The sequence below is a fragment of the Dermacentor andersoni genome, chromosome 3 (genome assembly GCF_023375885.2).
Source record: "Dermacentor andersoni chromosome 3, qqDerAnde1_hic_scaffold, whole genome shotgun sequence".
NCBI lineage: Eukaryota > Metazoa > Arthropoda > Arachnida > Ixodida > Ixodidae > Dermacentor > Dermacentor andersoni.
In genome coordinates this window covers 80455380-80527468 of record NC_092816.1, presented here as the reverse complement: position 1 = coordinate 80527468, position 72089 = coordinate 80455380, and the positions used below count along the sequence as shown (strand labels likewise).

The 72089-nt window shown below is 43.6% G+C and overlaps 2 long non-coding RNA genes across 2 annotated transcripts; one reads left to right on the top strand and one right to left on the bottom strand.

Annotated features, from left to right (window-relative positions):
• Positions 1-15957: 15957 nt before the first annotated feature.
• Positions 15958-60643, top strand: LOC129380445 (uncharacterized). The gene is made up of 3 exons (XR_008608474.1): positions 15958-16153; positions 37086-37174; positions 60423-60643. It is a non-coding gene; the product is annotated as an uncharacterized lncRNA (long non-coding RNA).
• LOC129380447 (uncharacterized) lies at positions 31103-60400 on the bottom strand. Its single transcript, XR_008608477.2, has 3 exons — positions 60039-60400; positions 37073-37139; positions 31103-31449 (listed from the first exon to the last, which is right to left on the bottom strand). It is a non-coding gene; the product is annotated as an uncharacterized lncRNA (long non-coding RNA).
• Positions 60644-72089: the final 11446 nt, after the last annotated feature.

Genomic DNA, 72089 nt, shown 5'->3' with positions numbered 1-72089 from the left:
CAACTTTTGAATAAAAGCAAGTGTCAGGAGTTGACCGCGAGGTCTTTGAGTATGTGGATAGCCTTCATAGCGTTCGATATCTGCTAGTCTACATTGCGGCTATATTATAAAGGTGGAACGGCAACATGGTATAAGATATGGAGAAACAGGCAAAGTCCGCTTGTATTACTGCACAATAAGGTTAAATAGCGGTATTTCTTCACCCACGTGGATAAGCATGACAGGCGACTAATTTCAGAACTGACTACAAGTACAGTATACGTCGTAAACAAAGGTACACCTGGCTCGGTGGCCAGTAAATATGACGAAATATTGCTAGCAGTTTCGGCCACAGCATGCTAAACGAGACAGTTTGCTCAATTCTTGTGTCGTGCCTTTACCCTCAAGGTGCAAAACCTACATATCGATGTATATACCTTAATACTTACGCACATGTAGATTTGCAGCTGCTGCGGTAGCCTATGAGTGCGGATATCAAATTCACTAGGAAAATAATTAGGAGCAGCCTAATGAAATCGATAAGTCAAAATCAACACCCGTCCACGACGGCGTCTCTCGTAGAGGCTGTGCGATGTTCGGACGTGCACAGTGTGTATAGACTGAAAAAAGGCTGCCACGGAGTGCTCCTGTCGGCTACACTAGCTTGCTTACTCCGTAGCACCAAAAAGGAAACAAAAAGAAAAAAGGGAAATAAGGATAAAATTTAAAGAAAGAACCGTATCAAAAGCCCAGAGTAAATCATCGCTCGTCGCGACTAAACACTCTTAGGATGATGTCATTTCCAGCCGATGCGCGGCTACGCTTCATCAAGAGCACTGATAACGCCAACAGGAAAAGCACTACGGCGAAGTTCAGTGCGCAGGAGAGCTTTTAGTTATTTTCTTTGTGTTTTGTTGACGTCATCACCGTTCCACCGCGGGAAGCTTGTGCGCCACGTGGTGGCACTCACGCGAACTAAACCTTCGTGTCCAGAAAAGCTGGATGCGCTGGCGTATTTGTAAGGCCAAAATGTCCCTTTAGCCCAAACGATGGGAAGATACTCTTCTTAAGTGGCAGACTAACTTGCTTCCACTTTCAATAGCAAGCGGTTCGCCTAAGCCCTTTGAAGTTTGTGTTCTCTTTTGACTAGCACGGCACCGATGTGTAGGCCATTTGCGTCAGTGTGAACTTTAGTATCGGCGCCTTCGTCAAAGTGTGCAAGTACCTTCAACGACTGCAGGAGTCACTTGACTTCTTAGAATGATTCGACCTGTAGTTTTTCTTATATAAACTCGACGTATCATTTCGTGAGAAAAGTAACAGGTGAGGCGATACGAGTAATGTTATTATAAAAGTGCTATAGTTGGTTCAGAAGCCAAAGTCTCCACGCTGTCTTAATGTGGACAGGTCGCGGCAGCATTGCAATGTTAGCTTTGTTCCGCGAATAGGGACAAATTTCAGGACTGCTGATTATGTAGCCAAAGAAAAGGTGCTGTTTTAAGCAAAGCAGCACTTTCCCGGTTTTAACATGAGTCCTTATGGCGCGCGTGTCTAGAGTACTGCTCCATGTGCCTGACGCGATCGTAAACATTTGCGACTATGTTATCGAACTCAAGGTAGTTCTGCCACTTTAAGCTTCTCAGCACTGTGCATGTCATACGTTGGAGTACCGCAGGTTCTGAGCAAAGGTGAAATTACATGACCATGAATGCTAAGAGGTCGTCGGGGGTAATAAAGGCGCTTTTTTCGCGGTCCCCTCTCGTCGGCTTCGATTTTTAATGACTAGTCCAGGAATCAAACGAAAAAAAAAATAGCTGGCACTGCATAGTAGGTCCAGTGAATTATCTATCCCTGGGAAGCGGCATACGTAATTTTGGTGACATTGCTTAGGTAACTATATTTGACAGAAAAACACAGAATTAGGCGTTGTTTTTCACTAATACTACAGGCAATTACTGCGGAGTCTCAGACGGCCGGATGATCTCATAGCGCAGAATTTTATGACCTTGTTCTGCATGGCCTTTACGACCAAAAAAGCCGTAAAGCCTATAAAATAAAAGTGGCAAACATGGCCGTTTTTCTTTTTTTTTGTTGTTGTCTGTCTGGTAAACCTGGAAGGGCTTCTATATTGTGGTCGAACACATTATTCGTGTATTTCTGGAAAGCTTAGCAACTCGTACTTGCGGAATACCTAATGGTGACCAAAAGCAATCGTGATATGGCTCGAGGGGCATTTTGAGCTGTTCTTGTGTATCTTCTAGAAGATCTGGAAGAATATAAAAAAGCTGGGGCCCTATAATGTAACAATATTCCAATACGTTTTCATTCCAATCTCCTGACGTCAAATTTGCGTAACCGCCGACGCAAGCATCGGGTGGTCACCCATAGGGTTGTCTGACCAGACCAATCAAACACTCTCCTTGTTCATAGATCACTTTTGTTTGCTCGAAAAACGAATAACATTGCCTACACTGAGCGACTTGTCTTATCTAATTGGCTGAAAAGAGGCGAGCAGCATGCTGAAGTGGAAAGGGATTCGATTAGGCCGAGCCACTGCACTGTATATCGATTACCTGATGGAGAGTGTGGTGCTGGCCTCTGCGATTGGTCCGCTTTCCCTTACTTAGCTGGCGGTGGTAGGTCGAAAATCGCGGCAGCATGCAACGGAAGTTTAAGAATGACATTAAAAGGATCCTCAGCAAAGAAGAGTTGGCAGTACATGGTCGTAAACATTCCGAAAGTGCTCGAAAGCGTTACACGGCCACGCAAAAAGATTTATTATACGCAAATAAACCCATGCTCTCCGACAGGTGCGAGTAGCCACTGCATCAGCGATCGGTGGCAGTCGTCTTTTATACCTTTCGGAACGGGGCAGCCTGCGGCTGTTCAGAAGAAAATTCAGCTTTGTTCGGCATATTAATGCACCTTTAACGCGTACACGTCACCTTGATGCGGTTAGTTCTTGTGGTTTTGTGACGTCGCGTGACAGGCAGGTGAAGTAGATGCAGCCCGAAAACTTTTGACCGATAGCCGAGAGCTAATGGCGAAAAGGCGTCGAATTAAATAACATATAACATATATTTATAACATATATCATACATACCATATATATATATATATATATATATATATATATATATATATATAACAGGCGTCGAATGAGATAACAACACAGCTTCAGCCAGTGTAAGGATAAGTGATGGCCCGACAACGACAGAATAAATGTATTCTGTCAAATCATGCATAATCATTCTGTACACGTCTTATGAGATGGTGAGCTATCGCGGTTTTCGTGACGTCGCATGACAAACAAGTGAAGTGGGGCTGGCCCAAAAAATTTTTGCCAATCGCGGAGGGCTGATTGCAGAATTGGAATAAAAAAGTTTGGAATAGTTTTACGTTATAGCGCCGCCGGTTTCGCCACTTGGACTGTCTAGGAAGCTGGGGTGGTACGGGAGATGACAAATGCACGTCTGATTGTCATACCTTCTTCCGTGTAGGCCATATTGATGCCATTACAAAGGTGTTTATATTTATGATTGAAGTTTGTTACATTTACTTTCGGTTACATTTCATGAAATCATGCGTATATCCTTGATACCAATCATTCACGGTTGAGCAAAAGCTGGTTGTCAGCTTTGATGATAACTTGCATGCCTCCGGATGCGTCTGCGCCAGTTGAAATCACAATGTTGTTGAGAGGCCGCATAATACATTTATATTATAGCACGCTCAAGGCATGGTAACTGAGATATCTATGCGGCAGTATTCCTTTGTCCGTTGACAGCATAAACTACTAGGATCTAAATTCGATAACTGCGCCATGGCGCTTTAGGAAGTTACTAAGCTTACGTCCTGCGAGCAGTGCTGCAGGATTACGAAGTTCATTAGGTTACACTGGTTAATAATTATTTCCGTTCGAAGCTAGTCGGCATTATCAGGTGACCACCAGCTGTCCATATCTAAAGACCACCCCTGCTACTCTCCCTTTAGCGACGAAAGACCCGCCGTGGTTGCTCAGTGGCTATGGTGTTGGGCTGCTGAGCACGAGGTCGCGGGATTGAATCCCGACCATGGCGGCCGCATTTCGATCGGTGCGAAATGCGAAAACACCCGTGTGCTTAGATTTAGGTGCACGTTAAAGAACCCCAGGCGGTCGAAATCTCCGGAGTCCTCCACTACGGCGTGCCTCATAATCAGAAAGTGGTTTTGGCACGTAAAACCCCATAATTTTAGCGACGAAAGGTCGGGTGGTGATGGAGCAGTCGGCTGCGGTATCAACTAGGGCGGTGACTGATAGGCCGTTTAAAAGTGCGTTAGGTCGCTGCCTTTCAGCTTTGCATTGCAGTTAGGTCACGGCATCTGATCACGGATGTGTGGCATTGTCTAGATGCGTTTATGTCGCTTTTGGGTTCTTTTTTGCATGGAGGACTCGTATGGATGGCGGTGTGCCGTTTCTACGTCTTCGAGGTGGTTCTTGAAGCGTCTTCATAGACGGCAGAGCTTCTTCGGCATTTAAACCAAGCGCAATCCGTCATCAAACAGGTAGTCGGTGGCAAGTTATGCTCCGCCACCTTCATCGCAGATTACCTTTTGTGGGTATATATGATAGCAGGCAGACAATAATCATATTTATCACAAGAACTCACTTCATTGCCGATCCCCCGTTGTGGGTTGTGCCATAGTATGGGACTAGATAACCAGCAAACAGGTAGTCGGTGGCAAGATATGCACCGCCCGCTTCATCGCAGATTACTTATTGTGCGTATATATGATAGCAGGTAGATAATCATTATATTTATCACAAGAACACACTTCATTGCCGATACCCCGATGTGGGTTGTGCCACAACGGGGTATCTAGTACGGGACTAGATAACCATAATTGTAACATATGGCGACTGTCTGGAAGAGTCACTTGGTGTTAGCACGATAGAACTGTACGCGCGTTTTCGACCAAACCACAGGACGGCAGCAATTATCGCATCGTATGACCACTTGTTTTGAAGCCTCTCTTCTGGCACCGATGGAGGACATCTGAAATGGAAGTGGCGTCATTGTAGATAATAAAACAATGGTCAATTCTGTATGGCCCATCACACAGACGAAGGTTAACAGAAGATATGCGCGTACCCTGTTTCTGTAGCCAGTTTATAAAGGAATGCTTTGCAGCGAGACTATATATACGTTTGGTGAACTCGCTTTAGTACATCGTGGTCTGGTCACTTAATGTATAGTGAACAGTAAAAGGGAGGCGGAAATAGTACTGGCAGTAAGTCTTCATGTAACGTTTTTCGCGAAATGGAGTACAAGTGGCTAGTGAAACGCTATACTGTCAGTAAACAAATCGCAAAATAAACCTCAGCCATGAACTTCTACAAGCATGAAAGCGAAAAATACTTGAATAAACAAGTAAATCATGTAAGGCTTGAACACCTTTTTAGGTGTCATTTCTCGCGGGAATACATGGTTTGTGAAAAGCCCAAATAATGGACTGCAACGACGAACCAATTCTACCTAAAAGGCTGCATTTTATTCTGATTACTGGGCAGCTGAAACATGGTTATGATGTATGTGATACCCAACCGGGACTGGTACCCCATTTTTGTGAGGTGCTTATCCTTACCACCCTTCTAAAGCGAAAGTTGCATTTCGCCTAATGTATTATGACGAGGAGTAATACTTACGGTATATATATATATATATATATATATATATATATATATATATATATATATATATATATATGTAGAGAGAGAGAGAGAGCATGAGTACTCAAGAAAGAACGGCGCTAATATTCACGTATGAGCTTCGTCCCTGTTCGTTTGCGTCATTCGTCCTTTAGTATGGATTACCAACACGCCCAAGAGTCATTACTCAGAATACGTATGTCTACGACACAGTGCAGAGCGATAACACTGATAGTTGCCAGTGTCACATCAACTCGCTCTTCTCCTCACAACGTCTTTCCAAAGCGGTACAAATTGCTACGTAACATTAACTGCCCGTGGCGGAAGCATCATCTTGGTGCATTTTTAGTGTGTTGAGTCAGTGTTAAAGTTATGTTTCAGTCTGGAAACATGTATGATGTCAGTAACTGGTATATTAGACGAAGACTTGGGAGCTAATGCTGACATCTCCTACGTAAGTTCAGTTGTTTGGCGGAAGACCCGCTAGGGCCGATAAAGTTCAAGCTGCGAATACAACGTCAGCGTCGTCACACACCCTCAAGCTAGCTGCAGGGTGCAAATATTGCTGCCAGAGTAGAGACCCTTACACTAGAAAACCAAGAAGATGCTCGCAATGGTAGTAGCCACAATGAGAGCCCCAACACAATCTGCATCCATCGTACTGCAACTGAGTGTGTCAGTGTGACCTTTCGCGGACAATCGTCGCAAGATGCGGAGAGCTGACCGGAGACGTTTGAGAGAAAAAAAATTATGGGGTTTTACGTGCCAAAACCACTTTCTGATTATGAGGCACGCCGTAGTGGAGGACTCCGGAAATTTCGACCACCTGGGGTTCTTTAACGTGCACCTAAATCTAAGTACACGGGTGTTTTCGCATTTCGCCCTCATCGAAATGCGGCCGCCGTGGCCAGGATTCGATCACGCGACCTCGTGCTCAGCAGCCCAACACCATAGCCACTGAGCAACCACGGCGGGTGCGTTTGAGAGAGTATCTGTGTTCATGCAGTGAAATTCTGAAGACAAGTTACAACATGAGTAATTCCCATTGGAAGACTCCATGGAACTTGGCTTGAGAATAGCGAGTGTAACATATTGACGTGGAACCTGCTTCGTAACAGCATACTGAAGACTACCTGTTCGTGTTGATGATGATTATCATTTCCATACAGTGGCACATACTCTCAAGAGGCGATCGGTCTACAAGTGGCCAGTACAGTTAGAAAACAAGAACTGAAGAAATATAAGCCAACCTAATATTCATCACAATGCGAAGCACAGGTGTGCGATAGCACACGCCCACGTCAGTCTACTTCACGGCAAGGACATAGAAATAAAATGAGCAACTTCGTAGCAAACTTATACACGCTTCATGAAAGCTTTGCTTCACATAGATTTAGACAGGTGCGTTGGATCTGAATAATATTTTACGCTCAGCAACAAGCTCTTTCAAATGCGTAATTGTGCAGATATATGATGCAAAACAGGTGCGTAGAACTCGAGCACGTGTGCTCGCACAGCGGCTGTCGAAGCCTCCGTAATGATGAAATCTTCCAGGTGCGCACATGCGCACAGCTAGACAATGCAAGCCGCATATGTAGAAAACTATTGTTTAGGGAAAGTGCGAGTCCTATGCATAAACAATGAAACAAGAAGGCAGTATAGCCGTCGCCGCCTTTGCTACTGGTTTAAAAATGATAGGCTCTGAGACAAGAGCACATGATTGATGAAACCGCACGTTCAGCGAGTTACAAATATATCTGCCCGCAGTGGTTTCTTAGTGGCTGTGGGGTTGGGCTGCTAAATAAAAGGTCATGGGAATAAATCCCGCCCACGGCAACCGCATTTCGAGGGGCACGTAATGCGAAAACACCCGTAAACCGTTTACCGTTTACCGAACACGTCCGTTTATCGTGCACGGTAAAGGACCTGAGGGGGTCCAAATTATTCCGCAATTCATCACTATGGCGTGCCTTACAATCCAAGCGTGGTTTTGGCTCGTAAATCCCCATAATTGAAAAAAAATTTTTACATACCTTTATGCTGAAGGCGGAATTTTGAAACGTTAGGAATTAATAGAAGAAAACAATAATGCTTGATAAAGAATGGATGCGGAAAGCGCCGACCGCAAGGTGGCGACAACGCGTTTGTATGACGCATATACAGGCGACTGTTATAGCTCGATAAGTGAGGGTATGTACTAACTTCAAATTTTTTATTGTGAGGTAATAATTGTTGCAGCGCATACCAATTCATAGAGAGTTCTACAACGTAAACATAACAGCTTAGTTAACGTCTAAATTTATACAAAAGCGCGGATCATCTTCCACATATGGACACGCATAGACTGTTCGCCTTTTCTTTTGTTCAACGTTTTGAACCAGATAACTTACCGCTTTGTGGAAGACGCACCATCATGAATTTGAACTTTCGCGCATGGTGTCGCCCATTATACAGTGATAGTATTTTGTCTAATCAGACCTCTGTAAACATTATTTCTTCGTGGAAGGCATAGGTATTATGATATGTGTGAAAACCAGGACATATCTGATGGCCAGCTCCACTTCATTGCCCTCTTTTCTATAGGAACATTATCGGAAAAGCCAGCTGCATAAATAATTCTTTTTTACTGGAAAAGTTATCTTTCGTCACTTTGCGTCAGCCTAAATTCATATGTAAGATCAGTTAATCATGAACGAACCAACGAACTAACCAATCAATTAATCAATCAATCAATCAATCCAAAATTGCATAATCTTGAAATGCACAAGAAACGAATACAGAAGTGCTAGAATGAATGTGTGGTATTTATCGGCGCAAGGGGGGCAGGTATGACCAAGCAGCGCCATGCCCGTGGTAATGAGTTCGCAGTGTAGTTATGAGTTTTATGACGTTGATGTGACGTGGCTGTAAAGGGGCCTTAATAATACTGGCTCTAAAGTGTGTAAAATATATGTGTAATAAAATTATGGCGATGACAAATGGCGTGTACTATGAGCATTAAAATTCATTGCGAAAGAATTACATGATATACAAAATATATCAGATACTAAAATTGGCTAGAACACTATTGTTTGGTTAGAGCCCTTGAAACACAGGGGCCTGGAGGCATGTGCTATATAAAACAATTATCACAGCGGCATCATCTGGAAAGAGGATGCGCTACGAATTTAATGGACTTATAGCATATAGGATAACAATATTAAAGAAAGCGAGGACTGCTTTGGTGTCAAAGAGCGGTTCTTGAGCAAGAAACATAGCTGAGTGAAGAGGGAGACAATAGCGGTATACAAGAGGAAAATTTTTCTTTCTCTCGGCTTCGGCCTCCCGACACTCCAGGAGGACGTGAAGGACGGTCAGCCTCTCACCACATCTAACACAAGGAAGAGGTTTATCTACAGTAAGTAAAAAGTTATGAGTGCCAATTGTGTGTCCTATTCTGAGATGACAGAATAGGACGTCTGTTCGCCGTGATTTTCTTGCGGAGGGCCAAACATTTGATTGTGGCTTTATCATGCCCAGCTTATTTGTTTCTACGTCCCACAAGCGCTGCTAGAGGTCTCGCAGATTATTTCGTAAGAAAGGCTTTAGATCTGTGACAGGGACAGCAGCAGTAGGTTTAACAGCATGCTGATACCGTTGATGTGGCCATGTCGCACGCTAGGACGTTACCCTCGATGCCCCTATCGCCAGGTACCCAGCATATAATTATATGCTTATTAGATAGATAGGCTTTACACAAGTAGGAATACAGTTCAGCAAGTACTGGATTTTTGTGCTTACATAGTGACATCAAGGCCTTCACGACGCTTACTTAGGGAGTCTGTATATATAACTGCTTCTTGGAGTTTTGATTTCCTTATATGCTTCACAGGCGACAATAGTGCAAGGACCTCGGCTGTAAGGAGACTTGTTTCCGGATGCAATTCATCGGATTCCGAGAAGAATGGACTGGTGGCTGCATAGGACACCCCAGCATGTGACTTGGAAGCGTCTGTGTAGAACTCTGTGCACGAGTGCTTGTACTGGAGTTCTAGGAAGGGCATTCGGATTTCGACTTCTGGAGCGTGCTTTGTAACTTCTAGAAAGACATGTCACACTCTACCACCTGCCACTCCCAAGGAGGTAACAGCTTGGTTGGATGCATTAAGCGATGCTCGAGGATTGTGGACATGCAATTCATCGCTAAGCTTCCTAACACGCAGCGAGAAAGTCTGTATTACAGAGGGACGATTACGGCAAAGTGTAGCGCATGCCATATCACTAACGACATTAAAACATAGGTGTTCAAAATTAGAGTATATTTTGAGAAAATATGTGAGGCTGATGTATGTTCTTTGTAGATGCAGTGACCATTCATTTCATTCTGCGCATAAGCTTTCTATAGGGCTTGTCCTAAAAGCGGCAGTGGCTAAGCGGATACCTAGATGGTGGATCTTGATCTAGCATTTTTAGTGCGCTGGGGGTGGCAGAGTTATATACTGTGGTACTGTAGTCCAATCGTGATCAAATAGGCTCGTATAAAGGTTCATCAAACACTTTCTGTCGCTACCTCATGTTGTATGGGATAGAATTTTGATTAAGTTCATTGTTTTTAGATATTTTTTTTCAATACATATATTGTGTGGCATGAAAGAAAGCCTGGAGTGAAGTGTAATGCCTAGAAATTTATGCTCTTTGTTGACAGGTATTTGTTGTCCACACAGTTCAACACAAGGATTTGGAACCATGTCTCTCTTTCTGGTAAAACGAATACGAGTGCTTCTGTGGGGGCCGATTTTAAAACCGTTTTTTCTACCCACTTGGAAACATTGTTCAAACCATGCTGTACCTGTCTCTCCCACACTGCGAGGTTGCAGGATTTGAAGCCTATCTGAATGTGGTCCATATAGACGGAATAAATAAATGGCCAGTGGTAATGAAGCACGAAGTATGGTCAACTTGGCGTAATCTAGTTTCCTGAATAAATAGACGTGAAAATACATTGCCGAGTTTTAGGCGGAAGGTAAGATTGGACAAGTAGCTTTTTATAAGGTATAGCATATTGCCACGACTGCCCATTTTAGAGAAGTCTCTCAAGATTCGTTAGTTCCACGTTGTGTCGTACGCCCTCTCCACATCGAGGAATATAGATAAGAAAAACTGTTTGTGTAAAATGCATCACGGATACTTCCTTCAATACGTACAAGATGATAGGTTGTGGACCGCTCTTCTCTGAAGCCACATTGATAGGAATCAAGCATTTTGTTAAGTCCAAAGAAGTCGATCAGTCGCCGATTTATTATTTTTTTCATATAGCTTACAATGGCAACTTCTGAGAGCTATCGGGCGGTAACTTGCTAGAGAGGAAGGGCGTTTGCCCTGTTTCAAAACAGGGACCAAGATGGCTTCTTTCCATGCGGTTGCAAGGTATCCAAAAGAACAAATTGTGTAGAAAATTCCGAGTAGTATAACTTGTCTTTCAGTGTTTTTGACCGTGTCATACATGACTCTGCCTTATCCCGGTGCAGAGCTCTTCTATGCGATCAAGGCAGCTCTCAACTCAGCAATACTACAAAGACGGTTATACGGTTCATTCTGTCGACATTTACGTATGAATGGCTTACACTCTTCTATTTGCTTTTATTTGAGAACGGATTGTGAATAATTGGTTGAACTTTACACGCTCTCAAAATGCTCCCCAAGTGAATCTGCCTGGTCTTGCAGGTTATCGCCTTGTGTGTTTACCAAAGGGAGTGAATATGTTTGTCGCCCTCTTATTCTATGAACCCTGTTCCAGACTTTGGCCTTCATCAGTATACGAGTTGATACTCGTTAAAACTTCCGCCAACTCTCTCTGTGGCCTGTCGGCGCGTTGTCCGGCCTTGAGGCTTTACCTTCTTAAAATTATTAAGATTCTCCGCAATGGGAGAAGTGCGTAGCAACCCCCACGCTTTGTTCTGTTAGCTACGAGCGTTCCTATATTCGCAGTTCCACCACGCGACACGCCGTTTGCATGCCACACCACTTACTTCAGATACGAGTGGCATCTATTATGAAGTTTGTAAAATATTTTATACCAGCTTGAATTCCTAACGAAGGAATGTGAGCCCATGAGATACAAGTAAGAGTAGGGAATTTTTCCCAATCGGCTGTGTCAATCTTCCACTGAGGAGCTTGTGGTGGATATTCGTTTTCTTTGGATGTTCTCAGCAGTATGGGGAAGTGGTCGCTCCCGTAAAGATCTTTGGTAACTTCCCATTCAAGTTCAGCCTATACAGACGGGGAAAGTATGCTAAGATCAATTGAAGAAAAGGTTCTGTTTGCGAGGCAGTAATATATGAGTTGCTTCTTATTCAGCAGACACGCGCCAGAGGAAAAAAGAAACTGTTGAACAAGACAACCTCGCGCATCTATACAAGAGTCCCCTCACAGGCGGCTGTGTGCATTGAAATCGCCAAGCATGACATTTAGTTATGGCGATTCGTGTATAAAGAACTGAAATTCACGTTTGTTTATTCGGTAATGGGGGGATACGTAAAGCGAGCAAATGATCAGATTGTTTAGGAGAACAGCTCGAACCGCCATTGCTTCAAGGGGCGTTTGTAGCTGTAAACGTTGACACGCTACGATTTTATTTATTACAATGGCAACACCGCCTGATGATGCGAAAGTATCATCGCAATGTTTACGAAACGTAACATACTGTGAGAGAAAGTTTTTATGTTTCGATTTTAAGTGTGTTTTCTTTACACACAGCACTTTTGGGTTGTCTTCATGGATAAGTTCTTGCACATCATCGAGGTTTCTAAGAAGGCCTCTGACGTTTCATTGAATACAGAAGTATTCGGTCAGATAGCCAAGCAAGGCTAGTTTTACACGCTGTGAGATAATGCCTCGGTCAGATAAGCTGCGGAATTTTGAGTACATCATGAGATTATTGAACAGTTTATAACCTTGTAACGGAACGCAAAAAATTACGCAAGAAAATGTAATTATCGTAGTGAGGCTGGTTTTTTAGAAAAGTTTTGGACTCTCCTTGAAGTGACTGTCTTAACCTCCAGGGGTAACGGAAAATAATTTGTTGTGGTATAAGATTTATTTACTCTTACGCGATATACATTGCAACCATTTGGCAAGTAAAAGTAGACTTTTGAATCATGTCCTGTACTCTGAGCTAATATAGTAAAATTATTTCGGGGAAGAGGAAAACTTGACTGAAATGGAGATCTTAAGGCTGCATAGTGCCCTATTATTATCTTCAGATTTCATCAGATCACATTAGTTAACGAAATGGAATCACTACAGTATCGCTGTGTTCGTTTCATCCCAGCTAACTGCCATCGCACTGCTAGCATTACGTTAATGAAGAGTACCCTTCAAGTTCGATTATTATCTCTTTGCAGAAAAAAATCACGGATTTCCCTTTTTCATCTAATCTACTACCGCAACGCATCTCTTTGCCACCTTTGGGTCCACGCTGCGCGTTTTTATTCAACTCGTCGTGATCCCGTACATAAAGCTAACGTACCTTGTTATAACACCGCAGCGTGCTCACAATCATTCCTTCATAGGACATCTATAGATTGGAATAATCTTCGTATATCATTAGTCATCATCAGTGACCGCACTCGTTTTAAGAATACACTAATCACCTGAAATAATGTATGGTAGCAAATGGTATAATTACGTAGTTATTCGTGGACATTGTCTGTATAGCAAATCGTACTCTTTGTGTATTTAAATACTTCTTATTATGTAAGTGTCTTTCTTCGGTTGCAATCCCACAACATTCGCATGCGAAGGTTGTTGGACCGTTTTCTACCTGCGGCAAGTTGTTTTTTCATCCACTTTCATTTCCACTATATTTATCGTTTGTTTATTTCATTTATTAAGCAGAAGTAAATTCCCCTATGTTGGCCTTGGTTTCAGTGCTTGTTGGCTTCTTATCATATGACTAATAAAAATCGGCCCCGCACTTGCTAATTTACGGAATAAGCGAATGTTTACTGCAGTTTATTCAGGCGATGAAACTACGAACCTTGGTTCGTGCAGTTGTTCGTGCAGTTGTTCGTGCAGTGGTTCATGCAGCATTGTGGTGAAACTGCTACATTTTTGTTTTTACATTTCTAGGGGGGTTCACAAGCAGTGCTGCGTACGCTGTTTGTTTCTGGTCGCAGAACGCAACGCACTGCGGTAGCCCAGTGGCTTTGGTGTTGCTCTGCTGAGCTTGAGGTCACGGGTCCAATCACAACCGCAGCAGTCGCCTTCCAATGGGCGCAGAATGCGAAAAAGCGCGTATACTGTGCAATCCGTGCACGTTAAATAAGCCCAGCTGCTAAAAATAAATCTCCAGTTTTCCATGACCGTGCGCCACATAACAAGATCTTGATTTTGGAACCTAAATCCTCAAAATTTAATTTTACATAGCGCAACTACATTTAAAATCGACACTGTTGAGTGCACCTACTGAACTTGTTATCTCGTTGCTGGGCTCTCTTTAGTAGCCAATGCTTTTTTTTTTAGACTTACCAATGGTCAGAATCCAGTGTGACAAATCCGGATCTTCCTTAGCATAGGAAGCCAGCTATCGCTTAAGCGTGTGATATATTAACAAACACGTTCAAGAAAAGTCGATATTTAGAGTTCGATGTAATTGCAGAACATGACAAAGACGAAAGAATGATGCACCGCATTACAACCAGGACAGGAACCCGAGGGCCTGCCTAAAACAGAAGACGTTATCTGGTATTTCTTCTTCTGCATTTTAATCTTTCTCTCGCCAGACTCATCTCGAATATCACAGGAGTCGCGGTCTTCCACGACGACTCTTCACGTGCTATTCAGAGGCAAACGACCCATACACAAATGTTGACTCTTGTTTTGTGATTCTACCTGTGCGGAAATGGGTCTTCGTAACAAATAAGAGAGTCAAGTTGCCGTGACTCACTTCTTACTCTTTTTTCTTAGAGTGTAGATCATGTGGCCAGTAAAAGGGGAGTTGGTCATTTGACCAACTACCAGCCCTGCAGTTGGTCAAATGAGCATTTCTACTGTACTTAATCGTAAGTAACTGTAATTTGGTCGAAAACCTAATTTCTAGTGCTTCTAGGGGCACTCAACACGGCTAAATATTTGATCTATAATTGTGGATATAATAACCCATAAACACAGTTCACGTGTCATTTCATTACAAAACAAGTAAACCATTCCTTTATTGGACTTCTGGTATTAAATTTTGCGCTTGATTTCTTTATTAAAGGTTTTAAAAGCTTACTGACGTGAGGTAAGCAGCAGCCTATTTGTATCCATTGCAATTCTGGCCGTTTATCGTTTTCAATTGTATGGTGATAATACTTGCGGAAAGGGTGGTCGTATCCTTTTAGCACCGTCACGTAGGTCCATTTCAAAGCAGGTTTTGTTTATTAAGGCTAATATTTCAGCCATTTTATGCGCTCAACAATTGATAGCCGCTGCCGTTTCCCTGGCATAAAGCCTCCACAGCTTCCATCGTTACTAATCTGCTGCGTCTGGCCGCGCAATGAGGTATTGCTTTAAAAACGTGCTAGCTAGCTATAAAATCATCGCTGGAAAGGAGCACAGTTTGCTTGGAGACTACCCACGAAAGCGGAATAATCTTGCAGTCTCTGGGCGTGGGCGCCGATGTGTAAAAAACATGGCTTCGTCTTTTCAACTTTGAATACTTTTTTATTTGGGAGGGGAATGCAACACATTATTTTATAGTAATTTCTGAAAAGTGGAAAAAATAATCGTTGTGTTATGCTTATTGCTCTTCCGAGGAGCTTCAAACTAGGTTCTTGCTATTTTGCGGCGCTACTAAAATTCCTAACATATAGTACAGCATAAAAATAAATAAGTTGGGCTGTTTTTGCAGAAATGATACTTATTGATAAGTTCACTTCACATTAGGGGCAAATATATTTCCGGTGATAAAGTTGGATTATTTGCTTCCGAAAAATTAGTGCAGTTATTCCCAGTTTTTGAGAGAAACTATTCTAATCTACTCGACGCCAGCATAAGCATATCACTGAAATAAATGCACACGCAAAACAATGTTTTGTGTGTGTGTGTGTGTGTGTGTGTGTGTGTGTGTGTGTGTGTGTGTGTGTGTGTGTGTGTGTGTGTGTGTGTGTGTGTGTGTGTGTGTGTGTGTGTGTGTGTGTGTGTGTGTGTGTGTGTGTGTGTGTGTGTGTGTGTGTGTGTGTGTGTGTGTGTGTGTGTGTGTGTGTGTGTGTGTGTGTGTGTGTGTGTGTGTGTATATGCACTTTCCTGTCATTCATTGGGCGTTTGGTGCAATACTCTTAGACATGTATTACAAACCCACCCACACTTCCACGCTAGTAATTGAGGCTCTTTTCTTGCGGCTCCAGCCTCGAAGATGCTGCTGATATTTCTTCACCCCTTTGAACTCTTTTGTGTCTGGACGTACCAGTCAACAGTGATGGTGTCACCACTGGAAGTAACATGAAGGGCCAGAATCCTCACAAGGTACGTTTCTGAACACTTCAACTAGAACCGTGATTTGTTCATCTATGAAACTAACTTTGGTTTCACCATTTCTCTTTCTTGTTTTTCATAGCTTCATCATTTCTATTTTCAAGAACACGAACAAAAGAGATAATTGATCTGGAAGCGGCCAACGCTAAGTCATAAGCGCAACCGTCTCCATAATTAGAAGAAGTCCTCTTTAAATAAGTGCCTCATGATGAAACGTTAGAGAGGTAGAGACGTATGGGCCCTATCAGAAAAGCAGCAGTCTTCAGTTTTCTATCATACCAAGCGGAAATACAAGAAATTACGTACACGCTTACTTGCATGTAAGGCTGTTTTCTGGCAAACCGATAACACACTGGGTCTCAACTTCTTTCTTCGCTAGTGAATACAACTAGGGCTACCAGAACAGAAACAAGATAGCAAGCTCCTATTTGCTAATGCACAAACTCTGTCATCTGGTTTTCGCAGATGACAGAGTGCAAAGCGCGGAGTGCAATTTTCAGAAAATGACACTTCATGGTGATTGAATCTTTGACAGTCACTCTTATGTGGTCCAATAACAGTCAAAATGACATCAATAACTAAGCTTGCTTTACAAAGTAAACTATTCTAGAAAAGGCTAGCTCACTCAACCAGCCTACTCTACAGTTAATGAACATGAAAAATCACTAAATTCTATTGGGATAAGAATTATCTGGAGACTCTAGGGACATTTCTGCCGTTGCTGTCGCCGTGACGTTCCGCATAAAGCCCAAGGGTGATAAAATCGTTGCCGCGCGCCGTATTTACTTATTTATTTATTTACGGTACCGTCAGAGTAAGTATACATTATAGAGGGGAGAGGCAACATAAAGGAGGTAAGAATTATGTACAGAAAAGGCACAGTATAAGTAACAATGATAAATTATGCTTGCTCACTGATTTACACATCATAGACAAAAAATAGTGGTAGTTCATAAAAATCTCTTGATACACTTTTCAATAAAATAAATTGGGAATGATAGGTGAATACATACATAGTTAGGTTCCAAATATATTATGTATACAATGAAAAGACACATGATATATTGAACGCAAGTTTCATGATTTAAATGTAGTTAACTAAAGCGTTTCTAAATTGAACAAGGTTACTTACACTAACAATTGATACTGGCAGACCGCTCCATTCGTTGCATGTTTTGGGTAAAAATGATTGCGAATGTGTTAGTGTGTTAGAGCGGGGCACATGTACCTTATGTGTATGATCTCTACGTGAGGAGATGAATGGTGCTGGATTAATCCATGCTGACCGAAGCGTTGCGTTCTGGTAGTAAATCTTGTGAAATAAGCATAGGCGTGATTGTTTCCTGTGGGTTAACAGTGAAGGTAGGTTAAGTGTAGCCTTCATTTGTGTTATGCTTGCAGTACGATGGTAATTAGCTAGTATAAACCGAGCGGAGCGATTCCGGACACTTTCAAGGCGGTTAATTGAGATGGAATGATGTGGGTCCCATACTGATGATGCATATTCCAACTGTGGACGGACATATGTCGTGCATAACAAATGTTTGAGCGATAATGGTGCCAGCGAGAAGTTTATGCGAAGATATACAAGTGTACGATTAGCTTTGCTTGTTATAAAGTCGATATGGTACTTCCAGGATAAGTTATAGGTTATATGGACGCCCAGATATTTGTAGTTTTCTGCGCTCTTTAAAGGAATGTTATCAAGTAAATAGGCAGGACAAGCTTCATTAGTGCGGGATATTCTCATCGATTTACATTTCTTGACGTGAAGCTGCATGCGCCATTTTATAGTCTAGTTATGCAGTGTGTTTAAATCGTCCTGAAGAGATGAAAAATTAGCATAATTAGTAATTTTATGATATATTACGCAGTCATCTGCAAAAAGACAAATTTTAGACGAAATGTTATCAGGTCAATCGTTAACGTAGATCAAAAACAACAGCGGTCCAAGCACAGACCCTTGTGGAACGCCAGATTTGACGGGTGTTAGAGTTGAATTAACTTCATTGGCGCTTACAAATTGCATGGGGTGTGTTAGAAATGCTTGTATCCAATTAATTACATTAGTATCAATGTTTAGTGCTCTGAGTTTACATAGCAGTAATGTGTGGTGTACTTTGTCAAAAGTTTTCACAAAATCAAGAAATATACAGTCCGTAAGAAAGCCTACGTCCAAGTTGGAATGCAAGTCGTTAGTAAAGCAAAGTAGCTGGGTATCGCACGAGAATGTTTTACGACTCATGTTGGCTAGATGTAAAGAAGTTGTTAGATTCAAGATGGTTGATTACCTGAGAAAAATTACGTGCTTCATTATCTTACAGGGCAATGAAGTCAAACTAATGGGCCTATAATTAGAAGGGTTATGTGTGTCACCAGATTGATTAATTGGAATGGTCTTAGATGTTTTCCAATCTAAAGGCAATGCGCCGTGTTGAAACGACTGAGAGAAAAGTAATTCTAAAATTATTGAGCAATACTCACTAGTACTGCGTAAAAATTTAATAATAATTCCATCAACAGCACATGACGATTTCAATTCTAATTTATTTGTAATCGATTTAATACCGTTACTATTAAATGCTATGGGATCCATGGGGGGGTATTTTTTGGGTCGTATTTCGGGAGGAGTAGCATGCGAAGACGGCGAAAAGGCCTGTACGAGTGTGTCATTTAGCACGTCAGCGCATGCGTGGTTGGCGATTGCTTTCCCAGTTAGTGAAGTTAGAGTAACCTTTCTAGTGCTATCTCCTTTCATAGAGCCCTAGAATGCCTTATGCGTAAGCTGTACGTGCGAGTGAAAGCATGGGAGGGTGAGCGGGCGATGGCGGCTCAATCTGGCGCATTTTACGGAGGAAAGCGGGCAGGAAGTGCGCCGTCTTCCGTCACACGCAAGGCTTCGGGGAGAGGGTAAGGAGGGGGAGGGGCCGTTCAACTCCAGGCGGCCCGAGCGGCCCGGGCGGTTGCGCGCGCCCGGCTGGGCCGCTGTATCTTAAAAGCCATCTGCGACCGGTTCAAAATCCGAGCTGCACTGTGCTCTTGTGGCTTAGTTCGTTTTGATGTGAGTGAAATTACGAAGGTCAATTCGCTCGCTGCTCCTGCCAGGTTTCCTCACTGTAGCATTTTGACAGGGAGCTTCCGTGGTCATCCATTGAGATGTGTTGATGTTTGCTTGTGCGCGTGTGACACCATGCTTGTTAATTTGGTTAGTATGGCATAGTTTACATGCTCATACAGCCAGTAAAACTGCCATCCTTACTGTGTATAGCTGTCCACTAATTTTCTATTGCAATCGATGCTGCACCTATCGGGCAAAACTGCGACATTTTATTTCTCTTCAAACAGCAGAAGACAAACTTGACCAGATTGCGTACCCAATAGGTTATTGAATACACTCGCAGAGTAGTAAGTTCACCCTAACATTCAGCCAATCAACAATGGACAAACAAGGGAAGGCTCATAGTGGGACCCTGTTTTCGACACCGCCTTCGCACAGATGTTTGTTTTTTGAAATTTTGGCCCCCTGCTGGTGCTTCCCTTGCTCACATCTGTTACTCCATTGAACTGTTCATCGCCTTGCTGTGTCTCTGCCTTGTTTGAACCCATAAATCAAGAGTTTTTTACAAAAAACCGTAAATTGCATTTTGCAAGGATCTGCGGGCATTATTTGGGCTTGCTTGTAGGTTTATTTTGTGTCCTTATTTATTCATACAATATCTGCAGAAGTCCTTGTAAGCGCTATGTGGCCTTAATACCGTTCCTCGTTTTCCCATGAGCACTACACTTATGTCAAAATCTTTACTCCTGCACCTGAATACTAAATGTGCAGCAGAAATAGCAAGATCAAGCAATATGTGTTGGAAAATATTACTGAATATTTTATTGTTCCTATTTTTTTACATTTCGTGTCTCTCGCCAATCTGCTAGGAAAAGATTTGACATTGCAGCTTCAGCTTATTTTGCTGATGCTACAACTTCGCCGATCACTTTTTAAGTTTATTTATTTAATCTAGCTGAAATAGTCGAGCGCAGACAATATACGCATACCATGAAACACGTCCAGTAGCAATTTCCGCTACTACAGTTCGAGCGTAACCTAGCATAAATGTTGTTGTATGGGGCTTCGTTCTCTCTGCGTTAAGTGGCAAGGCCAACAGTACGGCGAAAATTCGCTTGATTTCAGATTTCAGTTCCTATAAATATATGGCTATCTGTGTTTGTGTATGCTGTAGAACTAATAACTGACATCATTAAGTAAGAAAGCAGTGAGCATGTACTGCTCCATCACCGGTGACAATAAATAATGCAGGCTTATTTGTTAGAAGTGTCCTTTTTTTCATTTGAGTCCGCTCGGTCACCTGGCAACTTATTAAATATATCTTCAATCATAATAAAGTACCGTACACAAAAATACCATTTCTACAACGGTAACAAAACGCCCGAAACCTGCTAACAAACGGCACGACCAGACCCACCAGCCGCTGCGGTCCCGGCCATATTGCTCACTACGTAAGGATGATGATATTAATTAGATATTCACAACGCCATCTCTCAGTCGCGTACTTAGGTAATGGAGCCACCCCTATTCCTGTATTCGCTCCTTAGTGGAAGGTACGGTTTGCCTTCTCGAAGTATTATACGAGTGTTGTGGCAAAGTTTCGCCCGTTTCGCTCTGATGGCATCGCCTTCCCGCATCGATCGCCGCCGCATCAGCACCATGGGTTCTTCTTACGTCGCGTTCTTCTTACTGACAATTCAGAATGCGCTTCAGAGTTTCAGGAGCTATGTCAAAAAGCATTTCTTTCGTCTACTTTGATGCGCTTGATGTAGAGATGCGCGAAATGTCTGGACGATTACCTACAGGAAGTGCCCGCTCGATAACATCGTCCCTGAATAGAATTTACATTTGCTTCTCGAGCCCCGTCGCGCCCTATAGAATTGATGGTCATCCAGAGAAAGCTTTTGGCAAGTAGATCTCCCACGGGTAAATGACTGTACCCGCGAAATGTAGACAGTGTAGCGCCGTCAAGTGGTGTTTACGTGCTTCTGTGCGAGTTGGCTGGTCCGCGTCGCACTTGCCCGTTGTGGTAGGGGGCACGCCGGCGTCATGAAAGCTGGGGCATGAAAGACGCGTTCTGCCTTCCTTTACGCAGCGTTGTGTACTGCACTCCCTTCGCTCACGTTCGACTACGTTTTTCGAGCACCCGACAGCCACGCAACCCGTTGGCATTCCTCCAATAGCTGAAGTCCCGCACGCAGCGAGAAAGCACGCCGAGATAGGCACCCATCAACTTGAAAACGTTGAGCGAGCGATGCGCGTCTGCGAGCCCGGGGGCCACTGAGAAATCAGCAGTGGAGTACGGTTTTGGCATTTTCGCCATATCCATATCGGTACTGCTCACTGCCCGGTGCACGTCTCATCTGCTTAGGTGCTATTTAAAGACAGCTATTAAGAAAATTAGAGAATTCTCAGCCCTGAGCATTTGCCAAGAGTAGATTCATGGTATATGCTATGTATTCAGAGCCAATTTATCGCAAGAAAAATTTCGTTACCGTTTGCTTTTAAAGAGCTGGTGCTTCAAGCTTGAATAAACGTTTGGTATCTTTGTAGTACAACGTTGTTGTTTGTGGGGTTTCTACAAAATACGACGATTAATTGCAAAGCCGTCTAGAGAATGTCCGATTATCCAATGTACTAATCTGTACTCATACTTATTTCTATGCAACAGCTGTTTCTATAACTGCAGCTTTGCACACCATTTGGGAAGCGCGTTTCTCTGGATGGTCGACCACAGAGTTTTCTAAACCCTTTAACCGTTTTGTACGAGCCTAGCTCTTAATTGCGATACTGATAAGTCTTGCTTTTGACGTGCTCACCTTGTCCACCACAATATTACCGTTTTCGAAGCGATTTGGAGGAACGTAGGGTGACCGTTTAGATTTACTTTTAATTTATAAATGAATGCACAGTGTCAGCTTTCGAAAGGCGTCTTCATGGAACTCTCTCTCATTTACTAGCTAGGCGACACCTCATATTCCGTGATTCAAGGCCGCGTATCTTTTGTTTTGCTTTACTATATACATGGCTGCATGTCGCCAGTTTTCTGACGCCAATTTAATCAGCTTTTTGTGTTCTAGTACATATATGGCAGCACTTTGTAAGGTCCGAAATGCTGCGCTTCTGAAGTCGCACTTCTTGGGCACGTTGTAGATCGCGGTCTTGAAAGATCGTGCGAGCGTTGTGGTAAAGCTCTGAATGACCTTAAGAAAATACGGGGAACGCGGGAGATGGAAATTCATGACGATAAGCAAAATGACAACAAGGTAAAAGCGGGAACCCACGTTTCGACAGGTGGACTTGTATATTCCAAGGCGACGTGTGCTTTCCTCGGCACAGTATATATATTTACGGTTCTTCTAAAGGGGAGAGGATCTGAGGCGGGTGGGTGAGGCAACGACTAAATGTGTTAGCGGCGCGGGTGTAGAATTGAGGATAAAGGGTGGCTATGCACACGGCCGTTAAGAAAGCCGTGTGTGAGAAGATGTGTCAACGGCCACGTGCATAGCACATCTTTCTTATCTGCTTCTCCGGATGCCAGTGGACTATCGTCCTCCTGAAAAAGATAATAAAAAGGAGCGGCAGAATACGGCGCTACTGAACAACTAATAATGTGGAATAAATATATAGATAAAAAAGGCCGAAAAAGAAACTATTAATTAACAAAATGAAAATAACTAAGTGATCTTGCCGATAGCTTGAAATTTAGCATAGCGAATATATGCTAAAGTTCCCTTTGAGATGTTTATGCATATTGTTTGCAATGTATTGGACTTATGGATGAGGTATGAGTTTCCTATTTTCTTCCATCTTCAGAAGGAAATTTGCCTGTAAGATGTAAAGTTTAAGTTCATCAAAGTTATGACCTGGTTTGTTTAAATGCTCACCGACGGCTTTGGAAAGCTGTTCAGCTGTGTGCGGGCGACGTCCGTTTAAGCTGGCATTCATCGAGTGTCCCGTTTCACCGATATATTTTTTATTACAGAGGAAACATTTAAATATATCAGTCAAATCCAAATTAGTACAAATAAAGTTAATTTTCACTTTGTGTATGTAAATATAGCGCTGCTTTTATTTTCATTGTCACTTTGAAGGTGGCTGCAACTTCTGCACCTGGAGCGACAACACGATTTTATTACGAAGGAATGATGTTGGCTGATTTTGCGTGCACTAACATGCCCTAAAAGTTTCTGGTGCGGCGATAGATAACCCTTGGTGCCTCCAGGAACGCTTTTTTCAGGCGCTCGTTACTTGGTAATATTGGGTGGTGTTTTCGTGGGATGTTTATGTTTGGGAGGGCATCAGAATATTTTATTATAAAGCGTGGTGGTCTGTCAGATTCTGGTGTAGGCTGTTTCTTAGCTAATTCCGACTGCCTCTCCAATTTTGACAAGAAGTCATAAGCTCTGTCGTTGAGAGGAACTTGTGGATAGTCTCTAACCGCTGGCGTGGCTTTAATGTGATTTGGGTGGTGGATATAATCGTTGTCTTCGCTGCAGATTCGTGTTATTAGTTCCGCGTGTCTGACAAAAATGTCTTGCTTGCATGGTCGCGGGTGATGACTTATGTAGTCTGAACATTGCCGGTTATCCGTAGGCTTCAGGTAAAGTGTCGTTCTTAGTTTCCCGTTTTCTATGTAGACTATCGTGTCGAGGAAGTTGGTTTGACTAGAAGAGTGGTGAGAAGTAAACTTATTACTCGGGTGAAAAGCAGTTGAAATGTCTAATTCAGTCGGTTTGGGCACTTGAGCCTTGCTCCCTCATTATAAATATGCAGTCCGCGTAGCGCAGATAGGTGTGCGTTCTTTAAGGGCAGGATTTTATCAGGCCTGCCTCAAGCTATACCATGAAAACGTTCCCATATGTGAGAGCGAATGGTGTTCTCATGCCAGTGCCGAGTGTTTGCAGGTAGTGAATAGAATGCGCTTTAATGAATTTCACGGACTTCGTGACGTGCCTTAGCAGTGTCGGCGGTAGTGAAATAGTTTCTTTGTGGTCGAATATTCCTTCGCAGAATAGGTCATTTTGCTACAAAGTAAAAAAAAAAAAGCATTTTCCTCGTTCCCCGCTGCACCAATTGCGGCAATGACGAATACATGTATGTTGCTTAGTCAAAATGTACAACAAGGTTCGCATACGTAAAGTTTAAAGCAAATTGGCTAAAACGCTCAAGAAGTGTTTTGCAGTAAAGCGAACCTTGAAGATGTCATGAAAAGAGAAGGATAAAAAGCCACTTTTGCTAAGAATAATAATCGCTTAATGGATTTGAAGACGGCGTGCAATTCTCGCTGCTAGGGGCATTACAAACAGTATTCCGTTTTGGTAAGCTGCACGCCCCATGACACCTGCAGCGACGCTCCCTGCTATTTCTCAATGACTTCTTCTCCACTGCAGTACTCAAACCTTTTCTGTATCATTTGTTTAACAAATCATTTGAGCTCATCCATGAGTCAAAAGATCGAATAACACTAGCAGGCACTGTCAAACAGGCGCCAGCAACTCCATGCATGCAGTAAATAAAAACGAGTACAATACAAAGAAATATCCTTACGAAGATCAATGTAACAATTAAAAAGGAGAGGTCTTACTAGAGTTGGTCACCTTTAATAGGTACTAAGGTCGCGCGCCACGCAGTAAGAGAACTGGAAACCTGTATTGTTTACTAGACGGCCGTCATGGTAACGTAGAAATAACAGTTCTGGTAATAGACCGCAAAAAATTCCTTACAATTGGTAAATACGCCAGATAACGTAACCAATACTTGTGGATCTTGCTCGAAACCACACCAGGGCTAAACAAATAGCGAATTTTTTAGTATGTTCCTAGTGTCATCAAAAACATTGTCAGTACCAAGGCAAGCTTTCGCTGATGTTCCATAACTTAGCAATCGGAGCTATACTTCAGCAAGGGAATCAGCGAAGCCATCAGAAGCGACAGAAAGCGCCAGGCGATCAAAAAATTATCAGAACTAAAAGGCAGCACACGAAGCGCAATTATGTACGGATGTATTCAGTGGCAACATGCGCAGCATACACAGGTGAAAGATGGTTATGTCATATGCTAGCGATGAACGATGCTACGCCGGAAACATGGGGGCGAATATTTAAGTCAATCATGCCTTCACATGTTCTGCACGCTATCATAAGGGTTATCAAAGCAATTGAATATTTTCTTGAGAGCATCTCTAGCATCACACATAAGAGCCTAGAATGCGAAAACCAATTCAGAGGCATCAGGCTTGCTGTTGTTGCCGTTCAAATTTTTATGGAAACGTCATCATATGGTAGTTTCAGTCGAATGTTCTTCTACAATTATTTTGAGTTGAATTTTCAAGAAAACAAAGCATTATATTCCCATGCTGAGCAACCGTAGCTCTGTACAAATGCGCGGAAAGTTTTCCGCTTGTGCTCTTTTGAGGCAAAATCTTTTTGCTGTGGTTTGCTTCTTTATAGGACGTATAGTTATTGAGTGTCTAGTGTAATCGCATACGTTTGGTATGACAAAATTCACAAGCTTTTATTGTTGTACAATTTCATCAAAGATAGGATGTGCGAGCACTACTGGTGAACGTCAACCAGGAATACGCGTCGTCAAAACATTGTTGCCACTTCAAACACGCTCTTGTTTTTCACGTCTTTGATTTCTCGTCTCCTTTATTTATTTATTCATTTATTTATTCATGTACCCTAAAGGCCCATCCGGGCATTACATAGGGGGGGGGGGGGCAGTTACAATTACAGACGTGTAAAAAACAACATTAATAATGTATTACTTCATAACATAGCTGAAGCCATCGTTAGTCCAACTTTTTATCTCGTGGGATATTGCAACGCTTACACAATATCATGCTGCTAGTTTTCTACCCGCGGCACTGATTTGTCAGTGTTATCGTACTACCCCTATTGCGTGCATAACTGCAGCGTTGTAATGTAAATTTATTATGAATGCACTGCTCGCCATGCACCCTTTTTTTCTGCGTCCATTCGAAGTAACCAAGACCGAGTTTCGGAAACCGTCGCCCATAGGTGCACAGATCAAGGGCCGCATGTAATGTTTCATATATAGGATGTCGTGGTAGATGAGCTTAAGCGCATAATTCATTATGTAGAAGTCACCGGTAATATTGTAACCGGCAGCACGACACGTGCAAAAAGAAGCTGCGGGTAAAATAAACATGTCAAGCTTGTGCAGCTATGCCGAATTATGAAGACTCTGTGTTGGGAATGCAATTCATTTAGGTAGAAAAGTTAACTGCACAGCTCAGCGTACTTGGAGGAACCCAAAATGAATTCATTACACCGTTCCGATAACTAATTTTCCAGTCATCTACCTGATGAGTCCGACTGAAAATTTACGCTTTAAACTACGATCCATTTCCAAAATATGCGAAAAACACGAACGTACACAACTATCAGGTTACACTAGCTTGCGTAGAGACTAAAGATACGCTCAAACCTGCCTGAAGCTCAATGAAAAAGGTACATGCCCAATCTCCGGTGGGAGTTGTCTAAATTATGCGTAAGCATTTGCTTCTGATCACCTGCTGCGTCATCGTCGTATGCTGCTGTGTTTGGCATAACTGCGTGAGACACTGCGAAACAATCGTGAAAAGGAGAAGTGCAGTTGCAACACCGAAACATTACCTCAGATTAGCATGACACGACGAAAAAGCGGCGTGTAGTACCAATGTTCACTCACGGTATAATACACTCTCTGAAGATGTGAACGTGGAGAGAAATGACGAGACATTTTGTATATTAAGCAAAATATACAACATTTATTATGTACACTGAATTTTTCACTTCTTTTTTTTCGTTCCTTATTTATCTATAAATTGGAAGATGGCGTGTTGGGATGATGCCGCTGCTTCGTGGAAGATGAGCACAGGGCGATGCCTACTGCAGCAGGTTACGTTATTGAACAGTGTCACGTTTGCGGGCCCTCATACGTTCACGAAGCCGATTACGCTGCCTCCTCTCGATGCGCAACAATATCAACCGGGATCAACAGTACCCCGGCGGCGCCGGCGTATGGCGCGGCCACGCGCCCCTTATCTTGAAAGCGGTCTTCCATGGAAACAGAATGCGCCGAGTGCTGATAGCTTCACGTGCGCTGTGTTCTCGCCGCTTAGTTCAGGCTGAAGCGAGATGCAGCTTAGAGGTCCATTCGCAATCTGCTCCAAGCCCTATCTTCAAAGTGATCGTCCTACGAAACGAACTAACAGGTTCGTCCCGTAGGACGAACCTGTCTACTATTTTAAGTATAGGCAGCTCGGTTCTAAATGGATTCTCGAAAGTATTAAAAACAAGACAGAGAATGATATGATGTCAGGTCATTGGCTCGTTTTAGCACGGACAAAGGAGATAGGAAAGCACTTCAGAGGCGCTACTTAGAACTTTATTCTAAAGACAGCGACATACACTATTATACTCTTGCCAAAGCGTAGGCGCACCAGGCACCTGGAGCAGGCAACTCAGGCCGATTATCAAAACTATAGTGAGATCGTTTAAATATCCTAAAGAAAGTATGTTCCTCGTTGTACAAAACTAGAGAAATCTGACTTACAGAAATGCTACATTTTCTTTTATGCATGCGTTTACAACAGCTCAGGTGCTCTTTCATCTTTGTTTCTGCCAAAGATTTTCACAGCATGAAGTCTCGCCGCACAAGATCATGTTTTACAGCGCACAGAAGTCTATTGCGCTCAAAAATAGTCTATTTTGGGGTATCATGCTTGCCACTGGGAAGAACTCCCCTATGATTTGTATGTCAAAATGCTTCCGACTGCTGTGACAGCGCTTCTAAACCTGCTCTTCGCTCGGTGCGATAACCTCCATTACTGTTTAAGTAGACATCTCCCTGATGTTAACTGAACTCTGCATGGCAACTTAAAATGCTAAACCCAACGCTGTATTTGCACATGTAGCTCCTTCTGAAAATCTGCGTATTTGGTCTTCAGCAATTCGCAAGTAAAAGTCGGCTTCTACGATGACATCAATGTCGTCCCTGGTATTGTCCACGTCTTCCACTCAGTTGTTAAACGCTGATTCTGTTAGAAACTGTGGATGGCAGATTCGGTGATGTAATATAGTTCGGGTTCCGCTGCAGATTGTAGTAGGTTCTAAAGCTTCAAGTAGTATGTTTTCTTGTTTTCTGTGCTGTTCAAATATAGTTGAACTCGAACAAATGCCTGTTTACGTTTGGAGACTTCGCCAAAAGCGTAGACTACCATAGGGCTTTTCACCTATTGATATACAGCGCACTTTCTAGCACATTCCTGTTAGAAAAGTATGTTGCCTACAACCACCAATAAGGTAGCGTACAACGCGCTGCTGGATAGTGTCTTTAGGCCCGTATTTGGTGGTTTGAGGCAATATGATTGTTCTGTCTTGAGAACGACGCTTATCACTTGTACATGTTTTACGTGCGATGCTTTCGGAGACACATTCGTCTTGCTCTATTTCCCCTCGTAATCACAGATGAATATAAAATGTCTTCTCTGGTACTGCTCACATTTGAAGAAATTGCGCAGCTGAACAAGCAAATTAGCACACAAGGCAGGCAAAAGAAATTCTTCAAAAAATTGCGCGTCGCTACATTCCCTAGCATGATGGAATTTCTTGTAACATAGATGCAGAATTCTCTTTGCTTTAGTATTTCTCTTTATTCATCAAGTGAGCGCACTTTATTGCACCTAGCAAATGTGTGCTGTTCTGAATTGCTAAAAAGCAAGCTTCTATAGCAGAATTTAAACAAACCGTTAGGGCAGCGCCTCACCCTAACTATCTATGTGTCTATTGATATTGTTTTTTTCATTTCACTAGACTCTTTATCTCTAATTTCTTGACCTTCTTCTTAACTGTGAATTTCTGCTTTAAAAAACTCTGAAAGCTTCTTAATGGCATTGCTTCTGCTGTCGTTCTCATCTGCCTTGTTTCGACAAATTGCATAGCGACTTCGCGTGACACACATTTTTTGACATGCACACGTACCATGGCACAGTACTTCTCTCAGACGCCCAGAGATTCTCGTACTTTTAACTTCTGAGTACTTCATCGCATATATGCTTGAAGTAATCCATCTTCTCTGTGCAACCTGTTGAAGAAGGTTACTCATGTGATCGTTTATCACGAGCTCGTATCGTTCGAAGCATTTTTCAGAAGCTAAACAGCGATGTCATGGTCACTTTCTGCCATCAAAAGGCCGTTTATTGTGGCTTCTTTTTCAGCCACGTAGATCTTAAGGAAGTTGCATTTGTCCACGTCAGGCAGTTATTCATTCTTGTGTATGGATACCTCGTAATAATCCCAAAATTATCGCCAGCCAAAAAGGGTTCCGTTGAAGTTGTTGATGTATGACTTCCCTAAGGTAACTTTAGCTTTCACAAATCTCAATGTTGTTTGCGCAGTGGCATCATTCGTGAGTTGGGTCATGCTGTTGGCGTCGACTGCTTTCTGAGATTCCTGTAGTGTTGAGTCACCTTCAACTTCGTCATACATACTGATGCTTCATAGCTTTTGACAGCTTGTAGTTCTGCTTCGAATTGCTCATTATCCACAAATTCTTCTACATCAGCGTTTAATGCACGAAGAGCTGATTCCTTCAGCGGAAGAACATTGAGGCTGTCTTCAAGCTCACTGACAGACGGAGAATACAAGACCAACATCAAGTCAATGTCGTTTATGACTCTCATGATGGCATTTTGAACAGTCGACTGCTTCTTCTGGAGGTGATCTGTTCCTTGAAGGCCACGAAAGCGGGATCGTCACATTGTGTCACAGAAGTCCATGCAGCTGTGCGCATAGATGATGCAAGTCTCATGTACCTGGCCAGCACCGGCAAAGTAGGCATTTAAGTACACAATGTTGGACCATTCAAGACCAGGCCTAGCTGGTCAAGTAGCACCTATCATTGTTTTCAAGATTTTCTGGTCGAAATTTTGGTTTCAGGCATTTCCTTCGTTCGAATGAACTCTGCTGTTTAACACCCGTCCGTACACCGACACTTGTGTTTATTTGAAAATATAAGCAGCAAAAGAGAACAGAAGTGTTCCTTATGGTGAATGCTTCGTCGTCTTCTATTAGTTCGAGCATAATATTGCATGTATTTCGACTCGACGGTTACATACATCCAACCGTACTACAGTTACAGATGCGCCAGTGACAGGTTCTGTTTGCTACAGGAATACGGAACGAAACAAGTGCTACTAAATCACCTTAATCGCAATATATGTACTCAGTCAAGATGATTATGCCATAAATAAAATACGCATTATTTTCTTGGCTCTTTAGAGCAACTTTTAAAGGAACTAGCTTTTTGCAGCTTTCTTCCCAAACTATACATCGACTTTCTGTGATAAGGGCACTTGCTCTCCCACAACCAAATAGCGGGGCGCGTTCATCGCCGAAAACCAACTAGTTTTTTAAAGAACCATGTGTCATCGCGCTAGCCCTTTATGGCATATTAAATTTTTAGGTGCTGTGGTTGATGTTAGCGGTTTGGCGCGTTTTTCCGCCTTCTGGGCTGATTGTTCAGGCTGTGTTCGCCGCTGACATCAGCTGCGCGTGATCTTGTCGAGTTGAACCGAATTATGTTATTCTTCAAAAGGTACTACAAATTTCAATATGTGAGTGCAAACCAATATGTGACTGCTTTCGCACTTTTCTTTGCAATAAGTGGCCGCAGCTTCTGCGGTAAGGTACTTTGGCTATGAAATCAGATAGGGTAATTCTTTTGGTTAAGTGTTGTTTTGTCTAAGATTGGATAGTGTCTGTGACTATTGTATTCCATCAATTGGTGTGCAGCACTTTGTGATGCCACTTCATGCATTTACGATGTCACCCACATAGGTGGCGAAACCAGTGTTGCTGGAAGCTCTTTTTTTTAGCAAAACCAGCGCAAGGAAGTAGACAAGTAGAACTTAATTATGCAGAACTAAGCTACTTGGGAGAAAAGTAGAATTATTGTAGGAACGAATGGTGCAGATCGACTTAGAGCGATGACGATGCAGTAAATGAAGTGCGTACAAACGCATTTTATTATTTCTGAATAGTTGTTTATATCAGAGTAACATGTTATGTAGCCTTTCTTGTCGGAGAGAACCTTTGAACCTGATAGCATGTCCCAGGTCCTGGGGGGTTTTGCGGTGTACCCAAATAGTCGTACTTGTTGCTAATGCAGGAACAATTGGCGCTACAAGGGCTGCTACTCCCATTTGAGTAGAAAGTACACTGGAATAAAAATGAAAAAAAAAGAACACACGAGAATTGAGTGTGAACACTTGCTTTTACTTTTGTTCCTGAAAAACATTTTTTTTAGTTTAAGGAGACCAACTGCTTTTGTTAAGTTCTTATTTTGTTACCTTGGTTTTAGCTACAAGGGCTTAATCTGTTTTTATCTTGCCTTTATAAATAAATCAATTTTATCAACAGTTCTTTGACGCGCTGTTGGACATTTCTGTTGGAATTATTGCATTACCAGCATCACTGCACCGTCTGAAATGACGGCTGAATGTTTACTATTTGCTTCACTTGACAATTTCTGGCAGATAGGGGAGTCTGGAGAAATATAACTTTGCCGAAAAAAAGCCTTTAGTGCTCGTAGTAGTTCAATCAAAAGACGCAAGATTTGCAATCTGGTCGACGCAGGCAGCATAATTCTTAGATGACAGGTGAAGTAAAGATGGAGAATTCGGCTTCTATCGGGCTATCAATTTTCTGATCCGAAATATAGGCTGTTATATAGATGCCTCAAAGAATCGTAGCTGCTCGTGTGTGCATGTCACTTCGATATTTGGAATAGACTATTTATTTATTTATTTATTTATTTATTTATTTATTTATTTATTTATTTATTTATTTATTTATTAGTATTACCCTCAGGGCCAGAGGCATTACAGAGGGGAGTGGAACATACGGAAGAAAGACACTATACAGGTTTTTCTTCTGCTAATACAATGTTAGCTGAAACATGAAGCAACTAAAATTCAAGCAATTGACCGATAACAAATATAATTACATAGATGGTTAGTTACATTGCAATACACTTGTGTTTAAAACATTATGAAACTGGGAATATTGAACAGTGGACTTGACTGCTCCAGGAAGGTGGTTCCAGTCCTGTGAGGTGCGGGGTACAAATGATGTGACAACATGTTTGCGTTAAGCACGACATTATTCCCACCTTTTGTGCATGATCGAAACGAGGGGAAATGTATGATGGAGGAAGAATAAGGTCGTTGTGGAGGGCGGGACTGTAGTATATCTTGTGGAGGAGACATAGGCGGGAAAACTTGCGGCGGCAGGCGAGTGACGCAAGCTGTAGGGGCTCTTTCATTAAAGTGATACTGGCAGTACGACTGTAGTTTCCTAGAATGAAGCGGACAGAGTTATTTTGGACAAGCTCGAGGGCAGAGGTTAATATAGCAGTGCTGGGGTCCCAGATTGAAGGGGCATATTTGAGTTTACTTCGGACTAAAGATTTGTAAACACTAACATGAAGTGCAACTATATTTTCTCCATGGTGCGTCGCATGTATTCATTAGCGCTTCCGCAACGCATGTTCAAGTTATTACGAGGAAACCTTCACGTATTGCGGAGTTTCCACCCACACACAGGACGCAGTCAATTTCAGACAGCTCTTCGACCAAAGCTTACAAGCTGTCTAATCTCTTACGTTTCCAACACCAGCTGTACAAACGCTTTCATTCATTACTGTACAATGCTGCACAACCCTCCACATTAATGTGCGGTACTGTACGGGAACTGAACTACGCACGTGCAGACTCAAGGCGTGCTAGTCAGGCCTGGAGTCAACACAAACAAAATGTAAGGAGGCTTCTGCATGCTCCATGACCACAAAACCCTTGCTTGCGAGCCTAAATGTTCAGTAAAAAATAAACAAGGAGCCTGCTCTAATGAGTAAGAAATGCTCCCTGTACAGTAGGACTTTACTCGTTTTCACATTTGATAAGTTACTGCTTTTCTCCATACCATGGGCATCACTATGGCAGGTATTAGCGCCATCAAACCTCCATAGTACTTTGTGCGTGATCTCGGAAAAGTTTTGGACTAGGAACCAGGTGCGTATTCTGTACATGTCAGATTTTTCTTGCTCTCACTAGTTATACCAAGAATAGCAACGTATAATTTTCGTACGTGCTTCTTGGGCTTTTTTAAGTTTCCCAAACAACTGTCAGAAATGGGCTGAGAAATTATTTTTGCTGTAGATCCATTCAATGCACCACCAATCAGGATACAATTTAATGTGTCGCAGCCTAGGCTTCGATTACTACGTCATTAAATTAAGGAATAAAACATAAAAGCACCGGAAATGAGCACAATTCTAGTGGTAACGAAAAAGTTAAATGCAGTCACTGCGAAGATCACCTAAATTACCAACATACAAAATGTTTAATAGTTTAAATGCTAACTCAAAACAAGCAAATACCAAGCCGTCATCATAATCAGCAGCAGCAGCCTATTTTATGTCCACTGCAGGACAAAGGCCTCAGACAGGGCCATTTCCAATTGCCCCTGTCCTGTACCAACCGATTCCAACTAGCGCTTGCGAATTTCTTAATATCATCTCCCCCACCTAGTCTTCTTCCGTCCTCGGCGGCGCTTGCCATCTCATGAACCCATACTGTAACCCTAATGGCGCACCGGTTATCTAACCTACGCATTATACGACCTGCCCAGCTCCATTTTTTTCATCTTAATGTAAGTTAAAATATCGGCTATCCTCGTCTACTCTGATCCACACCACTGCATTTCTGCTTCTTAACGTTACGCCTAAAATTATTCGCTCCATCGCGCTTTGCGCGCTCCTTAACCTCTTGCCGAGCTTTTTTGTCAGTGTCCAAGTTTCAGCCTGATTTGCTATCACCGGTAGAACACATTGATTCTACACCATTTTTAATAATAACGCTAAGCTTCCAGTCAGGATTTGACAATGTCTGCCGCATGCGCTCCAATCCATTTTTATTCTTGCGTAAACTTCCTTCGCATGATCAGGGTCCCCTGTGAGTAAACGATCCAGGTAAACCTACTCTTTCATAGACTTTAAAAGTTGAATGGTGATCCTGAACTCTGGCGCCCTTGCCAGGCTATTGATCATTATTACATTTGCCTTCTGTATCTCTTCATCACTACTCATACACTTTCTCTGTTAAGGTCTTCAACCATCTGCTCTAACTCGTCCCTACTGTTGAACTGGACAATGTCATCTGCTAACCGAATGTTGCTCAGATATCCACGGTCGATCCCTACTCCTAAGCCTTCCCAGTTTAATAGTATGAATACTTCTTCCAAGCATGTAGTGAATAGCATTCGACCCTTCTAACTTCATCGCTATTTATAAAAGCAGCCTCTGTAACCTGTTCATTGGGGCTTCGAATGGAGGTATCGTAGCTGATCTGGGTACTGTACAGGTCAGTGTACAATTCTTCAGCTGCATTTACTAGATCTTCAAAATTGCTGATAAAATTACCGTGGTTATCTTTCAGTGCATACATCTTGGCTTATCTAAGGCAGATGTTCTCACTGGTTTCATGCTGCGGCCATTTTTCTTACTGCTTCCTTAGTATTTGTTACGCTACAATTGAGAATATTTTACAGTTTCTTCTTATAGATTAGTTTTGACAGTTCCTCAAATTCTATCTGTTCTGTTGAGTTGAACACTTTAATTTTCCATCGTTTCTTTGTTAGGTCCTTCGTTACTTGGGAGAGCTTACCTAATGGTTGCGTTGGTGCCTTACCTCCCATTTCAATGGCTGCTTCTGAAGCCTGCCCAGTTGCGGCTTCATTCATTACTTCTATGTCGTCTTCATCTCTTTGTTCTAGGGCTGCATATTTGTTTGCAAGTACCAGCCTGAATTGGTCTGCTTTTACCCTTACTGCGTGTATGTTGGCCTGTTTCTTTTTGACCAATTTTGCCCGTTTTCTCCTCATATTGAGGTGGTTCCTAGACCTCACTATCCTCTGATCTCTGCGCTTTACCCAACCTAATATTTCTTCATCCTGCACTATGCTGGGATCGGCAGAAAGTACGAAATCAGTTTAATTTCTTACTTCACCATTAGGGCTTTTCCAGGTCCACTTTCTGTTCGTAGGTAGTTATTCTGAGATGAGTAAACTTATATCTGTTATAGACGCCAAAGCTATGAAAAATCTAAGTTATATGTGCACCAATACGAATTCTCTACGTGCTAGTTCATGCATCTTTACATAGTTTAGCATGAATTAACCTAGGACCATGTAGAATCATGGGAGAAGCGTCGCTATGGATAATTCTTCAGTGTAAGCAGACGGTCATTCATATTTAAAACAGTGCCAAAAAACACGGACACGGGAGGACACAGGGCGAGCGCTGACTGCCAACAACACCTTTATTGGAGCCTGCGCAAATATATACAATTTGCAAGAGGCATAAAGAGATTGTAAGAAGAAGGGGGAGGGGAAGGCGAGTCATCGTCGGTCAACTATTGCTGCGCATGCGTCAATAACATTAAACCATAGAAAAGAAGCCATAACATGGTGGACACAGGCCAAACTGCTTAACTTCTAAGGAACTTGAGTTCTTTATCACAAAATGCTATGGAAGGGGGACTAACACAGGCGGCTCCTAACTGACACATTGAAAATGCCTCGAAGATTTCCCTGGCCATCTGATTGCCTTCCCCTCCCCTTCTTCTTTGACTCTCTATATGCCTGTTGCAAATTGTATATATTTGCGCAGGCTCCAATAAAGGTGTTGTTGGCAGTCAGCGCTCGTCCTGTGTTCTCCCTTGTCCATGTTTTTGGTGCTGTTTTAAATATGAAGGATCCGTACCAACTAGCTCGCACCGAAACCCTTCTGAGTAAGCAGACGGTGATACACACGTGTTCCGTGCTGAACTTTTATTTACCAAATCCGACAGCTCAAAGTTTTAGTCAGTTGTTTTACGACACGAGGTCAAATACCAGTTATGGCAGCCACGTCCCAATCAGGGCGAAATACAAAAAAAAATACCGTGTACCTCGACTTAGATGCAAGTTATATAACGGCAGCTAGTCGACATCATTCTCGAATCTCCCACTACGACATAGCTAATAATTGTTGCTATATGTAACACCTAAAAATGTGTATTTCTCTAGTTTCCGACAAACGGTATGCTTAGTACCAACTGTATACGATTGGGTTCCGACCAAATGTATGGTATTTTTCGTATGGTGGGTTTGAGGTGCTTTCTACTTTAGTTTGCCTTCGGCAATAAGAAATACCGAACTTTATAAGTAGAGTGTGAAATGACCGTTCGAAAATGCTGAATAAATCTGAAGAATTGAGCCGACACATAGGGCTCTACAACAAAGGGTTGAATGTCATTTATTACGCCCAACGTCCTTAATAGCTTCCACTGACGTAGCGGTGTGCAATGCAGAAGACCATGGTACAGGCGAATAAATGGATTTGCATGTACACGCTCAATCAGTTGCTCGGTTTAGCGACCGCCTAGTTTCTCTTTCCGTGCTAACGTTGCTGCCGTAAACCATTCCCGTAAGGTCAGGCTTACGCTTTTCTGTCATAGTGAATACATAGTGGGGAAATTTCGCGCCATGATGAATTTTAGAAGCACCCTTCGTGATATGACTTCATTTTCCTTAAGAACTGCCGTGCCGAGAAACGGTGTGGGCAAGCCTTGATGCTACCATAGAAACCAAAGGAAATTTGACTGCCTTAGGAACATGAATGTAAATATTGTTGTTTTAACTAAACTGGGCTTGCGCACCTGCACGTCACATTTTTACAGCCGTCGTTGTTGCTCTTAACAAGAACGTGCTAATAGCAACTCAATCAACAGCCTCCATTTCTTACGTTTTGATTGCAGGTACCAATGCCCCCACCGTCAATTTGGCCATTGGATGCACTAGTGGAAATTGCGCTGAAACAAAGAAAGGCAGTTCCGTGTTGTTGATTGTAAGCATGTTTTACGAACGCGTTTTGCTTTTAAGCACTGAAAATATTAGGACATTCTGCACTTAGTGCGTGGAAGTCATAGTTTACTGCTGGAAAATATATCTCAGAACGTTACCGCACACAATTTTCTACTTGGTCACAACAACATTGTCAAGGACCGTCATATTACTATAGAAAAGCAACCAATTTCTGGCCAGCACTTCATAATTTCTTTATTGTAGTTTGATCGCCGAGTGGGTATGTATGCAGGGGTAACACACTGCACTGCCATATAACCCGGTTTTGTCAGTTGCTTTCTGTTCCTAAAAAAACATTAAAAACAATAGGTATATGACATTGTTTTTAGTGGTACATCATTTAATTCGGTAAGCCATAATGAGCTTGTAAGCGTGTGGGGCACGAGTTTTATAGTTTTTTGGTATGATGGTTCTAGTGTGTGTTCTTTTCACTGACTGTTTATGCTAAGCTGGGCGATCTACTAAAACTTGTTCAGAGATCTATCGTAAAAAACACGCTTAGGGCCGATTTACGCTCAAACCGCCCATCGCCGCACGCCGCACCGCAAGCCAGCGGTCCGCCAGTAATGGCCGACGTGACGTCACGAGGGGCGGTCGTGAACTTTCGCCTCCGTCCGGCGCCCGCATAAACATGGCGCTGGCTCGTAGCGAAGCGGAGTGCGAGGCCTAGGCACCTAGGCTGCAGCGGCAGTTTGTTTTTTGTGTGGTTTATTGTGATCATTGCAAGAGCTATTCAGCACCTGCAAAGCTATTTGTCTAATGCAACAAGCAGCTGTATTCTTCCTGACCTCTTCAGTACGTGCGATCGCCAAAGGAAACAGACGGATGTGTGTTGTGTTTACGCGAGGGTCGGAAGTTATGGAGCCGCCGATTTCGTGTGTTTTGCCGTTTTTTGCATGTGCATTACAAACGCGAAGGCCATCGCATACACCTGAATTCTAAGCATGACACTAATTCGGTACGCGCCAAAATGAAAAGATTGCAATCGCCCTCCTCAGCATATGGTGTTCGTAGGTGTTGTGCGTGCGCGCTTCATCGATACGAAGATTGCAAGTTTGTGCAGTACTGGTTTGTGTTTCAGGAGTGATGGCACGATGTGTAGCGATGAGCTTCATTATCGCCTCATCGCAGTCATTCGTAATGTGCTGTTTGTGTTTACCTTCGTGTGAGCTGTTTTGCGGGCTGCTATGCGCATTGGTGACCGCGAACACGTACAGAACGTTCGAGCGCTAGGGTTCTTACTTTTATGAAGCGTAAGTGTACTGTGATATGTACGTGCAATGCGTCGCAGTGGTGCTAGGTGTATAAGTGTTCGTTTTATGCAATATGCACATGTTCTGAAGTGAACAGTGCATAAGCGTTGCGGGCGAGTTTTGGTTCCGGCCCTTTCTGCCTCGTTCACGTATCTTGTGTGTTTTTCAGGAGTTATTTCTGTGCTATGAAGGTGTTTATAACCTGTGAGGGCAATATAAGGAACAGCTTAAAAGTTACATGAGTACATGCGCGACTGTCGTGAAATGTGGACGCGCGTGTGCACTGTTCTCATGAACGCGAATTTCGGGCACTCTTCATTTTTGTCATGTAGACATTGGTGTAAACAGCAGAAATCCTGAGGCGTATTTCTAGATTAAGCAAAGTATACATTCTTATACTGAGAGATGTGAGCGCCTTGCATGTGCAAGAAATTCAGCTGCTTGTTTCTTGTTAGTGTCTGAGTACACACTGTTAGTGCCAACACCAGTGGCACAGCATGATAAGCATATAATGTGTGAAAAATAGATACTTCATTTTGATTCTTGACAATTTGCATTTTTCGATAAAAAGCCATATGCATGTAACGAAGCATGAAGATGACAACACAACTGGTATGCCATATGCACAACAAAGCGCCTCTGTGACTAAAATAATTCCACTCAAAAAATCGTGCTTCTGAAACGTGCAATTCTAGGTATAAATAAAGACTTTTTTATTTTGATAACTGGTTTAGTAGAGCTCTCATGTGCTACAGCACATGCCGGATCGCGACCGAAAAATAACCCCTTGCCTTCCACAACGCTGCCCGTCGTCTGCTCTTTAGCTTCATCGCAAGTGACAAAAGTAGAAAGAGCAGCTCTGGCTCTTGCGCTTGTTTACATGTACACGGCACATTTACTACTCCTGTTCCGAGCTTCAAATGAATCAGTTTCTATTGAACAAGTACTTATATAAAACAATGCATTTATCGCAACCATTACAAACTCAAGATGCTCGGTGTCAGCGAAAGCACAGTGTTCAAGGTGAGGAGGGAGATCAAAGCTTCGCATATTTCGGGTGGCAAACTGTTGATGCCCTCACAAAAGCGCCCACGAAATGCGGAGAAAAGAAGACGCAGCACGAAGTATGACACGTACGCACCAAGGTCGTGTGCACGATTTCTTTCGCCGCAATGAGATACCGGCGGTCGAGAAGATCACTAACGAGTTCTCGAAGCGTATATGGTGTTACGTTTGTGCCCTGGGATTTGTCTGACGGAAGGCCAGTGCTATGGTGTGTCGACCGTGGAGGCAGCATGCATCCCCGCATGGTCCCTGCTTTGGGCACACGACTACATGCACGGCTCGGGTTTCCCTGCGGCTGCATGGCGTCCACGATGGAAGCGGCCACCGAATCACAGACTGCTATTCGGCCCCTCCCCGTGCAGGCAGCAATGCAACCCCCCCTCCTTTGTCCGGCAGCGCCCGCACCACGAACGACTCCCACTGTGTTTGGGACGGTTTCCAAAGGAGGGCTGTGTTTCGACCCTGTGCCTTACAGTTGGTTCCCTTTGTCCTATGCGGGCCATAAAACTTCCCCGGTGCACCATTCTGACCGACCACCAGATCGGCCCAACGCCACAGCGCGGTTTGAGGAAGTGCCGGCCACCGAGAGCGGCGGTAAGACCACGGAGGCTGCCCAGACCCTCTCTCTCTCTACCTTGTTTCGTACTTAGGGACTGTCTGGGGAATCTGTGGACTGAGGGGTGTTATTTAAGCAGCTTGCAGCTGCTCTGTTGGTCTCTCTCCTGATAACGACGACAACATGTAATTATTGTATAAAGAATTCTTCACTGAGAAAGCTCTCCTCGTCTCTGACTCTGCGTGAAGTGGGGTCCACACCTCCTGCCAGCCACACATACCTCGACACACGCAACAATGGATCTCCCATCACTGAAGCGGTGTACTGTGCGTCACCTGCTTGTCGAGATCTGATTCAAGCAAAAGAAGAGGAGCCACAATTCGCTGCTGATCGACCGGTATGACATCGCTGAATGGGGGAATCGCTACCTTCATAACGTGGAGCGCTACAGGCAGAAGGCCGAAAGATCTTTTTCCTGGACGAGACATGGGTGACGGCGGTACACACTGGGTCGATGGTGTGGACAGACATCGTGGTGCAAAAGCGCGGACACCTATGCGCTCAAGCAAATGGCCTGTCGACGGGTCTGAAACAACCTTCTGGAAAAGGCCAGCGCCTGATTGTGACGCACATTGGCAGCGAGGATGGCTTCGTCGACGGCTGCTTAGATATATTCCGAGGGCAAAAAACAAGGGAAGAAACAACGAAGAAATGGACGGCAATCACTTCGAGGGATGGTTTAATGACATTCTGCAGAAGTTGCCTGCTGGTAGCGTCATTGTTTTGGGCAATGCACCTTACCATTTCCGGCGAGAAGAGAAATTGCCGACAACAGCTTGGAAGAAGGAAAAAATACAAAAGTGACTCAAAAGCAAGAACATCACCTACAGCGAAAGCGTGGTTAAAAAGCAGCTGCTTGAGTTGGTAGCATCTGTAAAGCCATGCTTTCTGAGCTACATCAGAGACAATGCAGCTGAAAGGGCCAGTTGCATTGTACTCAGGCTCCTACCGTACCACTGCGAATTTAATCCTATCGAGCTCATGTGGGCAAAGGTAAAAATGGCATAGCTGAGGACAACAGAGGCGTCAAACTATCCACGGTCAAAGACGTCTTGAGGGAAAAAATCAAGCACGTAATGGCGGAAGACTGGAAAAAGAAAGTTCACCATGTGATGGACCTGGAGGCAAATTTCAGGCTTGATACGTCTGGAAGTGACCGCATCCAACCCATCATCATCCAAGTGGGTGAAGATGACGGTGAAGAAAGCAACTCCGACTGTGAGCTGTACGGCATTGAGCCACTCGATGAAGCATAACAGCTTCGTATTAATGAAAGAACAGCCCTTATTAGGGCTACCAAAATATTGCCGGTGTGTTCGCAGCAGCCAAGCATTCTGCCGTGACCTCTCAAATAAATAAGCAGTTCATTTGGTGACATATTCCTTTTAATGGAAGCCCAATTCTGAAAAAGCAACGTCCTGCACAGATCGTGCTCAATATAAGCGTTGGCATGGAAACGTGCTAAAATGCTGGAAAATCTGAATGCAAATACAGTTGTTAACCCTGAATAACTATGTGGGGCCAAAAATGCTCATTCGGGCAGCCACTGTCCAGCTTCACACGAAAAAGCAGTAGTCAACGTGAAAGTGACAGCCACATCAATGTGCACGCCAAAGCACATTGTGCTTTGCGTGCAGTTGTGCTGCCCCTACTGTTATTTCCAGCCCATTGAGATGAATAATGCCAATGTCAGAAGGCCCAAAATACTCTATTGGGCAGCCACCTACGAGCATGACGGGCGCTGTGATGAGATAACAGTCGTCAGGACATGCTTGAAAGGCACCTATAGCATCTGCACTTCAAAGCGCAGCCACGTCGTAGACATTGTAGGTGAAACAGCAGCAGTCAACGCGAAATTGACCGCCACTTTTGGCAGTTTGCATGAAAAAGCACATTCATGTGGTCGCATTCTTTATTTCGGTTATATGGCTCAGGCAAGTAACATGGACAAGAGAACAATTATCAAATATCATTAGCTTAGTGAGAACCAAAATACTCATTCGGGTCAGTATTAATAGCAGTAGTCGAGGGCACGCTTGAAAGGCACCATTAGCAGTCTGCACGTCAAAGCACAGTCAAGCGGTCGCCACTGTTGGTGAAACGGCAGCAATCAACGCGAAAATGACGGCCACTGTTGGCAGCTTGCATGCAAACACATTAATTGGTGGCATTGTTTATTTTATTTATCTGGCCCAGGCAAGTAATGCAAATAAGAGAACAATTATCAAGCATCATTAGCTTAGTTAGGCCCAAAATACTCAGTCGGGTAGCTATTTTTAGCAGTAGTCGAGGGCACGCTTGAAAGGCACCATTTGCAGTCTGCACTTCAAATCACAGTCATGCCGCAGCCATTGTTGTATTTGTTTATCTGACCGGGCAAGTAACACCAATGTTAGCACAATTATTCACCCTAAATAGCTCTGCTAGCATTGTTTGTACTAAAAAATGCTGAGTGAAGTTGAATGTGTTTTATTGAGGCAATTATTTAATTCACAAGCCATCGGCATAGCGATCGACGGCCAGGTTCAGACAATGACATTTGTGAAGTAATAAGTGGTGAAAGTTGCAAAAGCTCTCAGTGCACTGCTTTGCCGGGCTCCATTCACTGAAAAATGTCTTTGCAACGACGAAAGCATCAGACAGGAAATCATACCCCACTGCACAATGTTATTCATGTTGAATATTTTTACCATCAAAAGTGGTGGGCAGTGAAACCGTCTGTTTACTAAGACTGAATGCAAGAAAAATGCAACAGCATAGCAAGGTGTTGTTTTGCAATATGCAGCCTTTCATGTGCACTTCTGGCGAGATGCCACATACACTGATGCATAAACATGAACAGAGGTAAGTGGCAAAGTTACTGTGCAACCCACATGACGCTTTTAAGAAAATGTATCTCTAAACCTTTCAAGTTGGTTAATCACATGCAGTAACAACACAAGAAGCAAGGACAGAAAACACAGCGAGTAGGCAGATTGAGAAGACGAGGTAGACCAGTGAGACAGGTTTTAATGAGATGGAAGAGGCCAGCCCTGCAGTGTACAGGAGTTAGTGCTTTGAATGAGATTGGTTAATGAAAATGTGTAATGACTTTGATAAAAAAAAACTAGCAAAAACAAATGCTAATATAAAATAAAAGGACAGAAATAAGAGTAAGCGCAAACACGTATGGTAGCAGGCACGTATTCACACACAAACGTGGAAACTAAGAAAAACTCAAATATAAAGAAATGTGGGAAATTTTAAAAAATTGACAAATGCAAGAAAACACACATTTACGAACAGACGCGGGTAGAGATATTATAGGAGTGGGTTCACAAGCTGCTGTGCCTACCTTCTCGTATGTTTTTTTTTTTTTTTTTTTACCGCTCTCTTATCACTGTCTTGGGAATTTTTAATTGCAACATATCATGAGAATCAAAAAGCAGCGCGAAGCTATGTTGTGGGAAACCATATCGAGCGCTGGCAACACAACTTATGCGTGACTGTGCCACAGCGCGCATTCTACAGCTTGCGCGCGTGGTGAGCACTGGTAGAAAGCAATCAATCGACGGTGCTACACAATGCTCGAACACCACCGTTAGACGCTCGGCTATCTCACTGCTGACAATGATCGTTCACGCTAAGTTGATGGCGAGAAATCTTTGCGTTGGAGGCTTCTTTTGCAAATATTTTCTGTTGAGACGCTCGTAAGTTTGTTTCTTGCACGCACACTTTTCTCATTTCTCCTGAGAAAGGTTTTGCTCCATCGCTTCCCCCCGTACGACGAGAAATGCAGAGACACTACACGAACGCACACGCCGCTGACAGTAGGCACCAGACTTTGGCAAACTTTTCTCGTCATAACTATGAAGTACAAGTCCTGAAAAGGAACGATGATAGGTTAACTCAGGAGATCCTTGAGGCATTCGAGATAAGTAAAACAGGAGCGTAATGTGTAAGCACACCGTCAGGGGCCTTGACAAGAAAGGAAGTCACCTTCTTGAGACAGCCTCAGATGTATAAGAGAAGAGATATGGCGATGAAATCAATAATAGTGGGAATTTCAATCAAGAAATCAGTTGACAGTGCAGCTGCGTACTCGTCTAGTCGTTCCTTCTGTGTCCATGTTCCTTAAGTTCTGCTGCTACAACCCTCGAAGAATAACCAAGTAGCCCAGTTAAACACCCATTTGTCAATATATGATATTCTGTTGGCTGCTGGAGCATGTAGTGTGTATGTAAGTGTTGAAACCATTATTTTAAGCTGTTGATATTGCATAAGGATGTGTGAATATTTGCAACTTTGTAATTATGCATTGAATAGTGCCCTATTCGATTCGGTGGTCACTTTTTGTAAATGTGAACATTTTTTTCATACGTTTCAGGTATTTCAAAATGCCAACTGCACCCACATAAACACTAAATTGCAGAAAAGTATGGTAAATGTTCACCATGACAGGCGTGCTATAGCCATAAAACATGAGAACTTGCGTAGAGGAGCAGGCCACATCACTCAGGCAGCCACACTTTACAGGTTCTACAGTGATCATTTGCATCCTCTGAAGAGCCCTGTGCATGCGAATAAAGTACTTGTATGCTCGTATGCTCAGTTTGTGTTTTTCAAATACAATACTTAGTAAGGTACTATACTATTACAGAAACTTGCTAACTTCAAGAATACACGGATATAAACATCAGTTTATGTTAATAGTGATAATGACTATTCATTTTTAGAAAAGTATTCGATTCAATTTGCTTCTGGCACTATACTATTCGGCCCTGAAAATCCTTATTTGCTCACCTCTAATATTGCATCGTTTTTGTGCTGTCTTTCACATGTGCATTGCAAACAAGACTCGCATAAATGTGCACTCAGAGCATATTGCATATAATTAACGAAAATTTTCCAGTGGGCTAGTTGGTTCGACATAACACTGTTGCGCAAAGTGACGAAGGGACAGGACTTAAGAGAGAAAAACAATGCATGACACCCGAGTGCAAACTAACAACTGTCTTATTTTTCGGAAAATGAGACCTTCATATAGCCTACTCGCATGTTCAGGGATGTTCTTCCCAGTCTAACCACGCCATCTATTGTCATTCATTAAGCTAATCTCTTTGTTGAGTGATATAGATGGCACATGGGGTCATCTTGATGTAGGCTTCCATGATTTCTTTTTCTTTGGTTACTACATTTCAGCAAGATCCCCATCCTGTGGAAGATATGGCATGAAGCGCAATGTATGGCAAGGTCTCTGGGTGCTTGTATCAGACTGCAGTTGTATAGATGGTCGCACAGTCAATCATTTACGCACCTGCCTGTTTGGCGCATGTAATCAGCCCCACGTGTCAAGGCTGTCTTGTAGACCATGTCTATCGTGCATTCAGTCAATCCTTTAACGTGGTTTATAGTGCATGCATTCAGGGTATTCCTTTCGCTGCTCATTCCATTTACTTTTGAGCACATTTCCTTTAGCTTTTGTCGTGCTGTGAGGACCACTCGTTCGCTCGGGTTAAACTGAGCGAACGAGTTCAGCAAAAGATGAGAGCAAAGGCAGCATGCAGTGGGAGATAAAAAAATCGGCAAGTGAGAAGAGGCATGAGGAGGAAAGTGGATAGGAAGGTGCAGCAGAACCATGAGGCAGGAAGCAGAGGAGTGTATGTCGAAAGCGTGCGAATAAAAGCGAAGTGCAGTGACAGTAGCTACAAGATGGTGCCAGAGTAGCACGCAATGTCTGGGGGGTTTCTTGGCGATGGCTTCTGTGAACCACTCCCACGCGTCACCCATGCGCTGGCTCACGCGATCTCCAGATTGGCAAGGCAGTGGCGCCACACTTCGCTCTGTTTGCAACATGCCACACGAGACCGATTGTCCTTGCCAGCGAAATGACAACGCATGTAGAGCTGCACTAAAATTTCATATTAGGGAGTATCGTAATTGTCTGATTTTTTTCTGTCAATTGCATGTGCTCTGCAGTAATAAACATTGCAGAAGCATCGCTGGTCGCTTATGCTCTTATGCCTCTCAATATAGGTATTGTATCAAAGCAGATTCCTTGCTTTTGTACTCTTTTGTTTCCAGAGCTGTCTCTGCACATTTAACACTTTATGAAGAGGGGAGGCTAGGGAACAGCTTAGAAGTTATATCACTGCTCCACCTATTGCAGTTATTCATTTTGTGCTAGGTGTCATGTGCTGTAATGTAAGCTATGGAAATGCTCCTTGTGCAATGTTTTGCACATGTGGCGACTCAGCAAAACACCTTCTCTACCACTGCCCAACTGTCGAATAACTGTACACGTGTACATGTGTGATAGCGTTTCCCTTTCTGTCATGCGGGCCATATTGCAATCACATCACCCTCGCTCACTATGTGTATATAATCGTTGGCCGCCAAGCTGTGGTGTACTTTTTGTCATTGTATTCCTTGGCTGTAATTCTGCCACGTTAAGTTGCTGCCATGCAGTAAAACATGTTTCAAGTTCAGTCTGCCTCTTCGTTCACGGAAGCCCTGGAACACACCAACCTTTCACGCTAACAATTTGTTCTGTGAGCTGTACTCCATCTCAGTAGTTCCTTGCCGCACTGGGGAAGCTGCAGGGCTCCTTAGTTAATAGGAAGGCTGAATGACCCTCAAGGTGTCTTCATCGCACCGCACCATCTGCTCGGTGTCTGCTTTCCATCCTGTCAGTACATGCTCCATTGTTGGAGGATTGATGAAAAAAATGTTTTGACGCCATAACCAGAAGCTTTGTTTACGTGCATGCGACAGCGGAGCTTCGCTTCACCTGCACACTTTCCCTCCATTTACCTTGCAGCCACCTTAATAAACAGCAAGGATAAACGCCCTCATAAATGTTCACTTGCGGCGCAGCGTCTGCTCGGCGTTTACTTGCTGGAATGAAAGCAGTTTAGGAAATAATCTAAAGCTCTATTTTACTGACTGCAGCATTTATCATGGGTGCGAAGAGGGTGTTGCGACAGAAAGCCTGTGGTGCAAATTCAAGGAAATGTACTGGGATGCTGATCAAAAGTTTTTATAGGTGTATAGTGCAAAACCACATTTGCACACAGGAATGACATGACACTGGTCATAACTTAAAGCAACGGTTCATGGGGCCCACATATATATGGGCACATAAACATGATTCTCAATGCAAGTTTGACTTGATATGATAGTCACTTTTCAGATAGAAGTGACATGATGACATACTGGTAATCAATGCCTGTTATTTCTTTATTGCCACAATGATCAGTTGTATAATACTTGTGCTCAGATACAATAACGCATCTCCGAATCACAGATATCGCATCCCATCTGCCCTATGCAACTTTGCCTCATGAAATGGGAAACTCATTGATATAATCAGTTACGGATTATGCCAAAGTGTTATGCTGTTTCTTGCAGTTTTGTCTTTCATGAATATTTGCGTAATGTGAAAAATAGTAGCCTGATGTTCTAAATGTTATGTATACTATATGACAATACTATTCTTTTTCGGTGATCAGAGGAGGCTTTTGTGTCAATATATAAATTGGAAGTTTTTTTAACAACGAATATGTGACAAGTACTTGCATGTGAACAAGCGTATGCAGCCTTCCAAAGGCAAGCACGGTAACGAATGTATCGTTTAGCTGTATTGGCACACTTTCCCATAGGCTTATTTTTTGCCTAAAGTCAACCACCCATCTCGATCTAGCAGATTTATCTTTTTATGTGTCAAGTCTGTGCTGTTTTTCCTTGCAACAAGTCCTTTTACATGTGTCCGCAAAACATTGGCCCTTCATTATGTTTGTTTTTTTCTACAACTTTCATGTTTTTTTCGAAGCAATTTATTTTGCATTTTTTGGAAGCTCTTCATACAGCAGCCATTATTTCTTGGAAAGCTTCTTTGCAACAAGGCTCTAAAGTTGTTGATACACTATTCAAGTATTTTTTTTATATATAACATTAGTAGCCTTGCATTTTAAAACTTACCCTTTGTCCCCAATAGTTAGCTCTATTTCGCACTAGTTGGTTAAGATGTAGTACCTAAATATACGGAAATAAATATTGCTACTACAAGTACTCACGTCGTCGTGTCACTATTCAATATTTGACACTTACTATTTTTGTTCAATTTCTGTTTGAAAAAAATTGACATTTGCCCACCTCACAATGCACGAAGATGCGCCCAAGCCATACTTGTGATGTAAAAAAGAGGTGAGGCGTGCAGACGGGACACAAGAGTAGAGAAGTGGACTTCTCCACTCTTGCTTCCTGGCTGCACACCTCGCCTCTTTTTTTGCACAATGAATCCTTACCAACTAGCTCAGCTTTCTGTCATTCTAAGCCATATTTGTGCTTTCTTAAGTCTTACTTTGCTGCATATAATAGTGGCAAAAAGCAGCTTTTCAGAGAGAACTTGATTTTGTTGTTCTGTGTTGATAACTGATAACTATATCGCATACACACAGCCTCTCAATGGAACAGACATTTATTTGATACACATGAATTTGCACCCTGTTCATCTAGATTTCAAAATTATGCTGATTGTGGCTAGCCTCTAGTATGTACAGAAGCATGTCTACAATGTGGTCTGAGGGTACATGTGCAGTGCTACTGTGAAGCTAGTTATAGTTCTCACAGCAATGCACCAAGTAAGGCTGTTGCTTCATTGTTATAAAGAAAGACAGCATCAGCTAGGCTGTAAGGGCGACAAAAATGATTTGTGCAATTCACCAAACATACAAACAGAATATAATATGACTATAATGCTATGTGCTAGTTAGTATATCAAGTGATTAAGAGAATGATGTAAGGGCTGTTTGGTTAATCTGGTTTATTTGTCGTGTTAAAACACAGGCTGGTGAAGGTAACTTCAACATGTCGAGGTTGTCAACATGTCTAATTATTTACGAAATTGAGGAGGTGGCAGTGAGACTCCCTGGGAAAGCAATACCTCAGTTGTACTAATGGTATGGCTTGATTATATAATTTCATCATTGCTTCTTTAGAAATATGATGGTGGGTTAGAACCTATGAAATGCCACAACAGCAAGGCTGAACATCCATCCTTACTCCTCAGAGCCTTAAAGAATGATAAACAGTTATGCTTTAGAGCATATTTTGGTAACAAATATATGCCATCTTCATTTCAGTGGAATGGAAAGAGGTGATTGAGCACAGCCATCCTATTGTACCATGCATGAAGGAATGCAGGAGAGCCTGGGGGCTAATATATGGTAATAGAGTGAACAAGTAGCTGTGAGTGGCAAGATTATTTTACTCCACAGAGGATGCTGCAGTAAGGTTTGTGCAACTGTAAGAAATACGAGAACGAGTGAAAGATTACTTGTAATATATGGATTTGTATGGCAGATGAGAATGTGCACCCAATTTGCCACTACGCATGTTTTCTATTTTATGTTCAGCACAGAGTGTGAGTCACTATGGCTTCTTAACTGGAAATTTCTGCGTTCCATTTCACAGTGTTTATGGGGCTACCTGCATTCATTTGACTACTTATGAAGTGATTGGATAATAGAACATGCCCACATCACAGATTTACACAGAACGTAATTGAATTCATCATAGAGCTCCACCCAATAAACTGTTTGTTGGTTATGAAAACAAAAAATGGCAACAAACATTCCCTTACTTTCTTGTGCTGCCCCGCACATGCTGCTAATTAACTAATGTCTACGATGCAGACATTCTGTTCTTTCATTAGGGGTAGGTGCAAGTTTCCCTGACACAATGAACCTGCATTCATTGCCTACAAGCTACTGCATGTTGGAATTGGTGTTACAGCAGGCATGGCAAATGTTCTCCCCTACTTGTGTCTTGTACACCATATGAGCCAGCATTTCATTTCATTGTCGTGTACCTGTTTAAGCTGTTACTGATTCAGAAAGGCAAAAATAAAACGACTTACTACGTCAACCATTTCGCATGCAAGATCACTGCACTCATTGCAAAGCTTATTAGAGAGCTTTAGATCAGGGGGATGCAATCGTTGAGGCTTGAAGTACTAGGGGGCCTCAATGCTTGCATCCCCTTAATCTAGATCTCTATAGTCACTTGATAATCTTGCTTTGCTTTGAGATGAAGTACACGTACTGTGCACCTGTTTGTTAGCCTATGCACTTTTCTTTCTTTTTAATGTGGCTGTGCATTAGCTAGCTAGGTTGTCACTACATGAATGAGATTAGGGCCATGCCCAACGCTATCAAATAACATTACTTTGCTGTAGCTCACTGACTGTGCACACTTCTTTTTTATCTAGGGAAAAGAATAAAAAGAGAATGCATGCATAAATGATGTTGACAGCAGCAAACGGTCTCAAGGCCATCATCCTTGATTGTCACCATTGCTGAGAGAGCAAGCATGCCTGTATTCACTTTGACCACAGGCTGTACATTGTTTAAATGCTGATAGAAGTATGGATAAATAGTGAAGGGGCAGCAGATTGGTGACCCAGGCCTTTATGCATGGGCATTGCTGTTTTGTGTGCCCTGTAAACCTCTGTCATCTCTTAAGGCATGAATGACATAACACTACTTCTATTGGCATGGGACATATTTAGCACCAACAAGAAATGTAAACATAGGTGAATTCACGCCTATATGGGGTGTCTTTTCAGCAATATGAATTAATATTTGTTTTCATGCAAACATTCCTCTCTTGAAAACATATCTGACAAGCATCTCTGCCTGAAGAAGGAACTGTGATATGTACACATCACTTTTATGTTTGTCATAATTGTAATCAATTGCTCAAGACTTACTGATGGCTAGTTGTTTAGGCATGACTTAACATGGCAGTGCACTTTGAAATAATGACGTAACATAGAATGAACAAATGCTAGCTCTGTGCGCTCCTGTATGTTCATTCGGTGTTACATCATGTAAGCAATTGTAGGCTCACTATTAACTTGACAGCTACTAAAGAGACCTCAGCAGCAAAGTGCAACTAAATCAACAAGCCACTGTTGATGATTCACATGCGTGCTCGGTGACGAAGTGACTTGTCAATCAACACAGCTGTATTCCGTGATAATAGAACCATCTGTATAGGAGTATGTTAATAGATAATGCTGCGGCGCTTCAGCAGGCTACGCTGTTGCTGTGACAGATCCCTTGCTCATTGGCTTAGATACACCTGTGTGTTCGTGTATGCGCGTTCTTCCAAGCTGTTACGTACAGGCTCTGGCCCCATCCGTGAAAGGAATGCGCATTGGTTGGTGGCAGAAAACAGACCGAGTTTATTTTCTACAAGAGATGCAGATGAGAGCCGCATGTGTTCGAGGGCGCAAACTCTCGGTCCCTGTCTAGTGGCCGAGACGCTGGGGGTGATGGAGAATTCTTGGAACTCGACTCGGGGCAGGGTTACTTCCTGTTTTGTCTGCACTGGTGCCTTGTCCAGCCGAGGAGTGGTGGTGCATCGCTTGTACACAACATTTCCCTCCCTTCTCAGATGGAGTCACCGTAGTGATCCAGAGGGTGTCGTTCCCGCAGCGGGCATGACTCTGCAGTTGTGTTTGGCACGGTCTCAGGGGCAGTGCCAATCTCTGGTTTGGTCACCGATGATTGCGAAGGCTTCAGCATTCCTGAGAGAGTGGCCTCTGACGACGTGGAGTTATCTGCTTTTATCCCAAGCATAAATGGGAGCGGGACACTGCTCGCGGTTAGCGTACAGCCCTTATCCTGTGTCGCCGAATCTTCTGTGGGGTGTCTCAAAACACCGGGCTTGATATGGTCACATTGTCATCGCACTAACCTGTTGGGGCCTTTAATGAGCCACGATATGTGACCTAGCTTTTCCAAAACCCTTCCCTCTGTCCAGATCGGATTCCCTCCGAAGTTTCGAAAGAAAACTGCTTGTCCGACAGCGAGTACTCTCGTCTTTGTGTCCCTGTTGCAGTTGGTATGGATTTTGTTCGCTTTTGCTTGGGGCTGAATGGACGTGAGAGCTGTATCCAGCTCACGCCCAAACCCAAGTGCAGCTGGCATTTCACCCGTTGATGTGCAGGTGGTGTGTTGCTCTAGAAAAAGTGGGCCAGCCTATACGCGAATGTTCCATCCTTGCTTTTGGCTAATGCTCATTTTGTTTCAAAAGTCATCCTTTCTGCTTGGCCATTTGTTGTAGGATGGTACGGTGTGCTTGTTACATGGGTCACCCCATTCTTCTTTAGGAAGCTCTCAACTTCTACTGAAACGAAGGATGGCCCGTTATCAGTCACAAGCTTTTTGGGGAGCCCAAAAGCTGCGAAAAGGTTCCGGAGTTCAATGTGGCAGACTGTGTATTATGCATGGAGCACACTTCCAACAATTTGCTGTATGTGTCCACAACAATAAGTCAGCATTATGCCTTCTATGGGACCAACGAAGTCTGCGTGAACTGTCCCAAGGCGTTCTGGTGCGTTCCCATTTGGGCACTGGTGCCCTGGCTGGTGCCCTTTGGTGTTGACAACAAGTTGCACAGTTTCTAGTGAGCCGTTCGATATCTGCGTCAATGCCTGCCCAACAAAAGTACCTTCGTGCACATGCCTTCATGGCCACAATTATATGGTGGTTTGCAGGTGCAAGTTTAAGAAGGTAGTTTCTTGCCTTTGTTTTGGAGTTACCATCCGGGAGCCTCTAACAAGGCACCCTTCCTGCGCTGAAAGCTCAGTCTCCAGTTTCCGGCATGATGAAAACTGTTCTTTTGGCAGTTTATGAACTTCACCGTTTGAAACAGCCTCCAGCACTTGGGACAGAACTGAGTCCTCTCGAGTGATTCGTGCTAGTTGACACGGTGAAAGCTCGAAGCTGAGCATGGTAGCCAACATGAGCATGTCTCTTGGGGGATAAGGTTCAACTTGTGCCGGTAGTGGAAGTCAGCTTAGAGTGTCCGCATTTTGGTGCAGTAGGCCAGGCCTGTACAGCAACTTGTAATCGTACGTTGCTAGTTTAAGGCACCATCGCGTAATTCTTGATGAAAAGACCCGGGGTACTTGCTTTGTTTCACTCACGATTCCAATCAATGCCTGGCGATCTGTTATGGTCACATGCCGGCCAGCTATGTACAGTCGCGGACAGAATAAAATGGACCACGGGATCTCCGAAAACGTTCAATTCCAGAGCAGCCTGTAGCAGTAACCAGTAAAACTGCCCACGACAACGTTGTTAGCATATTCTAGTCGAGGTCCAAAATGCAAATACCAGATTGCGTTGTGAGGTTGCGGAGATATTCAGCTTTTTCTTAGATTTCATGGTCCATAATATTCTGTCCGCGACTGTACTTATGAAAATGACTGATGCTGTAGATTACTGCTGCACTTTCTTTGTTGAGCTGGAAGTAGCTCTTTTCTGCACTTCCCAGTGTTCATAAACTGAATGCAATGGGCGCCTCTCGGCAAATAGCATCTTCCAGAGCGAGGACGGCATCAACGCCGTACGGCGATGCGTACACAGACAAAAGAAGGGGCTTCGTCCCGTCGTAGTGAGCGAGCACTGTAGATGCACGAATCATCTCCTTAAGTGCCTCGATCGAAATTGACTTGATGCTTGCTCTTCCACTTCCAGGGCGTGTTTTTCTCTAGGAGCCTATACAATTCCACCACGACCATTGCTCTGTTCTCCAAAATGCAGCCGTCAAATAAAATAAGGCCCAGAAAAGCCCTTAGGGATGTCTTGTCAGATGGTTTGGGTGCTTGAAGTGTAGCCTCAACCTTTTTCTCGGTGTTGCAAACACCACTGCCATCAATTCGATGTCCCAGAAACTAAACTGACAGAATTCTGAACCTGCACTTTTCTTTCTTGAGACGTAAGCCTTTCTCAGTCTCGACAGAACCTGATTGAGACACTGTGCGTGCTCATTTGCACTATTCCCGTTGACAAGGTGATGTCGTCAAGGTGAACACTCATCCCTGGAATTCCAGGTATCTTTGTCTCCCTCAGGCAGTGGAAGATAGCTGGTGCAGCGGAAATTCAGAACGGGAGGCATTCCACCCTGAGTAGTCGTTTTGTGGTGTTCACTGTGAGCAGTGCTGATGTTTCTTCATCAACTTTCAGTTGTTGATATGCTTGATAAAAATCCAACATTGAGAAGAGGGTTCCAGCATGTAGGTTTGCAAACACTTCATCTGTAGTTGGTAGTGGGTAAGATGCCTTCTTCGCTGCTGCATTAACAGTAACAGTATTAACAGTACTCCTGTAGTCACCACAGACATTGAGTGTACCGTCAGTCTTCTGAACAAGTACCAATGGGGTTGCCCATTTGGTATGCTGCGTTGGTTTTAGGATGCCTTGGTGCTGCAGAGGATCTAGCTTATGTTCCATAAGCGCCTGCAGCACCACTGAAATCAGACGAGCCTTGCAAAACATTGCTGTTGCACAGTCTTCGAGTTCCAGGTGAACTAAAGGACCTGTATAGCTTCCAATGTCTTCCTTGAAGACATCTGGGTGTCATCCCACGACCTCTGTCATTTCTAGTGCTGGCTCTCCAATGTGGTTGATCCCCTTCATCTGAATTTGAAGTGCCAAAAACCAATCTCTTCCTAGGAGGTTGCATCCGGTGCCCTTCATAACCAACAATGGCAGCAGATGGTCCTTTGATCTCAACATCAGATGAACTTCTGCGGAGCCCAGGACGTGTAATTGTTTACCTGACCATGTGCACAAATCGAGCAGCTCACATGAAAGCCACAGAGTGCTTTTCTTCCACCTTCTGTAGTTCGTGTCCTCGCTTATCAGGGCGCATGCCACCTCAAACCTGTGTCCACCTCAAACTGGACTGGCTTTCCCTCCACTATCAAGTCCACGAGGAACTTGGGCCAGTGTGTACGTACACTATCTGTGTGCAGTTTGCAGCAGGATTTGCTGACAGGTGGTGGTTTGACACTGTGTGCCCGTACCTGCTAGTTGTCGGAGCGTGGTTCCGCGTTTTTCTTTTTCTTTGAGATGCAGGCGTGCTCGACGTGACCTTCCTTGGAGCAGAAACGGCACTCGGCTGTCTTGAATTTGCATGTTTCAGGGTCGTACAAGCCGTCGCATCGATAGCAATGTCGCGCTGACGTATGCTTGCCTCCTGGCTTGATTTGCAACGTCCTGTTAATTTCCCCCGAGTTTGCCACTCCTTTGATATCTCGCTGATGCCTTGACGCACTTTCCGCTGACAAGACTAAGTCCACAGCGCATTGAAATGTCAGGCTTTTTCTGCGAACAGTCTCTGCGGAAGATGTTCGTCCCAGACGCCGCGGACGAACCTGTCCCGCAGCATCACATCTTGGGACGGCATAGTTGGGTTCGCCGCTGAAGCGGTCGTTTGGGTGTCAGGTGACGTCGTCGATATTGTAGCCGAAGGCAGCGCTCCGAAGTTGCAGTCAGCTGTCAAGGTTCCGAGGGCCGCAGCTGCTGATCGACTCGTCTGGCCGTTGGTCGGGTCTTTGAAACACGTACCGGCTCTAAAGCTTGGATCTCCTGTCGTCGAAGTGCCGCCTAAGAAGTGTCACTAAATCATTTAAGTTGACTTCTGCCGCGATCTTCGGCGCTATCAGCAGTGTCGGCACCACAAAGCGTGAGGAGAAGTGCCCGCTTCTTCGCTGACGTCGCTCGCCACGAAGTAAAAGTCGAGGCGCTGGATCCACGATTCCCATGATTTGCCCGAGAAAGGCTCGACAGCGCCGTGCATTCGTCCTGTAGCCATGGCCCTAACTTCGAAAACTTATAGATCCGCTTCGCAACTCCTGCCTCATCGCCAGTGTTACGTACGGGGTCTGGCCCCATCCGTGAAAGGAGTGCGCATCGGTTGGTGGCAGAAAACAGACTGTATTTTCTACAAAAGACGCAGGCGAGAGCTGCATGTGTTCGAGGGGGCAAACTCTCGGTCCCTGTCCGGTAGCCGAGACGCTGAGGACGACGGAGGATTCTCGGAACTCGATTCGGGGTGGGGTCGCTTCCCGTTTCTCCGCGCTGGTACTTCGTCCAGCCGAGGAGCGATGGTGCGTCGCTTGTCCACAACACAAGCTTTCGCTAGCACAGCTACAAAAACTTCGCCAGCGCGCCGTACACAACCGAGCACATAGTGACGTATGTTGCCGCAACATTATGCGGTAGCAATAAACTAATCACAAAAAAGCGGCACAGGTACGACGACTGCACAGTGCTCCAAAGGTGGGTCACCACGTCAATGCCACACATGCAGCACAGAATGTGACAGTGCTTTCACCATGATGCGGAAGGTTCAACCTACATCGACAAAAATATGCTAGTGTCGTCTGCTGTTGGCGATAGTTGCCGACTTCGAACAGTCTTGCTCTGCTCACTGCCGAATGTTTGCCAGCTTTCAACAGACGTCGCGGCCCCAAACCGAAGTGCGGATGCAGGCGCATTCGAACTGCTCGAGCTAACTAATAAAAAAATAACTAATAATACAGCAAACGTAATAACAAAATTCTGGCACGGTGCGAAATATTACTGTTCGCCAGCACTCGAGGTTGCCAACTCGCTGATGCATGTTGCCAGTTGCTGGTTACCTATTTGGACAACCAGAGGGCGCATGCGAACTGCGCCGCATCATGCGGTTTGAGCGTAAATGCAATTTTGTGACCGATCGCGACGACCGCCCGTTTTTCACGAACCGCATGCATGCGGTGCGGCGTGCGGCGATGGGCGGTTTGAGCGTAAATCGGCCCTTATGACTAGTTTAAACTGTATTTAGAATTTAGTGTTTTTAGAAGAAGCATTGCGTTTCTTTTGGCTATTTTCTGCCAAGCCACGTCACTTTATTTTCCTTTACTAATAATTAAGTACACAAGAAGATTGCGGTTATACACTTTTCGTGTATTTGTACAATGACAAGGTCTTTAAAATTGTGATGACATCATTGTACGGTAGAAACCGTATTCCCCATTAATTTACCACTCCCCTGGAATTGCGGCGTTGAAGAAGGTTGTCGTCACTCCAGCATCTGCACATTTTGCACACATCCTTTTTTGGTCCTTGAACACATTTGTTTTGATGAATACATTTCTCGCACCCGTTATTGTTTAATACGAAGCATTTATAACCTTCGGCCTTCGCTGCCAGCGACTGCATATCCTTTCAAAATGTCGGATGCCTCTCTTTCTAAGCTGGTGAAATCCACAGTGGAGCTTATGTCGCCTTTTCTGCTTTTACTTTTCCTACTATGTCAATGTACGTATTCTATCGATTAGTATCACTTGGGCAATGCCGTATACTCTTGCGCTGCGAGTTTTGCATTCTCGACTTGTCCGCATTAGTTCCCATCGACACCATCGCAGTCTAAGTGTCGACGTCTGACACGGCGAGGTTACGGGTTCAGTTTCCATGTGCCTATTTTTACATGTAATTTTCCCACTACACCATCGAAAGTATGAGGTTTGCTGCGGCCGGTTAAAACAGTGGAGTTCCAGCAAAAATTTATTTTCGTGCTGCCTCATTACACTCAGAATTGTGCCACGGCACTCGGACAAATCTAACAAAGCCAGTGTAGGAATGTTCCTGAAAGTTCTGCAGTTCCTGAAAGCTCCTGAAATGTACTGCAGGCTGAGTCAGCAAGGCGATTCCGCCAATCATTTGTCGACGTGTGGCTGCAGCCTGCCAACTCGGGGAGAACACAAGTTTAGTGGGTCATATTAGAGATTCAGGCGGCTAACATGCGCTACCTTGCAGATGAAGGCACGGAACGATGTGACTTAGCAGCCGACAAAAATTGAGAGAAATTTGCGCCCAAATTACGCATATAAAGACGAACATAAACGCTTTATTTCTGCGTGTACCACTTCCCGCTAATTTCCCTGAAAAGTTCCACTAGTCCGACTGGTACAAGTTTCTCTCACTTAACAAGAGATACAGCTGTCATTTTCCTCACTATCATTTTAGCTACTAAATCAACGTCACTTTTCACATACTATCATTTTATCTTGACCGATCACTTTGCATTCTAATGCACACATCTTAGTGATCATACCACAGTGAAATGCCACTACCTAGGTTGATTGCGACACTATTCATACGATGTGCGCTCAAACTGTGGCGCGTATTCCTTGTCCGCCCTGGCGTTCACGTAACACTGCATGGCCTAGCGCACGTTCACGAATCAAATACTCAGAAGGCTGATACATATTCATGGGCGTGCCGCGTAACTAGTGCCAAACCTCTTGAAAATATGCAAATCCACTACCAAACACATTACTTTGGTTCTGCGCAGCTATGTGGGACTTCAATATTTTCACAATTTTGCTCCAAGTTATGTGGGATAGCCTGTATATAAGTATATGCAAGCCGAAATAAAAACCATGTCGCCCAAGGCTCGTTAGCCAGACATGTCTTGCTTCACGTGCTCGAGAATGACTGGCTCTGGAGAACGCACGCCACCTCTGCTGCTAGAGTAAACCTGAATCCTTCTTTAGCTTGGACAGAAACGTGCTTCAGCAGCTGCGGTGACCTATTGGTTCGTGCATCAGCTTCAGTTCTTCAGCTTCAGTTCTTCTTCAGGGGTGGTCTTTTGGGAAAGCTCCACTAACCCTGTTGTCCGTTTCTTGGATCAATGTTGGACGACCGCAACCTGCGATAGTGGTATCTCTATGCTTGCTGCTCAGACCGGGGCATAGCGCGGAAAACTGCTGTGATGTCGAACGCGAGATAAATTACAAGTGCTCACCGCAGCCTTGCTTATCAAAAGATGCCGGTCAAACGAATGTAGCCTTTCGTAAAAAAAGGGCAAAAAACAAAGACGAGATTTCGATCGCTCCCATGTGGGATATTTTTCGTAGGGCGTCCAAATGCATCTGTAAGAGGGGAATATCCTCCGCATTGGGACATATACCTTTTTTCTAAGTGTTGACGTATGTCATAACGGTGGACCAGCTAACCGAGACAATACCTTTGTCTATTTTATGAGTAGATGCCCAACAGCACTTTTAGTCAGCCTCCCACAGCCACGGTGGAGGCTTTTTACAGACCGATCTTGGTTAAAGGAGGGGCGCCCAAACACCGCAAAAATTATTTTCTTTCAGCTCCCTATGGTTGTATAGAACATTTTTGAATTTTTTCCCGATAACACTATGTTTCTCTCTATGTCTTTTTTAGCACAAGCGAGATCGTCGTCTTAAGATCAATTTGAAATATTGAAACCTGTCTAGGAGTTAAGCACTTATAATTGCTTCTTTGTGTATTCGACTCACGAATAAACTAAAGTCACACATGTCAATCTAGTGTGGTGCCTTTCATTGTGATTTCTTAGGCTTTCCTAAGGTCTTTCAACATAACTCCTACAAAAGTACCACAAGAAAGCCCCATGTTCGCAAATGCGAACACTTTATTTGACGGCTACGTACATAATGAAATATGGAAATGTGTCATTTGATATAATTTAAAATAAAGATAAACTAGTTCACAATAAACCGTAGACGAGTGAGGTTTCAGTTTTATAGTACAGTGTCGTGCTGTAAAACAATAAATATACGCAGGCTCATTTGGTCGTATGCATACAAAATCTGTGTTGCTATGTGTCCTTTCTGCATAAAGGCCAATAATACTTTTTTTGCCTCTAAGCTGAATTTTTTATCGAGTAAGTTACCAGCAACCCTTGTCGGAGGATTAGTTAATTTTGCGTCGTTAAAAACGCGCACAGTCAAAGACGACTGCCGTAAGTTACGCATAATGATTTTTTTTATAGCATGCGTTGTGGTGCAGCAAATTATTATGGTTTTGATTTAAATAATCAAGTTTATTTATTTTTCTGAGATGTTATTTTTCTTGCTCCCTTCACGTTTGCGCCACAGATACAAGGTCATATCATTGCTATCTAGCCCTAACCACCACCTCGTTCAAATATATTATCTTTTATCTTCATAGGTAATATTATTTTTTCATGATGCGAATGACACATTGTTCGGAGCTGCTCTCGCACCTCTTTATAAAAGCATTTCAAATTATACTCACATTAGCAAAAAAGACAGCAGAGGAAGAAGGACTGTGATTCTCCTCGCAAGCGACATCACTTGGCCTGATGCACTGCTTCTTTCCAAATAAGTATAGGGCTTCCCAAACAGCACAGTCCTCTGTTGACGCAAACGTCTCGGCTACTGACTGGGCATGCTCACGTGGCGTTAAATATGTGTTAATCCTGTGACAGATCAGAACAATTCCCAAATAATAAATAGCACCACATATGAAGCAGCGATAAGACGTTAAGAAATTCGTAAGTGCTGACTGGTTCTACGAAAAAGTTTAAATTTGGACGGTGCTCTTGACCTAAGCGTTGAACAGACCAGATGCTATGAAAGCTTTGCTCATTTTTCCCCTCCCCGGCTTTTCTTTCTATAGGGCAGGAGCGAAGACAGCTGGCATACCCAGTCTTTATGTTGTTGTTAAATCACTCGGATGACGTATACATTTTGCATCAACATGAAAAGGAAAACTTGGAAGGAATCAAACAGCCCTTCCTGCGAACGCGTATGTCAGAATGTCACTTTTTGCCTTTTGAACGAGTTGCGATATCGCAGAATCGCCACACGGATTTCTTTATCACAGCTAAGAAAAATAAAAGTACGATTTTTTAAAATGTGTACATGGTCTTCCATGATGTCTTGTCGCAAGATGTTCAACGTAAATTGCTGAACCAAATGTGCATTTCGTGAATATTCAACATGCCAAATCTTAGTTTCCGGACTCATAATCAAGAAAGGGGCTGACAGATGGAATAGCACACTGTGCTATAAAGGTTATAAACAGGGATAAGGTGCCTCATAAGGTGATACGGGATAAGGTGAAACAGGGATAAGATGCCTCAGGCCAGCTTTTCTGAGGCACCTTATCCCTGTTTATGACCTTTAAACCACAGTTTCCGAATTCGTGGAATTTATGCATTTCTACTAACATGCCCACATTTTTGGTCAGTGCATGCTTAGCAAAGAACGAATCAAATACACTTCTCGGTATTTCTTAGTAGTCAAAGTGGCCTAGAGAAAACTCTTGTAGACGGTGCCGCAAAAGTTTTCTTGAATTCTAGTATTAAAAGAGAAAGCAAGTCAACTTTTTGTCGTCAGCAATCATGGGGAGGACGCAGCCTGCCTCCGCCTAGCAGGCGGCGAGTTCCCCTGGGTCTGTGCGACTACTTCGGGCAGCTGGACGACTCATGCATGGTCTCGCTGGTGTGAGCTTAGCAGCAGGTCCTCCCACTGCACCCGATGTGAAATTTTACGACCCTTAAAAGGATCGGCCTTGTGGAACACGCACAATATATGTTGATCATCCAGCCCACCCTTACATAATTGTCATTTATCGTCGTATTGCCCTGTATAGAACCTGCTACAGGCCACCGGGTTCAGATACGTTTCTTCTCAGTAGACGCCATGCCACCGCTTGTTTCTTGGTTAGCTAGGGATGAGCTGGTGGATAGCGGACCCGTCCCAGCCGATAGTGATTGGTGATTCATTTCTAGCTACAATGTGGTTTCTTATTACCGGCTGCAAAAGGCGGACTTGTTCGCCCAGTATCTCCTCGAGCTACGCTGTGATTCACCTTCTTGCTGGAGGAGAGAAGAGTGCACTGGCGCCCAAATAATTTGGATCCCCCCCCGATCGTCCCGCGATGATCGTCCCCCAAGGAAGATTACCAGATGAAGAGGGATGTGCTACTGGTATGCTTGAAGAGAATATTTCTTTCTCTGATCTTCGGTTTCCCGATACTCCGGGAGGACATGGAGGAGTGTCAGCGTTTCCTCACAGCTGCCTAGAGTTAGAGGATCATTTATAGTAAGCAGCAAATTATGGGTGCCATATGCGTGTCCTATTCTGAGACGACCGAATAGAACATCAGTTCGGCGGCTTTTCGTTGCAGAGGACCAGAAATCTAACTGTCGCTTAGTCACCTAAAGCTTATTATTTGTTTCCGGGTCGCACAAAGGTTGCCAGTGGGTTCGTAGTTTCTTTCGTAGAAAAGCTTCAGATCTGTGGCAGAGACAGCAGCGGCTGGATCAATAGCATTTCAAAGAATGGAGGGTTGCGGAATCATTTCCGACTCTGTTACCTAAATAAAACACGTTAAACTTTCACTACACATCGCATTTGAAATGCCGCCCATTGCTCCAAAATTTAAACTTTCACGCACATCTTTCAGATGCATTCAACTTCGCAAACATGTTCTCCACAGCGTTCCCCTTTTTCTCTAAACTTGACCTCAGTGAAATCTGTATTTATGCCAGCATAGTGGAATAAATTCTATGCTGCTCGGTAAACAAACTGATGAGGCTTCAGTGCAATTCCATTCATAATTTATTGCAAAAACTGCAATTGCCCGCGCACTACGCATTTCTCATGGTGTCCCCATCAGTTTTGCTAAATATGAACAAAATGTCTTATTTGGTTCAATTAGACACCGGAGAAACTAACTGCGAATCCGGTATGACGCATGGAAATGGGAAGTAATTGAGAATTGAGCAACTTTTTGCAACGTTTCTAATTAGGCCAGGAACTTGTGGCTTTCGCCACGTACAACACTTAGCATCAACCCGAAGTTTTAGCTTTCTGTCATGGGGAGTTGTTTTACGGCCTTGCAAAACACTGGGGTAATGGCACGCACTGGGAAGCTTGAAAACGTGGTTTTCTACATATCCATTTGTTAGCCCGACACATATCAAACAAATTTCGGCACACACACCATGGTTGCTACTTCGTCAAAATACTGGTCATGTCCTTGGTATAGTTTCTTGAGGAGACCGCAGAATTTATATGCATGCTTCGTATCCATCATGGATTTTGGGCAAAAGCAATATTTTTGGAATTACTTTCAAATAATTTAATTAACCTACATGCCTCTAAACGTCAGCCGAGAAATGGTCCCCGTTTGCTGCAATTATGATATTGCTACCGTTTTTGGTCCTCGCAGAGATGCGGGGAAACATAAGCGCTTCATATGATGTGTCTAAAGAGGCCAAACACGAACGAAAAGCATAATATGAATCCCTAACACACACATATACACACTTCATTGTTTACCTGCGTACCGTCCATTGATTTTCGACATTTACTTGAAATACAAACGTTCTGACTGAGGTGTCTTTTTTTGACAAAGCAATAAAAACTTGCATAAAATGGTTTTGAGCACCCTAAATTAAACTGAAAGATTTGCTGAAAAGAAAAAGAAGAAATCTGCAGATATGGTAACCTAGAGGTAATAACCTTCCAGTATTGGGGGTCATTGTCTCATATGTAGCGCATGTAAATGTCTTCATATTTTTGTTACTTTCAGTCTTTGTCTCAATGATGCACATTTGTCTTGACCGTGTACACAACATTCAATAGTGCCTGAGCAACGACAGACGCACGAGCGCTTCTTCTTTGTGCTTGTTTCTCTTTCTTTCCTCTTTCGGGAACCGAAGTTAGGAAGGCTTTATCAATTAGCACGATCACATTGCTCATTAGTGTAATATTTTTTCCCCGCTCATTCGCAGGTTGAGCATATTTCTTGTTTGAACAACACTTTTATTTATTGACAGCACAGTCCTGGTCACGTCAAGCAACGGTAATAACTATTCTGAAATAGACTGATACCTCTGCACGTATTTCATTAACCTTCAAATGCCGGCAAATAGTCCACAAATGCGATTTTCAAATGACATTCCTGTTGGTTGCCCATCTCGACAGTGCATTTTTTGCAAGCAAGAATTATATATCACATGTGGGTAGTAACCTCATAATTGCCTGAAAATGCAGAAATTTATAAATAGTTGACACTGGTGGAGGCTTCCGTCCGCCTAATCACGTCTGCTGTCTCGCCATATCTAATCTATAGTAGGGGTCACTGACACCAGAGTCACTGTCTGTGTTTATAGCGCAGAAAATGGTGTCGCCACTGTCAGTTCCTTTAGGGCGCACATCTTAGGTGTTCGCTCTTGGGTTGGGTGTTGGCGTCGGCGGAACCGCGCCAACGCTCGCGTACCCCTCCTCGCACGTTCGTCGTCGTCTTCTACCACAACTAGCTCCGATTCCGCCCATGGAATCACAAGTTTTCATAATTAATGGAAACATGTTTTTGTGTAGTATAGTAAAGCTGAGACAGCTCTTTAAGTGCTGTTTTAATAGGAAATGAACTATTGTGACAGACGGTTCGACACTTTCGAGAAAGTGTAGTTCTTCACTGCCACTACTACGTGGCATTATCATTATTATACAAAATTGTATAAGGCAGTTCTTTCTGAACCATGAGCTACTCAGCCGGTGCAAATGCTTCTTCCGACGCAGCTGCTAAACGAGCTGCTCGAGCAGATGCTCACAGCCGCCGACGTCAGAACCCAGAGGTGCGCGCCGCCGAATCAGAAGCTAAGCGCCGCCCCCGAGAAGACCCCGCCATATACGCGGTCGTTCTTTTCTTGCTCTTCCTCGTAAGTACACCAACCGCTGTGACGACCTCGCGAAACACTTGCATGGGCACTTTATCATTCAGAACCAGGCATTGGTGCAGCACCTCAAAGACATATCCACCTATTCGCTACCAGGCTTCCTTTATGACCATCATGAATTTGGAGAGCGGTGTTTCATGAAGATTGGATATGTGCGGAAAATAAAAAGTGGCCTGTAACAGTACGTAATAAATGTATCTCTCAAATTATTTGCCTCAGTATATCGCGAAATGAAAACATTCCTGGAGCGGCGCTCAACTTTCGCAATTACGGAGTATCGTGATTGTCGGTGAATTTTTCTTCCAAAGCACGTCACATTGGAAGCATGATGAAGTCGTCAAATGAAATCATCGCTTTCACGACGGGAACGTAAACAGGCGACTGGTAGACACACATTTTGAGATCTCAACTGTATGAAAGCAGTAGCACGGAGTTTGTAAGCTTCCTAGTGGCAAAAAGGGAACTCGCCAGAACATCGAAAACGATTGAAAGAGCCTGATACGTTATTGCAACTTAGAGACAGCGCCCGAACATGTGGGCGATATAGAATCGTCCTTAACACAAGTTACAATAAAAAAGATATAACCAAGTAAAACTCGCCCATCGGACTTAAAGGAGTAATAGGTCAATCTTTAAAATTTTTTGATAAGTAGCGATTTGGACAAAAGCAAAGGCTCATGATATCGGTAAAGATGGATGTATGCTAATGTGAGATATCAGCGTTAACTACGAAGGAATTCGGACCACCCTACAGCTTTATTGTTTGAGTTGTATTTTTGGGTTATAAGTTGGACTAACTTAAGGAGCTTATAGTAAATGGTGGTGATGAGTAAACCTATGTGAAATAGGCCGCCACATCTGCAAATTCCAACATAAGCATCCGTGACGTCAGACATGGAAGACTAGGTATCTTTTGCTGACGTTATCATTGACCTTAGCGCTAGATCCAAAGGTGAAGAAGGAATAGCGAGAAGTGGCTTGCGAAGCTATGCTAGTGACATTTTCTCGCAGGCATTTGCCCCTCAGAAATATGCACTTCTCTAATATCTAGCGGTACAGGAAATAATAAGAACAATATAACAGATTTCGGTGCATTCCAAAATGTGCCTTTGTCTGAATGGCTAATGTGCGAGCTCGGGCTTACTTTATAATTATTTTTTAGCCTACTTCGCATGAAACGCTAACGGCCGTCGCTCTTTATGTACAAGCGTTACAACCTTATACATGTAGTAAATTCAACTACATGTCGCTTATCGCCAATAAATATTTACTGAAAAGCATGGAATTATGACATGCAGCGCTACAGGAATTAAGAGCGTTGAAATTTTCTTCTCTGTATTGTAGAATGCGCTTTTTCAGTTTTTTTATAACCGTTCAAGTTCTTGTTCCGTGTTCGCAAAACCTCATTTAGATAGACAGATTCCTCCTTCACTAGGATTTAGGCAACTGCATCTCATGATAGCGTTTGGTATGATACCAGCACGATCGACACAGTGATGGCTGATCACGAAAGGCAGTACGAAACAACCCCTTTTACGAAACTTCCCTGGCATATGTCACCGCGTTCTCCAGGTGCCGTATTCTTCTCTGCAGGGGCATCGATGGAGTGGCTGGGAGAACACATGCTGTTCACCTCTCAGGCAATCAGCCAATACTTCAGCAGAGAATACCGCACTTTGCGAGCGCGGACATTCCGTCGGTTATGATTGGCTGACACCCTGCTTAGCAGCTTGCCTGTAACGCAGCATTGAGGGGAAGAGCATAAACAAACCTTGTTGTAATGTCACGTGCGAGTAGAAGCATGTGAAAGAATAGGTAAATATAACGACGTCCTTCCATTCCACCACACAGAAGTGTAACCTCCTCAGTGAATCAAGTCGCCTGCTTTACAACAGCCTATTGACACTTGCGCTTTGGGGAAGGTTTACGTCCAAAGGACACCGCACCCCTCAGTGCATTGACTACATTCGCCGTAACAGCATAGAATATAATTGCACATAAAGACATTAGATTGCTTTCGGGTAATGGGATTTGTTTACCCTGCGCCTCAGCAGCTTATCTATATAGACCAGCAGCCAACTGAAAGAATTTCAGCGAAGGCAGTGGTAAGAAGTCAAAGGCGGTATTTGTAAAAATTAGGTTCATGTGTTGCCGCTTCTCAGCAATTTGGTAGCATCACTTCCTCAAATGACGTTATCACGGACTGTAATCGACATGCAATGCAGATTTCTTTATACTTTTTTCTCGAGAGAAATTACCCAGCCACCAACGTTGATGTTTACTGCATTACCAGATAACAAGTTTAACACATCCTGCCTATAATATTGGACCACCTGTCACGTGACCGATTCGCGTTACTTGAGAAACTGCAAGTTTCTGTCTTCTAGTGTACTGGTAACTCACATGCAGTTTGAGATGAGAGACGCTTTGCACGTACTGCTACGTCTCCACTCTTTCGTAAGATTGGTCGAACACACAATTCCTGAATGTGCGAAAATGTCGGCGCCTTCGTGCATCCGCTGCACCAGTTTCACTCAGAAGCGTTCTAGATAACTTTTTCTAGAAATAAATGTTCCTCTGGAATTTTGTTTATCTTTCCTTCTAATTCTAGTCGAGTAACTAATAGCGCTTCTGCAACGGCTTTTCTTTCCTCCAAGGAACGTTCAAGATCCAAAGCGTACAACTGAATGTAAGAGGGCAAGACCATACGGCAGAAAAAGAGCGGAGAGTAATATTATCTATTATTTAAACAGGAACCTAAGCGCGTGCAGAATTTTGTGAACTTTGAATTACACAAACATATGTTATCCCTTAATGCTCTTATTCGTTAAGCAGAGATATGATCTTTTTCTTTTTCCAAATGACATTTTTCGTCCGCTAAGTCACCTTACAATCCATGAATTGTAAAAGCAACCGCTAAAAATTTTATGCGAGAAAAGGTATTTCTACACAATATTCTGATGTTTTCGCTGACGTTGACTTCAACGCGAACATTGCTTTATGATATCACGTACTCTGGTATTGTTAAAGTAAGCAGCATTTTAAAGGCCACCGAGAATTACAGAAACGAATTTGTGGCCTGATATCCTTGGTGAGTGGCATTTGGAGCTAATATAGTGCGCTGCCTATTCATTTACGACGTGAACGTAAATTTCCATGAATTTATATTTGTTTCTCTAAGCAATGCCAAAGTAGCGCACAAAAACGTCTACACACCCGATATTGCGGACAGCGATTTTCACGTCTGCTTTACTGCACATAGCCTTAGTAGCTGCACGGCAGTTACCTGAATTGTTCCTTTTCTTTGTCATGGTGGCTTTGTGCCTGCGGCGTTTTGTCGCTGAGTGCAAGTTTGACTGTGGCGGTGACCGCATTGTGCAGAACTCGCCGGCGCCAACCGCAATGACGCTGATTTTTATGCATTTGACGAAACACCGGCCAGTGAAAAGGAATACAGAATGTTTTTTGATAGGATGTTTTATATAGCGTTACTTCCATTGGATTATAAACCATATATCTAAGTACGCCTTTTTGTGTACATTATGTGCACTATCGAAAGGATGTGTACTGTCGAAACGGCCGGATCGTTCTCTTCGAGTCATGTGTGGCTTGGGAGCCACACGATTCGGTGATGATGGGCGAGTTTGTCGGTGTTATTGAGTGATTTGTTTTGGTCAACTGAACTCTAAGAACCACGCGACATGCTTGTTGTTAGTCTGTGATTATGGTGAGGGTCTTTTGCGCGCGTCCCGCGTGAGCGATTAAAATTGCCACACCGAAAATTTTGGCAGCCGCCGGTGGCTCTGCCTTGACGGGTGCCGTGAATTGTTGTTGGGATTTCAGGTCGACGTTTGTCATTGACTTCATCTTGTTCTTTCATGCTTCGCTGCCGTTCAGGTGTAGGTTGGGGTACGCGGCTGCGTCCGTGTTTATTCTGTTGTACCTGAGATTATTTTCATACACTATGCTAATATCTGTGTGCATGCTTTACGCCTTGCTTTATTGTACTCCGCGTGCATGTTTTTGTGTAAGGGACCACTCGTATTTGAGTTCGTGTTGAGGTCGGTAGGGGTACTTTGTCTTCCATGATGAATTGTGGATGTGGGGGAATACGTGGCCTTGTCAGTGGGGCCAGTCCCGTCTGAATGTAGCTCAGGCGTTCCCTCTGAGAGATTAGTGTGCCTCGGTTTAGCTCTTCCAGTGTACTGTGTGCTCTTGCAGCTACCAGGCACTTTGTGGACGTCCCCTTTGGCAGCCTGAGAGCCGCTTTATACGCCGATGTTATTATGACGTCGAGCTGCCTTTCCTCTTCCTGACTAAAACGTACAAAGGTAGACCGCACGTGACTCGTCTTATCACTAGTGCTTGGACGAGCTTCACCGTTTCGTGTTCTTTCATGCCCGCTTTGCAACCAGTTACGCGGAGGACCATTTGTGCGATTTTGCTTCTGCTAGTTTGGAGTGTTTTGATGGTGTGGGGTGTTTTTCTACTATTTTGAAATCTGGAACTCAGGAACCACATCCTCGTGTCTTCTTGCACCTTGTGTCCTACCACAATGGTCTTGACAGTTCCATTGGATAAGTAGCTCATCGATTGTACCCGGATGAACCTCCCATTTTTAGGGGACACATTTTAAGCCACTGCTTTTCGAGAAGTTCTGTACTGCCTCGGTTGCGTGCTCTAGTGCGTGTTCTTTATGTCGCAGAGGGTCCCTTGCCGCTTGTAGCGTTATGTAGTCTTCCTACAATGTGGAGCACAAATCATCGGTTTGGCCCAGCTGTCGCGCCGGAAGACATGTCGCTATATTCCTCAGCGAGGGTGAGATTATTACCCCTATTGGTGTTTCTCAGCTGAGCATATTGAACATAATGAAAGCGATTTGGAAGATGCTTATTGTGGCAGTACGGTTGGCAAGAAAAGCCAGCACGTAGTCGTACGAGCATTCTTCGCGTCTCGTTAATTCGAGTTCTTCCAATATTGTTTTGCGCGAAACGTTATCAAATGCTTCTTGAGGTCAAGTGTGAGCAGAAGTCCTTCTTCTACTTGGTCGATGTTTGATATAACTTCTCAGTTGGAAAGTTGGATTAGTTGCAAAGCGTTTTGTCATCTTTAGCGCACTGCTTTAGAACAAAACGGCGGACTATTGGGCAACTCTGCTCCGTTTGTGTAGTCCGGCGATTTCGCACTGGATGCTGCACACTGCACAGGTGGGTGATCTCCTACATGCTGCTCTAGTTCTTCATTGTCCGTAGTTCTGTTGTGCTTCGCTAGAGATAACTTAGGTGCACAGTAGGATTAGTTGTGAGGAAATGTGGAAATAGAATGTGTAGGCGTATTCTTAAAGACACAGCTTCAAGAATGTCTACTGCGTCGTTTGGCAGGTTACTCCAATGCTAAGTGGCACGTGGTAACACGGATGAGCTGAAAGCATCGGTTCGGTCACAGATAAGCTGGACACTGAGATGTTTATGCAGAGACCGAGATTGTTCCGGTTCACTGTGCGGGAGTGAATGGAACAGATGCGAAACGCCTGAGACACGAGGTGCTTATTCGTCAGGTTCGTCAACATGAAAGGCTCGTCCGCCAAGTGTGCGCGACGGGATTATGCACCAGTGCAAATCCTACTTTGTTTTCTCCTAGGTTCAACCTCTCTACGGCAAGGAGGGGTTTCCCTTCATGTTCCCCTGTGTAGGTTGACACGACGTGACTTATGTTCAACCCCTCTGCGACAAGGAGTGGTTTGCCTCCGTGTTCCTCTGTGTGGGTTGACTAGACGTGCCCCGACAAGGCCATCTGCAAGGAAGTTAGCATGAGGTTGCCCGTCTGGGGGAGAGTATAAATAGGCCAGCGAGCCGCCACGTAGACACATCTCCGCCCTTGAGTGCAGGTGCACGCACGCTGAACGGTTCTGTACTTTTTTCTTGGAGCAAACCGCTCACCAGTAACGATATATTAAACTGCTGTTATTTGTTTTTACGTCATCTCGTCTTCCCTGCCGTACCGTTTTCGACGGTTAGCTTGGTTCGAGCTCACAGCAGACGCTGTTGAAGTTCACAAAGCTCCGTGCCCGCCACAACTGGCGGTACGGAGTTTTGCGCTACGTACGTCCGCGTCTTGTCCCTTATAATAGCGTAAGTGTGGGCATGTTGGTATCCCATAACTTTTACGTGTTTAGCGCACGAAAAAGGGCGAGAGACAGAAGCACGACGCAGACACAACACTATGTGTCCGCTGTGTCTGCGTAATACTTGTGTCTCTCGTCCCTTTGCGTGCGCTAAAAACGTAGAAGTTTTCCCTTATGTTTGTCAGTGTAACACCAGGCGCAATATAATCATGAAAGTGATGAAAATGGCGCGTTAGTTTAAACGCAGGCTTTTATTGCCCGATTTGTAGATCGCAACGACCTCGCTCACTTTCCACTCTTTCGGAAGGTTTCCAGAAGACAGCGACTGTGAAAACAACAATGTTAGGAATGCCACAGAGATGAATTTATTGTTTTTATGTACTTCGATGTGGTCTGATCGAAACCTGCAGAGGATGAAAGTTTAATATTAGCTATTATATTTGAAATTACATGTACCAAGAAAATGATAGCAGGCATTATAGGCATAGAAGTGGGAAGAAAGGAAGGTAAGGGTGCGTCGCATTCTTTAGTGAATACTCAATAAAAGGAGGCACTGAATGTGTTAGCCGTGTCCGCGTCTTATAAAATTTCAACCTGCTCATTCGTAAGGAGATACTGCGGAATGGCTGTGGGTTAGTGATTTATCATTATTTCGTCGGATTTTCGCTTATCATGTTAGACAAGTCGTAATGAAATGGTACGCTAACCCTGCTGTTCATTTCGGGGATCAGTTTCGGAAGAATGCAACGTTCGTAATTGATATCACTATGCTTGCTGCTCAGACCGGGGCATACCGCGGGAAGCTTCCGTGAAGTCCAAGGCGAGATGTAGTCCAAGCGCTCACCATAGCCTTGCGTCTCGAAGTATGTCAGTCAAACTTAGCTAGCATTTTGTAAAAAAAGGGAAAGAAGAAAAAGTTGGTTTCGGTCGCTCCAATGTCGAATATTTTCTGGAAGGTGTACAAATGCAACTGTAAGGGGGAAATATCCTCCACATTGGGACAGATACGTTTTATCTAAGCCTTGAGGTACCATACCGGTCGAGAAGCTAACTGGGACCATGCTTGTATCTATTTCACCGGTAAGTACCCAGCAGCACCTCTAGTCCGCGTCCCACAGCCACGGCGGATGCCTTCCAACAAGACCGAATGTGGTTAGAGGAGGGACGCCCAAAGACCGCGCAATTTATAGCTCCCAATGGCTGTCTGGAACATTTTTTGGTATTTTCCCGATAACACTATGTTTCTCTACATGTTTGTTTTAGTACAAACAAAATCATCGTCCAAAGGTCTCAAATATTGAAACGCTTCTAGGAGCTAAGCACTTATGATTGTTTGTTGGTGTATTCGGTTCACGAAATATAAAGCCAATCAAGTCAACGTAGGGTGGTGCCTTTCAGCGTGATAGTTTTAGGCTTTTCTAAGGTCTTCCAACGTAACTCCCACAAAGGTACCACAAGAAAGAGACAT